The sequence below is a fragment of the Chelon labrosus genome, assembly GCF_963514085.1.
Source record: "Chelon labrosus genome assembly, chromosome: 1".
Classification (NCBI taxonomy): domain Eukaryota; kingdom Metazoa; phylum Chordata; class Actinopteri; order Mugiliformes; family Mugilidae; genus Chelon; species Chelon labrosus.
This window is the reverse complement of record NC_140337.1, coordinates 31477583-31545293: the sequence shown is the minus strand read 5'-3', so window position 1 is coordinate 31545293 and position 67711 is coordinate 31477583. Positions and strand designations below refer to the sequence as shown.

Below are 67711 nucleotides of genomic sequence, written 5' to 3'. Positions count from 1 at the left end.
TCTCTCGTGTTTGTCCTGCAGTTTTGTCATCATCAGTTTTCTTTCTCTGGTTTTCCTGTAGTTTTTCCTTGAAGACTTTTGGTGTTTCTTGGTTTTTATCTGAGCTTCAGGTACAGCTGTGTCAATGTGCTGCCACCTGCTGGCTGCATCGACACTACAACCACTGCTGGAGTGAAAATGAAGGAGAAACAGTAAAAGTGGAAAACTACCTGAACTCATCAGGGCTGCAGCGTCATCTATGAACACACGGTATCCACGTGAAAGAAGATGTCTGTATCAAACTAATACAGATCTAATGAACTCAAAGGTCTTTTCTCTGTTTGTTTTGCTCCCACGCGATCATGTGGTTTCATCTGTGGGTTTCTGATTTAAGGCAAACAGGAAGGAAGAGGCTTTTAGTGTCTGTCAAACTGCTGCTGGTCTCATTTCAATCAGCTGCAGAATGGAGGGAACATCTGTCCAGAGGCTGCTGGGTGAGTCTGATCTGCTGGATGTGTGTTGGTGTCTAAACGTTGAGAGATGATCACTGCTGCTTCCCACAGCAGAACAGTCATTAAAGCTCAAAGTGTGCTTTCTCTTTAGTTCTGGGCTCTCTGCTGTGCTGCACAACAAACCAAGGTTAGTCAACTTCCTCTGTTACAGTCTGACCGTCACTGAGTCTGTCCAAGAAACGCCATCAAAACTCTGTGTCTTTACTGTGTGAGAGTGAGTCCAGCAACCAGCTGCCTTAAAGGGACACTTCACCACTTTTTATGTGGATGTTCAGTCTGTGTTGATGCTAGTTGGAGCCAATTGAAGCCATCACTTCCTCTGTGCTGTAATAAACTTATTAATTTATTCTAAAATAATGAGAGTTCTTATAGTTTCAACTTTAGTCATTTATTGACAGAGTGCTCTCTAACCACATCTCTTACGTAACATAACTGCACGTTCTAAAACTTGCGTACGGCCGTAACTGTCGCAAAACCTCTGTCGTAAAATGCATGTCGCAAAAAAAAAAAAAAAACTGGGAACTGTTATTATCCACCCATTAAGACCCTCATCAACAAACAACTTCAACATAATGACCTTTATAGATCCAGTCTCTCGACAGGTTTAACAACTCTACCAGACCTGGTGTGAGACAGTCCATTAGGGGTCATCTTTGGACCAGGAGAGCTACATCCTGGGCTGGCCTGAGTATCTGGTGTATTTGGTTTTGACTGGGGGCTCCACATCAGGCAGTGCTTGGAGATGCCGACGGTTTGGCCTGTACAGGTCTCCTTGCTCTGAAACAATGACATATGATCTCTCAGTGGTGCTCTCCCCAGACATTTCTGTAGGTGTGGACCAAGTCTTTTGATTGTCCACCCTACTGAGAACCGGGCCTCCTGGCTGCAGTGGTGTGAGCAGTTTCACACCATGCCGCTTATTGTAGTGGTAAGCTTGCTTACTCTTCTCCACAGCGTCAGTATGTCTGACGTGCTGTCAGTTTTGGTCATTTTGGTTGCAGGACTTTAGCCAGAGTAGTTAAAGTTGTTTTGATTTTCCTGCCCACTAATGAGAGGTGAGGATCTGTAGCCCATAAGAGCCAGTAGTGGATCTGTTTGTCTCAGTATTTATTTATTTTTTTTGGCTGGTTGCACTTCTCGTTCATCATGGCCATTGCCCTGTGGGTTGTGGAGGCTAGATGCTGCATGCTTAAAGTTCATCTCTGTAAACATCACTGTTGAACTGTGGCCCATTGTCACTGACTGTATTCCATACCGGGCAAAAGTCACCTGTGCACTTGTAGTGGTCGGCACATGGAGTATCTCCAGGTATCTGGAATAGTAGTCTGCTATGACAAGTGTGCTGATTTTCCTCCATGGCCTGTCTGGCAGGGGTGCAGTCAGGAGAGGATCTCTGTTCTGTGCTCTGCAGTACATGCAGTTCTCCACCTTGTGTGTGATGTGTGAAGGTATGCCAGGCCATCACACTGAAGTGTTTGCTCTCATTCTGCATTTGTTAAGTCCTTGATGACCATCATGTATTCGCTCTTGTTGTGGATTTTCAAAGTGAGGTAGGACCCAAGTGCAGGACTGAACGGGCTGAGACAGGTGTAGGCAAAAGGTATTTAATTAAAAAACAAAAACAAGACCAACACAAGAAAGCGCTGCTGAGACAGCAGGTATTCCAAAAGTGGAGAGAACAAAAAACTACTACAAGATATGAACAAGGCAAGGAAACAAGTAACAAGAATCAAGACGTGAAACTAAGGCATGAAACAAGTACGACCTGACAGAGAACAAAGGGGAAGGCAGGGCTATATATACACACATGCAGGACAGGAGGGTGACGAGACACAGGTGGAACCAATCAAGACGGGGAAGACAATCACAAAGGCAGGAAGAAACAGGAAGTGAGACAAGACAGGAAACCAAGAAGTTAACAAAATAAAACAGGAAACTGAAAAACATGAAACATGAACCAAACTCAAAACATGAACACGGAATCAAAAAGCAGAACCATGACAGCTCTAACATTTCTCATCTCATTGACCCTGGTATCACTATCCTGTTCCGGCCACCTGTTCTTGATGTACCTGATTACCACTTGGAGTTGCTCATCAGCATCACAGCAGCAGCGTAACACTCAACATCTGTGTGGCTGGCTCTGCTGTGCACCGTGCCCTGTTGTGGGCTCCTGGACAGCATGTCCTCCACAACCAGTGTTTTTCCTGGTGAGTGCTCAGCCTCCAAGTTGAACCTTCATGCAGTGGTTGTCCCACTGTGGCAAGGTCAGAAATACAGTGGCTTGCAAAAGTATTCATACCCCTTGAACTTTTCCACATTTTGTCACATTACGACCACAGACATAAATAGATTTTGTTGGAATTTTATGTGAAATACCAACACAATGTGGCACATAATTGTGAAGTACATAGAAAATTATACATGATTTTATTTTTTTTTTTTAAATAAAAAACTGAACAGTGCGGTGTGCAAAAGTATTCAGCCACCCTGATTCAATACTTTGTGGAATCGCCTTTTGCTGCAATTACAGCTGCAAGTCTTTTGAGGTATGTCTCTACCAGCCTTGCACATCTAGAGACTGCAAATTTTGCCCTTTCTTCTTTGCAAAACACTTCAGTCAGCTCATGGAGAGCGTTTGTGAACGGCTGTTTTCAGATTTTGCTACAGATTCTCAATTGGACTTAGGTCTGGACTTTGACTGGGCCATTCCAACACATGAATATGTTTTGTTTTAAACCATTCCATTGTTGCCCTGGCTTTATGTTTAGGGTTGTTGTCCTCCTGAAAGGTGAACCTCCGCCCCACTCTCAAGTCTTTTGCAGACTCCAACAGGTTTTCTTCCAAGATTGCTCTGTATTTTGCTCCATCCATCTTTCCATCAACTCTGACTATCTTCCCTGTCCCTGCCAAAGAGAAGCACCCCCAGAACATGATGTTGCCACCACCAAGTTTGACAGGGGGGATGGTGTTTTCATCTCTGATCAATGCTCTCTTTGTTCAGCCTGTAAGTTTAGGTGGACAGCTGTGTCTTGGTAGGTTCGCAGTTGTGCCATACTCTTTCCATTTCCGGATGATGGATTGAACAGTGCTCCGTGAGATGTTCAAAGCTTGGGAAACCTTTTTTATAGCCTAACCTTGCATTAAACTTCTCCGCAACTTTATCCCTGACCTGTCTGTTGTGTTCCTTGGACTTCATGATGCTGTTTGCTCCCCAATATTCTCTTAACAAACCTCTGAGGCCGTCATAGAACAGCTGTGTTTGTACTGAGATTAGATTACACACAGGTGGACTCTATTTAGTCATTAGGTCAACATTCGATCATTCAGCAGTCATCAGGTGACTTCTGAAGGCAATTGGTTGCACTCAGAGAAAAGGGGGCTGAATACTTTTGCACACCGCACTTAAAATTTTTTTAAATCCTGTATAATTTTCTTTGTACTTCACAATTGTGTGCCGCTCTGTGTCAGTCTTTCTCATAAAATTCCAATAAAATATATTCATGTTTGTGGTTGTAATGTGACAAAATGTGGAAAAGTACAAGGGGTATGAATACTTTTGCAAGCCACTGTATATTTCCCCAGGTAGTTTATCAAGCGAAGGGCTCTCCTTAGCTCTTGGACATTTTCAGGCAGGGTAACCTTATTGATCGCTGACACTTTGACGGGTCAGGTTGCACACCATCTCTGTTGATCACTTGGCCCAAGATATATAACTCAGTCATGCTCACCCATGTCCCTACCGAAGACAATGATGTCATCTGTATAGACTGCAACTCCCTGCAGCCCTTCAAGAGTCTCTCCCATTTTCCTTTGAAAAATCTCTGGGGTGCTAGCGATCCCGAAAGGGAGACGTTTGAAGCAGTACCTTCCATAAGGTGTAATGAAGGTGGTTAGTCTCTGGCTATCTTTGTCTAGACGGATTTGACAGAATCTTGAAGCTGCGTCCAGAGAAGAGAAAACTGTGGACCCACTCAACTGGGCTATCATGTCTTCAGATGTAGGCAGAATGAACCTCTCTCCTTTGACAGCTTTATGTGTTCCTTTAAGTCGACACAGATGCGTGCCTTTCCATTCTTTTTTGGGACAGGCACCATCTGTGCACACCACTCAGCTGGTTCTGTTACAGCCTCGATGATGTCACTGCCCTCCATTCAGTCCAGCTCCTCCTTGACTGCCTTTAACAGAGGTATTCATGGGTTTCATCAGGTCCCTTTCCACAGGTGTTTTAATCAAGCACCATGCAGTCTACATTCATAATCTAGGTGCTTGATTTTAAACACCTGTGGAAAGGGACCTGGTGAAACCCATGAATTGGGACTTGGTATGCTGTGGCCACTGCACAGGGCTGAGTGTTACCTTGCAGTGCAGTTTTCCAAGGTAGTGTTTTCATTCGGCCAAACTCCTGTTCACTGGTACTGACTGTCTACACTCTCTTTATTAGCCCCATTGCTAAAGATGTTGGCCGGCTGAGCAGGTTGTTCACACTCTCACCTCGAACAACACAGAGCCTGAATGTGTATGTTCTGCCCTTGTACACAGTCTGTTTGATAAACTGCCCTAAACAGTTCAGACCACCTCCCGGACCACTCAGTACTTTCTTTGCTTTGTGTAGGACTCAAGTGTTTTATACACAGTCTCAGGATTAGTTGCAGCTGCTGTGATAACTCTTTGTCAGAGATGCCGACCACGATCCGGTCTCTGATGAGTTCCTCTCATTTTGAACCGAAGTCGCAGTGTTCAGACAGTTCATACAGAGCGAGGATAAATGTCTCATAGGCGAAAGAACTCAGTATGTTCTCCGCTTCCGAGCGCATACACCAGCATGCTAACTTGAACCGGACCGTCCTCTTTGTCAAGTTTAGCAGCTGTCCTATAGCGGGAAAATCGTTTTTTCCAGTCGGGCCACTCCGGCTTTTAAGGACAAAAACTCTCCGGTGGTTGAAACTTCGCCATCCTCAACCACTTCTGACACCATGAAATAAACGTTTTAGTTTATTCTAAAATGATGAGAGTTCTTGTAGTTTCAGCTTTGGTCATTATTGACAGAGCGTTCTCTTAACACACAACAACACACTGTTGTTTCATCTGAACCCTCCCAGCTCGTCTGACTGTGAGTCCCAGCAGCTCTCAGGTCTTTAAAGGAGACTCTGTGTCTCTGAGCTGTGAGGAGGACGACAGCTCTGCTGGATGGACTCTGAGGAGAAACACCACCACAGGACAGAGGACTCAGTGTGAGGACTGGGGAAGACCAGCTGGTTCTTCCTGTACCATCAGTCTGACTCTCCCATTGGACAGTGGAATTTACTGGTGTGAGTCCAGAGAGGGAGCAACCAGTAACAGCATCAACCTCACTGTCTCTGGTAAGCTCAGACTGTGGAGTTAGTATTGATGAAGCTGTGTGGAAATGGATGAAATGCTGTAGTTTGTCTCTGTGTTGAGGTGGACCAGTGATCCTGCAGAGTCCTGTCCTCCCTGTGATGGAGGGAGATGACGTCACTCTGCTCTGTAAAACAAAGACCACTCCCTCCATCCTCTCAGCTGGTTTCTATAAAGATGGCTCCTTGATCAGGGCTGAGTCTACAGGTCACATGACCATCCACCATGTTACCAGGTCTGATGAAGGCCTCTACAAGTGTCACATCATCAGTCATGGAGAGTCTCCATCCAGCTGGATCACTGTCACAGGTGAGGAGCTTCACTTTGATTTCAACTCTTATTTCATCCACATGTTCACCTGACCAGGGGCCTCATGTACAAAGACTTGTGTGGATTTCCTACTAAAACGTTGAAATCCAGGAAACAAGGTAGGCCTATGTCCAAACATATCCAGGGGCCTTGTGCTGCCCCTTTAAGAGGAAGGGGGATTGATTAGGCTGACGCACAGTTGGTCCGTACAGGTATGCGGTACTTCCTCTCGAGTGACCCAACGAAGCTGTTACCTCCAAACACGGTCCATTTTTCTTCTACTGTACCTTGAAAGGATATAAGTCTGTGAGTAAATATGTGAATATATATGAATTACCTGTCTGACTTACCTGTTACGATGTCCTGGTTTAGTTTATTGTTTGTGTGTAAAAGTTAATAGCGCTACCGATGCTAATGCGCTAGCCCGTGAATCGGATTTACCATATTATGTTAGCATCGACTTAATCGCTAGTTATTTACCATTTTTGTTGTATGGAGTAAATAATAATTTGATTTATATTTATGTATGTCGTATTTCTGAATGTATTAGATACAGACAAAAACGAAGTATGATATACCATTTGCTTTTTTCTATGTTTTGTATTCCAGTTTCACAGTTCTTCTTTAAGTAAAGCACCAAAACCTTCTTGAAGACTCTACAGTGTTTTTCTTGAGAAACTGTTTAGCTGTCTGCCAAGCCAGAAGTCAGCTTCATTCCGGCGAGGGCAGAATAGGCCTCGTGTACAAAAACATTCCGTACGTACTTGTTCACGGAAATATTTAGAGATGTATCAAGAGTGAAATGTCCGTGAACTTACCATGCCTCACGCCAACGACATGGCTGGCGTACGCTGGCTTCTATAGATGTTGATCCTTAGGCGACACATAAATCACAAATGTGAAAACAATTAGTCCGACCAATCGTGAATGTGCCGGTCGACCCTGAGCAGAGCCATGCCAGCCGTGTGGGACTGAATTATCCTCATGTCAGCCATGTATATCAAATTCCCACAATGCATTTGAACAGGTCAACATTAAATTGCAATTTACAGCAAGAGACGATTACATTTTCCTAATGTAATCAGAGCTATGGACTGCACACACATTGATATAAAAGGACCATCACATGATGAATTTGTAAATGTCAACAGCAAACATTTTCATTCGATCAATGTACAGATCATATGTGATGCGCAAATGCAAGTTACCAACATTGTGGCGCGTGGAGGACACCTGCCAAAGCGAACATTTTTGCGTACCTGCACTCCAGTGAGTAGCATCTCCAATTCGCTTTCTGTGAAGTTCTTGTTTTATCGGTCTTACTCATTCTTATGTTTTCATTTTCTGATCATGCAGAGAGGGGAATCTCAGGTGCAGGGTCAATTTAAATATAGTTTGCATATTTAAAAGCGACGTAGACAGGGAGGGTGTCAGGTACAACATGTGCACTTGATTGGGATGTACAAAGGAAATGTGCTTCTAGATTTGAGCGTGCGCCACGTTTCAGTAGGAAATCCACGCATGTCTTTGTACATGAGGCCCCAGATGTATGAATCTGTGCGTACTCCTGAATCCAAGCACATTTGCTTTGTACATCCCAATCAACGTGGAATTGAGCGCATATGTTGGAGTACCCGACCCCGCCCTGTACAGCCCATAAATCATATTTAACTGTGTTCATACTAGTCATACAGTAGCCTGCTCTCAGACCTATAAGATAGAGGTTCATGTGTAAATACTGTATGTATGGTATTATTTGCTTTGGAATAAATCCTTTGAATTTAAATTTGAACATGCCAGCATATCAAAGACGATATCAAAGACTTTAACTCATGTTTAATCACTCATTTATTATTACCATTATTTATTATTTTAAAACAGGAAAGGATTCAGAGGATCCCTCCACCATCCCCGGCGTCCCCGGCACCAGTGCGCCGCAACCACTGGATGGTGCTGATGCCGTCTGCCCGACCGGCTGTGTCCTCAACCGTGCTGTGGTGAAGTCACATCAGGAGATAGTCAGAGCAATAGGCGACACAAATGATCGCCTAGATCAGTTAATAGGCATCCTCACAAATATCAGTGAGTCATTAAATACATTGGTGAATAAGTGAATTCTGCGTCCTTGCCTTTTTTATATGGTTGAAATCAAATGTTGCCGGGCGCAAATGGCCTCCTGGGTAGGATGGACATTGATGGGTCCAGCTTCTGGTTCGTCTGGTGGGGGGATATGCTGCTCTGGCAGTGGTATGGCGTGCCACATTGTGGAGGACGCCGCAAGCCATCAGACCTTGTCGGGACTGTACAGCAGCATACCCCCAGTCCCGTCCAGGCAGTGCCACCGTCCTTTCAGCAGACCGATTGTCCTCTCAACGACTGACCGAGTGTGGGAATGGAGGTCATTGTACCTCCACTCTTGGTCAGTCTGAGGGTTGGTGAGAGGGGTCATCAGCCGGCTCTTAAGTGGGTAGCCACTGTCGCCTGGGGTCAATTGAAAGCAGACAAGTGAACTGGATTTACAGTTTCCATTTGTTAATTGTATACACCACTCACATGGATCACACACCATTGTTGCAAATGAATACATTTAAACTGTTGGAGATAAAACAAAGAGGTGACGTGGTCAGACGGCAGACAATCACATCTCTGGAGTCAGGTCCGGTTTACACGACGACCAACTGAAACTCAACAACAACTCACCCCCTGCCCTTTCAGACTGTTTAAGAGAAATTAAATCCTGGTTCTCTTGCAACTTCTCCCAAATGAACAGCAATGAAGGCAGAAGTCGTCCTCGTTGGTTCTAAGTCCACTCTAGCAAAAGTTAACAGTTTCTCATTAGACATTGATAACTCCACTGTACATCCCTCCCCTCAGGTTAAGAGTCTCACTCTATCTCTGGTAACCCACATCAACAACCTGACTCGGTCCGCTTACTTTCTCCTCCGCAACATTAATCGACTTCACCAACTTCACCAGCAAGGAACACCACCTTCATTCTTGTCCACGTTCTTGTCTCCTCACACATCGACTACTGTAACTCTGTTCTTTTTGGTTAACCGTTCAAATGCCTCCACAAACTTCATCACCCAAACTCCCTCCATGGACCACATCACTCCAGTTCTTCAGCAGCTCCACTGGCTTCCAATGAGAGCCCGCATTGAATACGAGATTCTGCTACTTACCTTCAAGGCCCTTCACAACCAAGCTCCATCATATCTACCTGAACTTCTCCAACTATACGAACCCTCACATACTCTCAGATCCTCCTTGCACCACCTGCCTGACTGTCTACCATGGGTTCTAGAACATTCAGTCGCTCAGGTCCACGTCTTTGAAACATTCTCCCTCCTTACATTCAAAACAAAGTCTTCAAGAGTGAAAACACATCTTTTTTAAATAGCTTACTCCGTTTAACCGGCTCATTTCTGTGTACTTAATTCTGCTTTTATAATAATATCTTTTCTCAGACTGTCCTCCTCTACAGAACGACCACAGGTGTCGTTTTTCCTGCACCCAAATTACGACCCAGTGTTACGTTTGGGGGTGACTAGCTGCGCTAGTGCCCTCTAGCGGCATCGTAATAAGCAGGCTAAAAGCTTTTTTAATTCCCGCTCTATGGCCGTTAATACGTCACTTTATTAAGTTTTAATATTTTTTCATGCTAGAAAGCAACGGTGTAGATCCCCAATATGTGATCAGTTTATCCAAATAACGCCTGGTTGGAAGTTTGCTCCGATGTTTTCGGAGAAGTGAAGCGCCACCTGTGATACCGGGGGCGGCGGGTCATCTCAGAGACGAACGGCCGGCCTCCTGATGTGATCCGCCGGTCAACCTCCGTCGTCATCCCGGGGTAGAAAACGAGCCGATTAGTGTAAAAATACTACCCACATCCTCAAAGTGAATGCTAGTAATGCCGTATTACTCAATGCATTCGTTAAACCTGGTGCATTTTGAACAGTATTATTAAAAGAATCTTATGAGGTCGGGAGAAAGCCTAGTGACGTAGTTGGACTCATTCGATTCCTGTCTATAGCTGTCTGCCGTGGATTGGCTGCGTTCGGTTTCTGCCGCTCAACCAAACTACAGCAAAGCTTCATAATATTTTCAAATAACCGACTCAAATGCAGTGTTGTGTGTCATTTCTTAACTTGAAGCAACTATAATCACTGCCGTTACAAGTTCGGCTGTAGTAAATATTTCATGTGTTCAGCAGATAAACCAATCCAAACCCTGCCTACTGAAGCGGGAGAACCAAACTGCAATGCTGTTTGGCGTAAATCTATATTGCGCGGTTCTAAACACATCCTAAATAAACTCTCTTTACTTTTTCTTTACATATATCGACTTAAAGCAATGTCATCGCTAGTTCGGCAATACTAGATATTCGATGTAATCAGTATATATATCTTTTTACAACCATATTTTAACATATATGTTTGAAAACTGAAAAAACTACAAATATCACGTGACTTGGTATCAAGCTATATGTCGCAGCTCAAGGGATTTGTAGTTTCTACCACGATTAGTGATTTCCTTGAATAGGAGGTTATAAATAATAAAATGAATACATAGCCGGGGGTTTAAGGGTGTGGGAAACACATTTCTTACCAGAATTTAAGCATATAATTGTCAAGTGGGTGAAAAGATACCATTTTGGACAGCGCTCCCACTTTCTGTCTATATCCACTAGGTATAGTCACACAGGCACAAAAGGCAGAGTTCATAAGCTTTCTACAGCACTTTGTCCCATGTCTATAGCCCCTTCTGATGCAGAATTACAAGCCTTCAAAAATTCTCAGAAGTCAGGGTTCAAAGGTCAATAGTTCAAAGAAGGAGTCAGTTACAACCCCTAAACTAACATATGTTATTCCCCACGTTGAGACCTTTCCAACAATATCTTTATTATAGTCCTACAACAAAGTATGGATCTTCACATTTCATGAACACAGCTGTGCCCAGGCTTAGATTCAGAGAGCCTTTTGAGGGCTCAGCCCATGAAATAAGGATTTTTTTTTAACAATGAGAAAAAATCATGTAAGGTAATCATATCTGACAGATTTACAACTGAATTAGTAATTTATATTGTATCTGCTCATTTGTTTTTGCCAATTAATTCCACCAGACATTTTGAACCTGTGTGTAAACTAACATCACAACAGTTATTTGAGTAAATCAGTTACACATACCGTTGTTATGATGTCCAATAGGTCATTTCTGACATCTGTGTGTTTTTAATGAAAAAACAGCATCTCAACAAAACACTAATGAGGATATGCAACAGGGGCATTCCTTGATTTCAGAATATTGTAACTTCTATCCTCACATATAGTGTAACTACTGGTTCACAGCTTATGCCTTTAACAATAAATGTTAATCAAAACTAAATCAATTCTGAGTAATTAACAAGCAATATAAGCACACAAATTCAGCTGATGGGTAAGAATGTACTTCTCGATGACATGGGCTTGTCTTTTATGCTGGCTAAGCTACTTTAATAGGTGTGATTGGATGAAGTTGTCTGTTAACCCCTCACCCTTTTTTAGTGAAAACAAACCTATTCAGGCTGCTAATTTATAAACTGTAAACAATCGTGAAACTGAATTGAATGGAAATGAACACAGACAGAGACAGGTGGCAGGTATTTTATTTTAAAACATTACCAGACATTAACATTTATCATTCATGTAGCCAGGGTGGTTAGCACTGATGCTTCACAGCGAGAAGGTCACAGGTTCGAATCCATGGGCCGACTGGTTCCTTTCTGTGTGGAGTTTGCATGTTCTCCCTGTGTCTGCGTGGGTTCTCTCCGGGTTCTCCCGCTTCTTCCCGCCGTCCAGAGACATGCTGGTTAGGTTCATTGGTGATTCTAATTGGTCGTAGGTGTGCACGTGAGTGTGAATGGTTGTCTGTCTCTCTATGTTAGCCCTGCGATAGACTGGCGACCTGTCCAGGGTGTACCCCGCCTCTCGCCCGATGACAGCTGGGATAGGCTCCAGCAGACCCTGCGACCCTTAACAGGAATAAGCGGTTACAGAAGATGAATGAATGAATGAATTCATGTAGCCTGTCTCCTCAAAGATCAAGCAAAACAGATCATAAAGCAGTTATATCAAAGAATATATAATAACTGTCAGTCTCCATAACTGGCATACAACACAGCAACAATAACAAAATCACTATGACACAGTAACAGTCTATTTCAGGATGTTACCTTTGAATGTTGTCTTTTGGCTCCCAGGAGTTTTTCCACTTTGTCCCACTGCAAGACAGACAGATAGACAGAATTAAGTATTACTGTTAAATTGCTTTAAGATTATTGGAAAATGTACAACGACACATTCCTCAGGTATGCAGATATTTTGTAATCATAATACCTGGCTATGTATGCAACAGCCTGTATTTGAAGATGACGCGATAAATTAGTGTAGCCAAGTTAGATAAAAAGGTGCATTATGTAACACAGTATGCATGTAGTACACAATCTAGTATGTACATTGTGTACTACTTCACACTTTTAAATGATCCAATGATCACTCTGACCTGTCAGAGGGCCTCAGGTTCTCAGGGACCATGCCTGATTTCAGACATAGGGCAGTTATATATTAATATATTACTTAACTACTTCAACACACGCTTTCTCTTCAGAACAATAGATACTGTGATTGGTAAATTAAGTATGTAAAGTATGATAATAGCATTTGCTGTGCTTACAGACACCAATGGACACCTGTCTTATCTGTCTGTCCTTTTCCATTCCAGGTTTTCACTTTTTAAACAACTTTATTTAGCTTTAGCTTTTGGTTACAAACATGATATTCACCTGTGCATGTCCTGACGTCTTCTAAAAGTCATATGTACGTAACTGTTATCATGATAGCTAGCTAGCTAGCTACCTTTAAAAAAATAACTTTTGGCTAGTTGTTTTAATTTAACGTTAGCTCTTATAACGTTAATTATCCCCCGTAGTAATTCTAGATAGTATACTAGAAGGCGAATCAACATTAAAACGAGCTGACAACATGTTATATTGTTCTCAAATGTTAATTAAACACATTTGCTGTACTTACCTTAATTCGTCCAACTATGACATACCGATGTAGTGGATTAATCCCCGCAGTACTCTCCTGTTACCGGTAGGAGCGCTAGTGCAAGAAAGGAAAACGACCCAGTGGGTCGTTTTCCAGTGCATGTACAAACGACCTCTGTGGTCGTATAAGTTGGAGGACTTGTTGTCTTTTCTCCCCCACAAGTCCCTACAACATGCAAGACGATGATCACCACGGGTACTTGGACTTCTCCACCCACATAAGCTAGCTTGTATGTCTGAATCACTAAATGCAAGGAAACAGTAACTCCTGCTTCTATGATTGTTTGCTCCACCCTCATTGTTTCCACCTATGTCCTGTTTCCTAATGGACTCTGTGTGTATACAGTGATACCTCTCGTCTTTTTGTCTCATGGTCCACGTGGTTGTCCTGCAGTTTTGTCATCTTCAGTTTTCTTTCTCTGGTTTTCCTGTAGGTTTTCCTTGAAGACTTTTGGCGTTTCTTGGTTTTTATCGTCCTGGCCTCTTGTGTCTTCTGACCACTTGATGATATTATTAATTGGACCTGATTTGTCGTTCCTTATCTCTGCAGCACCTTCGGTTCCTGTTGAAAGCTTTTACATTAAAGTGACTTCAGTATTTCATTCTGCCTGGTTCCTGGTTCCTGGTTCCTAGTTCCTCATGTGTGCATGTCCTACACTCACCTCTTCTTGCAAAAACCAATAAACATCTGTATATACTGCAACAGAGTATGTACATCAAAGCATTATTCATTCCTGTCATTTATTCCTGTCATTTATTCCTGTCAGCGCAGACACACAGACATGTGGATCAGACACATCATGATGGAGTGAATATCTGTGTTTGGATGCAGAAAACAGGCTGACACTCTGAGCTTCAGGTACAGCTGTGTCAATGTGCTGCCACCTGCTGGCTGCATCGACACTACAACCACTGCTGGAGTGAAAATGAAGGAGAAACATTAAAAGTGGAAAACTACCTGAACTCATCAGGGCTGCAGCGTCATCTATGAACACATCGTCACTATGTGAAACAAGATGTCTGTATCAAACTAATGCAGATCTAATGAAGTCAAAGGTCTTTTCTCTTTGTGTTTTGATGCCACGCGATCATGTGGTTTCATCTGTGGGTTTCAACTGTCAAGTAAACAGGAAGTCAGGGGCTTTTGGCACCTGTTGAACTGCTGCTGGTCTCATTTCAGTCAGCTGCAGAATGAAGGGAACATCTGTCCAGAGGCTGCTGGGTGAGTCTGATCTGCTGGATGTGTGTTGGTGTCTAAACGTTGAGAGACGATCACTGCTGCTTCCCACAGCAGAACAGTCATTAAAGCTCAAAGTGTGCTTTCTCTTTAGTTCTGGGCTCTCTGCTGTGCTGCACAACAAACCAAGGTTAGTCAACTTCCTCTGTTACAGTCTGACCGTCACTGAGTCTGTCCAAGAAACGCCATCAAAACTCTGTGTCTTAACTGTGTGAGAGTGAGTCCAGCGACCAGCTGCCTTAAAGGGACACTTCACCACTTTTTATGTGGATATTCAGTCTGTGTTGATGCTAGTTGGAGCCAATTGAAGCCATAACTTCCTCTGTGCTAGAAAGACAGAGGAAGCTGAGTTTCCTGCTCACACAGTCGTTGTTAAACTGTCTACATGTTCAACGTGTCTTGCCTGAGTTGCTGTGTGTCACCAATCTAGACTGTAGCTGTTACTTTTTTAGCCTAAACTACTGTTATTCACTCAGTGAGGAGTAAAGCTTTCATGAAGTGTAAGGCAAACATACACAAGCTCGTGCTGAAGTTAATGGAAACTGAAATGATTTAGTTTCTTTTCACATCTGAGAGAAATTTGATCAAAGGAACCATCAGTCTCTGTTTGGTCTTCAGTCTCTGGACGCTCAACGCTGGATGTATCTTCTTGCAACGCTAATGCAGCTGCAGCCTCTGCTTCTCTCTGCTTCCTGCTCTCTACGCTGTAAAAGATGAATCTCTGGCTGTCTGTCTGAGCCAATACACTGTAAAAAGTGTTATCTTCCATAACATCCTCTGCTCTCATGTTAAAGATTTCATTTTTACTGTTGGAAACGTAGTTAGTTTATGATATGTGGAACTCTAGAGGTTATTTAATGAGGACAGAAATGTAAAGGATCACTGTTGTTTCATCTGAACCCTCCCAGCTCGTCTGACTGTGAGTCCCAGCAGCCCTCAGTTCTTTAAAAGAGACTTTGTGTCTCTGAGCTGTGAGGAGGACGACAGCTCTGCTGGTTGGACTCTGAGGAGAAACACCACCACAGGACAGAGGACTCAGTGTGGAGCTGACTGGGGAGAAGCAGCTGGTTCTTCCTGTACCATCAGCTATATTGTCCCATTAGACAGTGGAGTTTACTGGTGTGAGTCCGGAGAGGGAGCAACCAGTAACAGCATCAACCTCACTGTCTCTGGTAAGCTCAGACTGTGGAGTTAGTATTGATGATGCTGTGTGGAAATGGATGAAATGCTGTAGTTTGTCTCTGTGTTGAGGTGGACCAGTGATCCTGCAGAGTCCTGTCCTCCCTGTGATGGAGGGAGATGACGTCACTCTGCTCTGTAAAACAAAGACCACTCCCTCCATCCTCTCAGCTGCTTTCTATAAAGATGGCTCCTTGATCAGGACTGAGTCTACAGGTCACATGACCATCCACCATGTTACCAGGTCTGATGAAGGCCTCTACAAGTGTCACATCATAAGTCATGGAGAGTCTCCATCCAGCTGGATCACTGTCACAGGTGAGGAGCTTCACTTTGATTTCAGCTCTTATTTCATCCACATGTTCACCTGACCAGGTGAGATTCTCTCTACAGAGAAACCTGCAACCACAGCTTCGCCCATATCTAAGCCCCCACCTGTAACCACAACTCTGCCCACACTTAAGACCCCTCCGCCTACCAGTGCTGGGGCCACACCCTCTCCAAAATCCTCCCACCACCTTGTCTTTTGTCTGATCTACCACCTTGTGGTGTTCTGTCCATACTTCATCTCCACTCTCCTCATGGTGTCTTTATGTCGACACAGACGAACAGGTAACATCAACTGATCAACCAGTCAATGACAGTTTTCTGAAGTCTTTACGTTTTGACAAATTATCTTCATTTTCTTTATCACCTGATGACCCCACCCTCCAAAGCTGGCCAGGGATTGGATGATGACTATGATGACGTCAATGATTTCACCACAGAGCATCACTTCTGACGCATCTTTGACAAATACTGACGAGTAATAAAAGTGGCTGATTGAAAAACAAGGTTTTGTGTCTCGCTGTTAACGTTTATCAAGTTCTTTTGTAACTTTCCATTCTATTATTTTTTCTTCATAGAGAAGCTCCTCAGCCTTCTAGGCCCATTCAACAATCCTTCATCTTCCAGGAGACCCAGCCAGGGTTGATTTTAGTCATGACTCTACCACCTGTAGCTCTCTAGAAGCACTTCACTTCCTCCCAGTGCAGACCTCCTTCCCAACAGCAGATATTTTTGAATTATCGGAGTCTCTACACTCCATGGAGTCCCTCAATCATGTCACCACAAACTATTCTGTAAGGCCTCAGAAGAGGAGTTGTAGGGTGTTGATTTGGTCATACCGCACAGCACTGTTTAAGCTCCTTGTCAGGCCGAGCCACCTTCACAGATAGCTGCAAATCTTCTTCTCCAAGGCCTCCACAGTTCACACTGAGATGTCAAACAGTAGCAACAACCTCAGTATCCTGGGTAGGATGGCATGCTGGTACACCAACACTTAGAACTGGTCAGAAAGCCCAGATTAGTCTACTTTTGTCAGCCTGTTTTGAGGGTCTCTACAGGCCTTCTGGATGGCAGCTGACAGGGATCTGGATTTCTATGGTTTGAAACTCATCCTCACCCATGAAACGAGCTTCTTCAGCCCTTGTAATATCCACCTGCTGAGTAGGATTGATGTTGTGGTGACTGTCAGGTCATCTGTGAAGGCTCCGATTAGGGGTTACCATACACCAGAAGTCGGTAATGGCTCTAGTTGCTCCATCTCTGCTGATTTGACCACTATATTCATGGCAAGTGGTGAAATGGATGGAGGAGATGCTGCAGCCAGTTACAATTCCCTTCTCGAGTCGATGCCAGTCTGATGTTATCCACCCAGAAGTGAGTCTCATCTGGAAGTTATTGTAATAATCCAGGATGAGGTTATTGACCTTGCGGGGCACACGGTGCAGGTCTGACATAGCGAGCCTCAGCAGCTGAAAATGATCCCCTGGGCTCTTTCAACAAGGCCCTTTATTTCGCCTTCTCAGGTGTGGCTGGTTAAGATGATTAAGCACAACCCAAAGACTTGCACAGCCAATGGAGGAAGCAGAGGGGCGTAACACCACCCTCAAAAGGGATCCTCCAGGAGCCCTGAAAATGAACAAAGCCCCTCTGCGATCAGACCCCATCTCCCAAGACGTGCAAAAATTGATGCCTTTACACATAACACAACATTGACACCAGATACAAAACGTGTTGTGACCCACACAACATAGAGAACAGCCAAACCAAACGTTTACTTAACCCAAGTTACTACCTTGGACAAAGGTTAGCAACAACAGTGAACTGTCCTCACCACAGCCTATGGTCACACACACGCAAATTGAAGTCAATGAATCCAAGTGACCAAACACATGGAAAAGTCACATCCACAACGAATGTGGCACCACACCACACAAAGTTACTGCCTTCACCCAGCTAGTAACATCACAGTGGTAGCCACCAAAATTGGGCCGACTTCCCTACAAAACTAAAGGTCACACAAAAACAAAGCACCTGTATTCCTCCAGTCAGCTCATCCAAAATATCACGTCCAGACTAATACTGTGAAAACGAAGACCACCGAATTCTACCACATGCCACCACATAATTAGAGGTTCTTGCTCACATTTAACCTGTTCCAGAAATTCCCTGGTTTGCTCTCTACCTAACAAGGCCTAAATAACTAGACCTCAGCTAGTTTTCGTCGGCTTTCCCGGCCACGCCAGGGGCCACGCCAGGGGCCACCCCAGGAGCCACCCCAGGAGCCACCCCAGGGTTACTGCACAAAAAATAATAAAGTGGTGATAGTTACACCAACACCCGGAGGCTTTCTACACCAGGGAAGTTCTAAAACATACAAATTCACCTCACATGGCAACATTAGCTTGACTCTACTAACGTCCAAGAAAAAAAGATCAACTGCTAATTAAGCTTCGAATAATCCCAATTCTCACCCTAAGGAAAAAAGAAGAACTCCAGCATTCAGTCTCCACAAAAAAGGTCAAAAAATTGTCCCAGACGAGCCCCCATTTATGTTACGACCCGGCTCAAGAGGTGCAACATAAAGTGGAGACAAATGACGGAGTTAGAAAAATAAGGGTTTATTTAATTGAAAACAAAGACAAAAAAAAAAATAAAAATAAAAAAAACAGGTCTGACATAGCGAGCCTCAGCAGCTGAAAATGATCCCCTGGGCTCTTTCAACAACCTTTATTTGGTCTTCTCAGGTGTGGCTGGTTAAGATGATTAAGCACAACCCAAAGACTTGCACAGCCAATGGAGGAAGCAGAGGGGTGTAACAGTTATGGATATTGTTGTTCTTGAGAAGAAACCCTAACAGATGCTTCAAAATATCTTGCTCCCTATGCTGAGCACTGACATGGTTCTAAACTACCCAGTGGCTTTAGAGTTCTCCTATTTGGGAATCCAGACACCCTTAGAAACTTCTCCACTGATTTGCAACTCTTCCTCTCCTTAAAATCACCTTCAGGATCTTCCACAGCTAGTGGAGGAGCTTTGGGCAGCATGTATAGTCCTTGTATTGTACTCCACTGGGGCTGAGGCTGATCTTGATGCCTTAACAACTTCTTGGATCTCTATCCAGCTGCTGCTCTCATGTTAGATTGCTGTAGGTGTTATGAAGGAAAGTGCTGACTTCATCCAGTGAACACAAGAGGTGGCCACTCTGTTTGTCTTTGATCAGCTTCCTGGTAAAGCCAAAGGTATTTAAGGTGGAAGGTGGAAGTGGTATCCAGCTACAGGTACCTGGGCGTCCACATCACCGACGACCTCACCCGGAGTACCAACACTTCCTGCCTGATTAGGAAGGCACACCAGTGCCTTTACTTTCTCAGGCGGCTGAGGCGCGCCGGACTGGGGAGCTCAGCCCTGACCTCATTCTACAGGTGTGTGGTGGAGAGCGTCCTGTGCTCTTGCATCACTGTGTGGCACGGCAGCTGCTCTGCGGCAGAGAAGAAAGCTCTGCAGAGGGTGGTGAAAGCTGCACAGAAGACTGTGGGACGCAGTCTACCCACCTCTACGGACATTTACACCTCCAGATGCAGGAAAAGGGCCACCTGCATCAGGAAAGACACCACCCACCCCGCACACACAATGTTCGTCCCAGGACCACCAGACTGAGGAACAGCTTCTTCCCGGAGGCTGTGAGACTGTTGAACGCCGGAGGACCTCCGTAGCCCCCGACCCCCCCCCCCCCATAGACACATCTGCCGTCACTTTAACTCCACTCGTCACTTTAACTCCACTTGCACGCTACCTCAGTGGCACAGGACTGGATACTACTGTGTTATTCATTGCAATAATCTCCAATTACTACAGTGCTTATTTATATACTTGATATTTTATATATATATATATTTTTTGTACAATTCTTAGTTAGTTAACTTCATTTATATTTATACTTTTCTATTTTCTATTTCTGCTATGGCTTGAATCGGGACCAGAGAAACTAATTTCGTTCCATCCCATGTACCAACATGTGTTGAAATGACAATAAAGAATCCTTGAATCCTTGAATCCTTGAATTTAGTGGTGAACAATTCCTGCATCTCTGTTCTTTCCTTTCCTGGTTTTCTTCTTCACTCTTCTCTGTGGACAGCCACAAGCTTTGTCCTCAACATGTCTCACAGCTCAACAAGTGGCCAACGTTCCTTCTCTCCAACCACCTTGTTCTGCTTTTTCAAGGATCTAAGCTGATAACTTTTCACCACCCTGTGATTCTTGAAGTAGGGTTTAATAGGGTCAAACACAAATAAACACAAAGACCCTTTCTCTTAAGTGTTTTGTTCCCATGGTTTCTTGTGTACCACCTGCCTGACTGTCTACCATGGGTTTTAGAGCATTCAGTCGCTCAACTCAACGTCTTTTGAAGATTCTCTCACCTTGAGTACTTTGAAAAGCGCCCACAAATAAAATGTATTATAATTATTATTAACAAGTTTAAGTCTGCATCTTTTCTCCCTTGCAAGTCTCTACAACATGCAAGACAAAGACCACCAAGGAGACTTGGACTTCTTCACATTAGCTAGCTAGCTCATTGTTTCCACCTATGTCCTTTCCCCCAATGGACTCTGTGTGTATACAGTGCTGCCTCTCGTCTTTTTGTCTCTTGGACCATGTGTTTGTCCTGCAGTTTTGTCAACATCAGTTTTCTTTCTCTGGTTTCCTTGAAGATTTTTGGCGAATCCTGGTTTTTATCGTCCTGGCCTCTTGTGTCTTTTGACCCCTTGATGTGTCACTTATTATTTGGACTTGGTTTATTGTTACTCAATACTGCAGCACTGCATCAATCTGAGAAAATGTAGAAGTGAGATAATTTCCTGACGTCTAAGCAGGTTTACCAGCGTTTGTGCATCAAAGCATTATTTATTCCTGTCAATGCAGACACAAGGACATGTGGATCAGACCCATCATGATGGAGTGAATACCTGTGTTTGGATGGAGAAAACAGAATAAGAATAATAAGAAAAAAAAACTTTATTGGTCCTGTAATGGGGAAATTGCAATAGTGGAGGGAGGAAAAGGGGAAGAAAAACAAGAGGAGAGGGGAGGATAAAAAAAAGCATCTCCCAGACTACACTCCTCTGGGGGAGTACAGTGTGGGACCAGGAAAAAAACCTCAGCAACATAAGCACATATGAGCACACTTTACAACATAAAAACTCAAAACATCAAAGCATCCTCAGCCGTTTTCAAGCCCCAGTGCGACAGGCGGGGTCCGAAGGCGGCGCCGAAGATGGCCGCGGCCGAGGATGGAAAAGCGTGGGATTGGAGGTTGGGGAGGTGTATTGCATATGTGCATGTGTGTAAGTGTCTGTGGGTGCGTGTGTGTACATAAGCCTGGAGAGTCGCTTCGTCTAGCCTCCCAGTCAGTGCCTCAGTTCGCAGGATGTCATCGCGATAACACAGCAGGTTGCCATGGAGACGTCCCTGATCGGGTCCCAGACTAAGTCAACCATCGGCAGGTGTCAGGCTGGCACTCTGAGCTTATCAAACTAATGCAGATCTAACAAATTCAAAGATCTTTTCTCAGTTTGTTTTGTTGCCATGTGATTACATGATTTCATGGGTGGGTTTCTAATTTGAGGCAAACAGGAAGGAAGAGGCGTTAAGTGTGATTCAAACTGCTGCTGGTCTCAACTCAGTCAGCTGCAGAATGGAGGGAACATCTGTCCAGAGGCTGCTGGGTGAGTCTGATCTGCTGGATGTGTGTTGGTGTCTAAACGTTGAGAGATGATCACTGCTGCTTCCCACAGCAGAACAGTCATTAAAGCTCAAAGTGTGCTTTCTCTTTAGTTCTGGGCTCTCTGCTGTGCTGCACAACAAACCAAGGTTAGTCAACTTCCTCTGTTACAGTCTGACCGTCACTGAGTCTGTCCAAGAAACGCTATCAAAACTCTGTGTGTCTTTACTGTGAGAGTGAGTCCAGCGACCAGCTGCCTTAAAGGGACACTTCACCACTTTTTAAGTGGATATTCAGTCTGTGTTGATGCTAGTTGGAGCCAACTGAAGCCATAACTTCCTCTGTGCTAGAAAGACAGAGAAAGCTGAGTTTCCTGCTCACACAGTCGTTATTAAACTGTCTACATGTTCAACAATGTGTTGCCTCAGTTGCTGTGTGTCACCAATCTAGACTGTAGCTGTTACTTTTTTAGCCTAAACTACCATTATTCACTCAGTGAGGAGTAAAGCTTTCATGAACTCTAGAGGTTATTTAATGAGGACAGAAATGTATCACTGTTGTTTCATCTGAACCCTCCCAGCTCGTCTGACTGTGAGTTCCAGCAGCTCTCGGGTCTTTAGAGGAGACTCTGTGTCTCTGAGCTGTGAGGACGACGACAGCTCTGCTGGATGGACTCTGAGGAGAAACACCACCACTGGACAGAGGACTCAGTGTGAGGACTGGGGAAAACCAGCTGGTTCTTCCTGTAACATCAGCTACATCTTCCCATCGGACAGTGGAGTTTTCTGGTGTGAGTCCAGAGAGGGAGCAACCAGTAACAGCATCAACCTCACTGTCTCTGGTAAGCTCAGACTGTGGAGTTAGTATTGATGAAGCTGTGTGGACATGGATGAAATGCTGTAGTTTGTCTCTGTGTTGAGGTGGACCAGTGATCCTGCAGAGTCCTGTCCTCCCTGTGATGGAGGGAGATGACGTCACTCTGCTCTGTAAAACAAAGACCACTCCCTCCATCCTCTCAGCTGCTTTCTATAAAGATGTCAGTCCAGAGTATTTTCCCAAAAGTCTTGGGGATCATCAAGATGTTTTCTAGCAAAACTGAGACGAGCCTTTATTTTCGTTTTGCTCTGCAGTGGTTTTCATCTTAGAACTCTGCCGCGCAGGACATTTTTACCCAGTCTCTTTCTTATGGTGGAATCATGAACAATGACCTTGACTGAGGCAAGTGAGGCCTGCAGTTCTTAGGATGTTGTTGTGGGGTCTTTTGTGACCTCTTGGAAGAGTCATTAGGCGTGTTCGACTTCATGCAGATCTGTGCAGATCTGACTTGACGAGATGCATGCTGGGTTGAACAAGTTCATTTTAACCAATCATATTCGAGGTCTATGAGCATGAACAACCCAGCATGCATCACGTCAAGTCAGATCTGCATGAAGTCGAACACACCTATTGCTGCGCTCTTGAGGTAATTTTGGTGTCTGGAGTCCTAAAGCTTTAGAAATGGCTTCATAAAATTTTTCCAGATATCAGTTACTTTTTTTCCCTTTTTTGTTCCTGAATTTCTTTGGATCTCAGCATGATGTCTGGTTTTTGGTCTACTTCACTTTGTCAGGTAGGTCCTATTTAAGCAATTTCTTGATTGAGAACAGGTGTGGCAGTAACCCGGCCTGGGTGTGGCTAGAGAAATTGGACTCAGGTGTAATAAACCACAGTTAGGTTTTAACTATGTAGGTTTGATTTTTCCCCCCATAATATTAAAAACCTTCATTAAAAAAACTGCATTTTGTTTTTACTTGTGTTATCTTGTACCCCACTGTATTCTTGTTGGATCTGCCCAGCTGTCTGGTGTTACCTCTTCTGTTTCTACACCAAGCAGGAAAGCCAGCATGTTGTAAGCAAACCACTCAATCAGGATGATGCATATATATATATATATATATATATATATATATATATATATATATACACTGATCAGGCATAACATTATGACTAATGACAGAAGTAGCAGCAGTAGCAAATACAGCTGATTTTGGAGCATCATTTACAAAAAGTCTCACAACATCTAAAACAACATGCAAGACAATGACAACCAAGGGTAGCTGAGTACTCCTCCACATAAGCCAGGTTATATTTCTGCTATATTCACAGCTCTTTTAATCATTTAGTGCTGGCAGAGAGTAACATTAATTCTTTTGGGATTTAGAATGTCCAATGTTTGTTTATTGGCACTTCCTGTGTTATTTTGTTAGTCTTTACTTGTGTTCCGCCATGATTGTTTGCTCCATCCTCCTTGTTGCCACCTATGTCCTGTTTTCTAATTGCCTCTGTTATTTCTTGTTTGTTTGTTTTTTTGTTTTGTTTTTTTTTCCCTTCAAGATCTTTGTGTTTCCTTTGTGGCTCCATTTGTTTTTTTTTTGTTTTTTTTTTCACTTTTTGTTCACACTTCTCAGTTCTGCAGTGCCTTCTGTTCTTGTTTTATTTTTTTTATTTTTTTTCATTAAATTGACTTTATTATTTAATTCTGCCTGGTTCTTGCAAAATCAATAAATATTTGTATATACTGTCCAACACTTTGGACCCGTTGAAGCTACCAAAACAGACGCTCTTCCAGAGGGACATAAGTCCAGCAACATCAACCACTACAACTAAACCAATGGTAGTTTTTCCCTGGAGATGTTTACCAGTGTTCGCTCCTTGTTGTTATCTTCTAGTGGGCATTCAGCTTGTTTTCTGTATAGTCTCAAATTCTGGGGGTAAGGGCAGACCACAAAAATGAGTGGGAGGTTGACAAGATTTACGAAGGTCATGCAGACCCACATGGACACAATAACCACAAACTGGACTTTAGGGACATCAACGGTGTGGGTCCAAGGATGCCTACAAATGCTTGTATGTTAGTCCACCACTTTAGTCCAGCTTGTTAAATCCTTAACAACAAATAGAAGGGTTTTGTTTTGGCACAGCCATCCATGGTCTCAGAAAGGACGAACCCTTATGACTTCTGTGAACCCAGGAGTTTTCCTCGAATACCAACAAGAGGTTGACATTTAAAAGTTTATAGGAAGGCTCAACCGTAGACTTTATAGAAAGATGGATGACTTGACAGCTAAATATCTGGTAACAGGCTTTGCAAACAGATTCAGAGCATTCATGACTGGAATTGGAGAAGTGGTATCAAGTTCCCAGCTTACCCAAAGTGAGATCATTGAGTGTGACATAGACAGACCAAAGTTTTTATTGGAGAGATTCATTCAATATGAACAATCACTAAACAGAGACATACTGAGTCCATTTTTAGTGTTACGTTGTAGATTCTACTCCCTGGTGGCTTCTCATGTGTGTTTTCAGAGAGTGGCTCTGAGTAAAGGCTTTGTCACACAGAGTACACTTGTATGGTCTCTCTCCATTGTGGGTTCTCATGTGAACGGTCAAGTATGTTTTACGGGCGCATGCTTTCCCGCAAATCCCGCAGACAAATGGTTTGACTCCCGAGTGGAGAGCCATGTGGCCGTCCAGGTTCGTCTTGCGTTTGAAGGCCCAGCCACAGTCGGGGCAGCGGTACGGTGCTTCCCCTGTGTGGACCCGCATGTGAACGGTCAAGGGTCCCTTAGTGGAGAAACCTCTGCCACATTCACCGCAGTGGTATGGTTTCTCGTTTGTGTGCCTTCTCATGTGAATCTGCAGCTGCTGGCTTGTCAGGAACATTTTGCAGCAAACGTCACAGAGGTACGACCTTTCTCTGTTTGTGTGGATCTTCTCGTGTTGTTTCAGGGTCCCGGGAAGTTTGAAAGACCTCCCGCAAATCTTACAGCTGTGAGGCCTTTCCCCAGAGTGGGTCATCTTGTGGCGACATAAGGATCGGTAGTCGCTGAGGGATTTACCACACACGCCGCAGAGATGCGACTTCCTTTTGGAGTGAATGTTACGGTGACCTTTTAACTGCTCCTTGAGTTCAAACACTTTGTGACAAGTGTAACATTTATGAAGCTTACCCACCTCATGGAGCTTCTGGTGATCCTTCAAGGACACCTCCAACGCAAACGCTCTGTGGCAAACATTGCATTTGTATGGTTTCTCCCCTAGGTGGGCTGCCACATGCTCGTTGAGGCTGAGAACACTGACGAAAGACTGTCCGCAAACGTGACAGTCATCGGTTTTGTGCCGACTTTGAAGATGATCCTTCAACTCCTCCGTGGACTCTGAAGACTCTCCGCAAACTCCACAAACTAAACTTCCTGGATCATCCACATGACTCCAGGTATGTTTGATAAGCATGACCTCTGATGTGTGCAGAGCTCCGCAGATTCTACATGAAAGTGAACCGTCACTTTCCTCAATGACGCGTCTCGGCTTTAGTTTCTTCATCATCTTTGGTTTAGAATGACTTTTCTTCGGTTCCTCACTGCTCTTGTCTGGTTTCTGGTTGTCGTCGCTGTCGTGTTCCTTCACTTCTGCTGCAGAGTTTGTGTTGAACTCTGGTACCTCATCGTCAACTTGCTCTGTTTCCATATCCTGTTGAGGTGATGTTGAGCTGTTGGACACAGCGTCAACTCTGCTGCCTTTGACCTCCTGAACAGGGCTGCTGTGGAAACCAGAAGAAAAGATTAATCAGGGAATACCTTCATGATGCCTTCAAGGTCTGTCTGTTATTGCACTACTGTGGGTAAAACAACAACGTTTTACTTTAAATTACCTTGCTTGTTGCCTGGTTTCGTCACATGTCGTCATGTCTGAGTTGACGTCAATCTCTTCTTCAATGACCTGAGTTTCCTTTTGCGTTTGGAAAAATAAAAACAGTTAGCATCCAAAAACAAACAAAGAAGTAAACATTAAAATCTTAAAGTGAGCTAAACTACTTTTAGACGGATGCAGACGGTCGACGTCCCAGATCCCGAGCAGCTGATGTTTCTGTGGATCTCCTCTGGCGTCAGCGTCTTTAGTTTCAGAGGCCGCAATCTCCGTCTCCTGTCTGGCGTTAAGATGTCGAACGGTTTCTCATCTCCGGACAGCTGAGGGAAGGTGGATCTCAACAGGTCCAGGAAGTCTTCCTCCTGAAGACCACGAGGACATGTCAGCCTCAGGATCGGACATTTCTTAAGCACTGACAGGTGAAAGACAAACACAAGAAGAAATAATGGGCGATTAGTTTGTAAAGGAAGAGTCGAGTCTGGAATCACCTGGAAAATATCAAGTCTGTCACCAAGCGTCCAAATCCAAAACAGCTTAATTACTACAGCTAACTATTAGATGTACAGGAGTACAATCTGTCTTGCACCTATTTTTGTAACTTTCTGAAGCAGAGACATGAGAAGGCAAGAAAATAGGACGGCTTTGAAGCAATGTCTTACTGAATTTATTTCAAATTACCATCTTTGGAGAGCACGCTGGTCTGGGAGTCCTCCAGGATGCGGATCCTGAGCTCCACGTCCTTTTGAGTGTCGCTGATCTGAGATCGGTCGGGCTTCCCTCTCCTCCTGTACCGACATCGGGGTGGCGAAGACCTGGAAAATTCAAGGTCAGCCACAAGTTATTAAAAAAAAAGAAAAAAAAAAGAACAGCTGGATTAAATTAGTCTCTGATACGTCTCGTTGTTTAAACAGGGACCTTGATGGACCAGTCACGTTCAGGTTCTCTAGATGTTCGCGGGGCTCCTCATCTTCATCGTCCTCTTCCTTATCAGAGTCGAGGCTCTCGCTGCACTTTGCACCTGGAGAAATTAATTATTATTATTATTATTAATATTATCTGAAGGAGCAGTAGATAAAGTTAAGACTGCCCAGGATGCTCTGCTTCAGCTTAGAATCCTGCACAGTCAGCATCTGTGGCAAACTCCATTAAAAAAATGTGCAATTCTGAATTATTCCGCTTAAAATTAAATAATACATGAGAGAAACATGATTGAACACGATAAAATAAAGCAATGCTGTGTAGACGTAAATTCGGCATATGTATAGTTTTGATATATTATAGATATAGTTAGAAAACAGCAGAATTAAAGAGTAAATGTCTAGTTTTAATAAATAATGATAATGATTAAATTCAGCGATATTTGATAAAGGAGTTCTTTGTGCTGATGCGTTCAGAAGGACGGGCTTTGAGTTGTTTTTTAAATGTAAATGTTTAACCAACCAGGCTGCAGGAGCTCCAGCTGTCTCCTCTGCCGGTCGATCTTCTCCCTGAAGCCCGAAGCCTCCTCCTCGTACGCGGCCACGATCGTGTCCACGACCGCCAGGATTTCCCGGGAGGCAGCGGCGAGTCTGTCGGTGACGAATCCCCGCAGGACCTCCGCCTTGGACATCTCACCCAAACCCTCCGCTGCGTTCTCACCCATCACCGCAAAGTCACCGCCTTAACATTTAATGGAAATCTCCGAGAGGGTTGTTTACTTCCGGGCGGGACTTCCGGTTTTAGGTGCGTCGCTAAATTCCGCCCGGATAGAAACTGCGGATGGGCTTCCTTTTCAAACGATTTAATCAATTTAGACAACAAATATTTAATGAAATAAAATGTGTTTTAAAGTAAGAAAATATACTTTTGAAAAACATTGACTAACTAGTAGTGATGGGCACGACACGTGATTCAAAAAAAGGTTCATTATTCGAAGCTTCAGTGACACAGTGCTCTATTAGGACATCTAGTGGACAATAAAATGTAGTGCAATGGAGACGTGTCTGACTGGTTCATGCTTGTATGGGACTTGATTTGCCATGCACATTCCTGTTCGACTACATTACATGGATATGTGGTTTAAAGTTGATTATAAGAAAAAATACACATAACAATAAAATAAATTTAAAAAAAGAACCAACGGGAATCGAACCCTTGCTTCACTAACGTAAGCCCGATGATTTTACAATGTACCACTGGCAAAACTAGTGATACTCTATTGTCATTGGACCATTTTGATTATGTCACTACTACACCATCTTCGATAATTTGCACTAATGTTTATGTTTCAGCGCTTCCACCAACTGTTTTCTTTTGCTCTTGGTATCATGGTTTAGTAGTGTTAGAGAATGTTAGAAAATGGACAGCCCTGATCCAGCTCAAAAAAGGATCATTAGACAAACATCATTTATTAATGTAAAGTTACTTATCAGAGACAAAGCCTTAGATTGAGTGCAGTAATATGATGTAGAAGTAACACATTTAAAGATAAAAAAATACAAACATTAAGTTGAAGTGAAGAATAAAGAAAAGGCTCTGATGTCAGCTTCTGTACGGTGGCCAGTTTAGGACATCTGCCTCCAGATTCCTTCACTTCCACCTGAATCCTCTCCACTCTGACACATCAACTACAGACAGGAAGAGATGATGCTGGTTTCTGACTTCAGGATCAGACCAGAGACCAGGGGCCTCATGTACGAAGAGTTGCGTGGATTTCCTTCTAAAACGTGGCGTAAGCTCAGATTTAGAAGCATTTCGAAGCACATTTCCTTTGTACATCCCAATCAAGCGTACCCGACCCCTCCCTGTCCACGCCCCTTTTAAATATGCAACTCCCTGTCCACGCCTCTTTTAAATATGCAAATTGTATTTAAATTGACCCTGCACCTGAGATTCCCCTCTCTGCGCGATCAGAAAACGAAAACATAAGAATGAGTTAGACGGGAAAGAAGAACTTCACAGAAAGCGAATTGGAGACGCTACTCACTGGAGTGGAGATGCGCAAAAATGTGGTCTTTGGCACGCTGCCACAATGTTTACTTGCATTTGCGCATCACGTATGATCTGTACACTGATGAATGAAAATGTTTCCTGTTGACATTTACAAATTCATGCGATGGCGCTTTTATAACAATGTGTGTGCAGTCGATAGCTCTGATTACAGTCAGAAAACCGTCTGTCGCTGCAAATTGCTCTTTAATGTTGACCTGTTCAGATGCATTGTATCGGAATCTGATATACCTGGCTGACATGCGGATAATTCCGTCCCACGTGGCTTGCATGGATCTGCTCAGGGTCGACCGGCACAGTCCCGATCGGTCGGAGTAATAGTTTTCACATTTATAACACTTTCCCAGCATCACCTGTAAGTGTCGCCAAAGGATCGACATCTGTAGAATCCTACGTACGCCAGCCACGTTGTTGGCGTAGGGACGTACAAAGTACCCGGACATTTCACTCTTGATACATCTGAACTTTTACGTGAACGAGTACGTACGTAACGTTTTTGTACGCACGCAACCTTCGTACATGAGGCCCCTGATCACTTCAGAAGTGATGCTCTGTGGTGACATCATGGACGTTGTCATAGTGATCATCCAATCCCTGCTCAGCATTGGGTGAGGTCATCACCATGGAGACGGGGAGGTCATTTCCTGCAGTCAGAGCAGGTGATAAAGAAAATGTAGACAGTGAATTAATTAAGAAAACTGTCATTGATTGATTGATTGATCAGTGAATGTTACCTGTTGGTCTGTGTCGACATAAAGACACCATGAGGAGAGTGGAGATGAAGTATGGACAGAACACCACCAGGTGGCAGATCAGTCTGAGGACAAGGTGGAGGGAGGATGGTGCAGGGGGCGTAGATCCAGGTGGAGGTGTAGATCCAGGTGGAAGTGTAGATGTGGGTGGAGGTGTTGTTGTAGGTTTCTCTGTAGAGAGAATCTCAGCTGGTCAGGTCAACATGTGGATGAAACAAGAGCTGAAATCAAAGTGAAGCTCCTCACCTGTGACAGTGATCCAGCTGGATGGAGACTCTCCATGACTGATGATGTGACACTTGTAGAGGCCTTCATCAGACCTGGTAACATGGTGGATGGTCATGTGACCTGTAGACTCAGTCCTGCTCAAGGAGCCATCTTTATAGAAACCAGCTGAGAGGATGGAGGGAGTGGTCTTTGTTTTACAGAGCAGAGTGACGTCATCTCCCTCCATCACAGGGAGGACAGGACTCTGCAGGATCACTGGTCCACCTCAACACAGAGACAAACTACAGCATTTCATCCATTTCCACACAGCTTCATCAATACTAACTCCACAGTCTGAGCTTACCAGAGACAGTGAGGTTGATGCTGTTACTGGTTGCTCCCTCTCTGGACTCACACCAGTAAACTCCACTGTCCAATGGGACAGTGTAGCTGATGTTACAGGAAGAACCAGCTGGTTCTCCCCAGTCAGCTCCACACTGAGTCCTCTGTCGTTTGGTGGTGTTTCTCCTCAGAGTCCATCCAGCAGCGCTGTCGTCCTCCTCACAGCTCAGTGACACTGAGTCTCCTCTAAAGACCTGAGAGCTGCTGGGACTCACAGTCAGACGAGCTGGGAGGGTTCAGATGAAACAATGCTAATTAATTTTATTGTTGACTAATCTCACATTCTGTGTTGTTTCTCTGTCAGTTGGTTCTTTCAGTTGTTAAGCAACATGAAGCATGTTCACATCCCTCCCAAACGACCTCGTCATCTTTTACACCATCCAGGTTGAGGAGATCAGATCTACTCTCAACCCCAGTAGCTCTAAGTTCACCTTCAACACTTAGGACGAGGTGAGAGCCCTCAGGGGAACCACAGACAGCAGCTCACATGGCTTGGACAACATCAGTGGACGGGTCCTGAGGCATTGAACTCAGAAATTAGGGGGCATGTTTCAGACCTTGTTCCAAAGCTCCATGGACAGTAGCACTGTCCCCCATCTGTTGAAAAACTCCACAGTCATCCCCATCCCCCCATAAAAGTAAGACAAAACCTGTGAATGACCTTCGGCTCGTGGTTCTCAACTCCCTAGTGATGAAAGCCATGGAGAGGATCATAAAACACCACATCATCAGTGCAACGGACCTCCTGATTGACCCATTCCAGTTTGCATATTGCACAGGCAGAGTCGTCAATGATGGAAAGACATTTATCATTGTTAGCATCCACAAACATCTGGAGCACCCTTACTCTTCAGCCAGACTACTGTTTGTTGATTTCTCCTCAGCATTCAACACCTTGCAGCCCCACATCCTGGCTACAAAACTCTCCTCTCGCTTTCACCTGGATGACCAGTCAATTCTGTGGATTCTGGACTTTCTTACCAACAGGTTACAGAAAGTACTGGTCAACAACACCTTGACCGGCTCGCCTCAGGGCTGCATGCTATCACCCCTGCTCTTCATCCTATACTCTGATGACTGCAGATCCACACAGCCCAACTATCACCACGTCAAATACGCTGATGACACAGTTCTCCTGTCTCTGCTGTCGGGCCCCTCCCAACACCATGGACCAGCTCTTCAGGAGTTCGTAGGGTGGTGTCACACATGGAACTGAATGTCAGCAAAACAAAGGAGATGGTGGTGACCTTCTGGCTACAATAGTAACCACAATCATTCATGGGAAGCCAGTGGAGCTAGTTGAGGAGTTCACATATCTCGGCACCATCTTTGACAACCTGCTGAAATTCTCGTCCAACACAGAAGGGACTCTCATGAGGTGTCAGCAATGGCAACACCTCCTTAGGAAACTCTGCTCCTTTGGAGTCAGCAAAGACATCCTACAGACTTTTTATTACAATTTCATTGAGAGCATCATGACCTTCTCCATAACCTGCTGGTTCCACTCCATCGGCCTCCAAAACAGAAACCGGCTGCAGAGCACTGTCTTGGTTTGCTCTGAGATCATTGTCCTGCCTGTCAGAACTCTGTCACGCATACACAACAGACACTCATGTTAGCAGACAAGATCAATAAGGACCCCTCACACGTCCTCCACTCAGCATTTGAGTGGCTCCCCTCCAGACGGTGGCTTCACAGCCCCACCTGTGGATCTCAGAGAAGGAAGGCCACCTTCTTCCCTAAAGCTATCCTGCTTCTCAACGTCCCCACAAACACCCACACTCAGGCCCCGTCCACACGGAGACGCTTTTTGGTTTAAACGCAGATGTTTTGCATCGTTTTGGCCGATTGTCCACACGAATCCTGTAAACGCATTGCCTTAAAATGCACTTTTCTGAAACCAGGGTGAAAAAATTTGCAAACGCTGCTCTTGAGTTTTCGTGTGGACGGGGAAAAACGCATACGTGCGTTTCGATGATGTCATCGCCTTCCACCTCCCGCGAGACGTCTCATAACAACATCAACAACAATGGCGGACTACATGCTAGTTTTCATGCTGGAGAAGATATTGAGCCTATTAGGGTTACTAGGGCAAAATATCATGCTCCTGTGCCACCACGCTGAGCAAAAAAGGCTGATGGACAACCACATAAGCAACATTTTACATCCACCGCTCCGCCTCTTCCTCTCCGTTTTTGGTGAATATGGAATACGAAGTAGCGTTTTGAGTCGTGTTGAGACGGATCCGTGTGGACGCAGATATTCTTGAAACAATGCCAGGGAAAACGGAGGGGGAAAGATCGTTTTGGTACGTGTGGACGGGGCCTCAGTCTCTCTCTCTGATTCTTCTCCAGCACACACACACAACCATAGTTCATTCACACCTCCCCACCCCCCTAACCACACAAACGACTGACTCTAACTTGAAAACTTCCGTCAACAAGCAGCCCACGGACACCCCTCCACCGCAGTATTTGTCTAATAGCACATTTTTTAATTATTATTTTTATTATTATTTTTGTTTTCATTTCTTTTCATTTTTATTGCCCATACTACCACTTCAATAACATGTCAATATATAATCGTTATAATTATTGTTTACATGTGGACTTTATTCACTTTACTCTTACCGTCATGTTAACATTCTCCATGGACAGTATTGGATAGTTACTACATTGATGCCATAATTGTTTTCTTCTGTGTATATACTTCGTATCGATATTTTTTTTTTCGGTCCTTAAAACTGTCTCGTACTTTCACGTCATGCTGCTCACTTGTGCCTTAAATTGCCTCAAGGGGGCAAATAACGTTTTCTGAAGCTGAATCTGAATCAATTAAAATCTTCTCTGAACATCTACAGAAACGTGAAGCTAGTGAACATCTACAGGTTCAATGTTTCTAATCATCTCTTTCTGCTCTTTTCTATCAGAGATCTTTACTGAAAGCATTGACTCTAAATAACAATGATTACAAAGATTGAACAGGTTTAAACAGAATGAAGAAGTTGACTAACCTTGGTTTGTTGTGCAGCACAGCAGAGAGCCCAGAACTAAAGAGAAAGCACACTTTGAGCTTTAATGACTGTTCTGCTGTGGGAAGCAGCAGTGATCATCTCTCAATGTTTAGACACCAACACACATCCAGCAGATCAGACTCACCCAGCAGCCTCTGGACAGATGTTCCCTCCATTCTGCAGCTGACTGAAATGAGACCAGCAGCAGTTTGACAGACACTAAAAGCCTCTGACTTCCTGTTTGCTTGGTATTAGAATAGAACAGAAAACCACGCAGATGAAACCACATGACCATGTGGCAACAAAACACTAAGAGAAAAATCTTTGAGTTCGTTAGATCTGATACAGACAACTTGTTTCACATGGAGACGATGTGTCTGTGAAGGTTCTCAGTCATCCAGGTCATGGTATATCCAAAAACCATTTGGAAATGCAACTAGACTTGTAGAGTTTTTTTTAAAAGAAGTTTCACCACTCCAGTTGGAAACGATGTGTTAATAGATGGCGCTGCAGCCCTGATGAGTTCAGGACATGACTGTAGTTCCTGAGAAGGATGGGGACATTTGGTAGGTCGACCAAAATCCTCAGCAACTTTTACAGAAGTAACGTTGAGAGTGTCATCACCACCTCAGTCATGGAGAGGCGTGAAATACTCACTGCTCAGGACAGGAAGGCTTTTTTGGAGCAGGACATTTACAGAACCAGAGTTATCTGGAGAACCCACAACATCATCAAGGATAGTACACCACCCAGCACAACCTCTTCACACTCTCGCATCGGGGAGACTCCTGAATAGTTCATTCTACACCCTGATAGCAGTGATATCATTCTGAACTCATTCAGAACTGGACCAAGAGTTTATAGAAATACCACAAAGCACACATATTCTACAAAGGTTCTAGTAAAAACAGAACCAGGCCCACTCTCCATTTGGACGTTTGGATAAAACCAAAGTACCCAAAGTGAAAAGCAATCTAGCTACATAATACTACTGAGTCCCACTTGAGGAGTCAATGTACACACAATTTAACCTTTGGACATTTTATTTTTTTCTCTACAAAATCAAATTATATCATTTTGCACATTATAGAATCCATAAAAATCTAGATATTTCCTCCATATGGCTGCTGTCCACACATGTAACTCCCCAGGTAAATGAGTCACCAAGTCATGTTCGATGTCATTCATTCATTCATTCATTAATTCATTACCGTATTTTCCGGACTATAAGGCGCACCCGACTATAAACCGCTGGTGTTGTAATGTTTAATTACCATAAGAGTTTCTTCTACCACGGAGGGGATTCTCGGGACAGAAATGACTGTTTGGAAACGCAAAGCGTCCCATTTATTTACATTTGACAAACAAATCTTTCGATCAATCAATCGATCAAACTTTCACATCTTTGACATTACAAACAGCATTCGTGCAATGCACAAATAATACAACGGTGCGCTCCTTCCTGCAGTCATAGGCTACCGTAGTAGTGCAGTATAATAAAAAACAAAGCTTACAATGCTTGACGAGGCAATAACGTTAAATGGCTAAATTTAATTTGTTTGTAAAAGTGCTGTAACACGGCAGCAAAAGTGCAGTAACACGGCCGTTTACTGTATCAAAATAACCAGCCTACTATACCAGAAAAGTCAGTTCTTAATCCTCGTGTCATCGTCTATGACATGATAGTGCGCCCCTGGTGACCGTTAGCTGTAAAAATCCATCCGCCGTTGTATAAGCCGCAGGGTCCAAAGCAAGTGACAAAAGTAGCGGCTTATAGTCCGGAATTTACGGTAATTTTGCTGAAGTGTTTAAGCTGAAGTGAAGAACAGAGAAAAGGCTCTGATGTTAGCTTCTGTACGGTGGCCAGTTTAACACATCTGCCTCCAGATTCCTTCACTTCGACCTGAATCCGCTCCACTCTGACACATCAACTACAGACAGGAAGAGATGATGCTGGTTTCTGACTTCAGGATCAGACCAGAGACCAGATCACTTCAGAAGTGATGCTCTGTGGTGGTATCATGGACGTCGTCATAGTCATCATCCAATCCCTGCTCAGCGTGGGGTGACGTCATGACCATGGAGACGGGGAGGGCATTTCCTGCAGTCAGAGCAGGTGATAAAGAGAATGTAGACAATTAATTCATTTAGAAAACTGTCATTGATTGATGAAGTACAGGAAGAAATAGACACACAAATGGGTTTGAATGTATTTTATTTTGAAAGGTGTGCAAGTGAGCCTTGTACCTGTGGAAAAAAAAATAACAAACAGGAAGTGAAGAGAGAGCGGGAGAGAGAGAGAGGCCGAGGAAGAGAACGAAGTATGGACTGCTCGGTGTGAACAGTGAGGGAAAAGAGACTGTGAGTGAATCACCAGGGTCGAGGAGGTGTTCGACCAGGACTCTTCGGAAGACTTTGAGGTGACTTTACTGTCTGTTTGAGCGGACAGCTCAACTCAAGATAAGTGAAAGAAGTGAAGCTAGCGGCTAAACAAGTGGCTAGTAGTTTGCACGGACTTTGCTAACAGGCTAGCGGCTAGCGACCCGTAGGACGGCAGAGCCTGTGTTACCACGCGTGTGGAGCTGCGGACGACGGAGCCGAGCCACAGCGAGATCGGCGGCGGTGTGTGTCTTCTTCTCCTCCTCTGGGTGGATCGTCTTTCTCCTCTCCTCCTCCTGTTTCGGCCATTCTCCAGCGTGGGTGTGTGAGGCTTCAACACCTGTGGATTAAGGTACCTCTCCTCCTTTTTCTTTTGCCCTGTAGTGGCGAAGCAGCCATTTGTTTGAGGCTACAACGTACCCGAGCTGCATTCAGGCCTGCATCGGTTGAACGGTATATTTGAACAATTGAGTTTACGTTAGTGCCGGCTATTTCATTTTCATGGGGCCCATTTAAATGTCATGGTGATAATTATTGTTTTTGAGAAGGTCTGAAAAAAGTGTGTGAACCTGCTGAACATAACTTGTGAGTAAACCATTCATGTTTTATATACACTAAACAGTTGTGGTCACTGAGTTTAATATTTTAAGTTCATTAAGGTCAAAGGGAATAATTTTATGCTTAAAAAGTGATTAAAAGGTACTGTGATTTAAAAAAGTATTTAAGTTCATAAGAGTAAATTGAGGGTTAAAAACTTGATTTAAAGGGGAAGTTAAGTCAACATTTAAAAATCACTTTTCACACATACTGTTAGGGTATACATTTAAGTTTATTACAGAGACCCAATCTTATTGCTTGATAGCAAGAAAGAGCTCAGGTTAGCCACCTCTCACTATAGTTTCATACACTAGAGAGGCGCTACACATGCATGTAACTCCCCAGAGAAAATGAGTCACCAAGTCATGTTTGAAAAAGACTCTGATGTTAACTTCTGTACGGTGGCCAGTTTCTGACATCTGCCTCCAGATTCCTTCACTTCCACCTGAATCCTCTCCACTCTGACACATCAACTACAGACAGGAAGAGATGATGCTGGTTTCTGACTTTAGGATCAGACCAGAGACCAGATCACTTCAGAAGTGATGCTCTGTGGTGACATCATGGACGTCGTCATAGTCATCATCCAATCCTTGCTCACCGTGGGGTGAGGTCATCACCATGGAGACGGGGAGGTCAATTCCTGCAGTCAGAGCAGGTGATAAAGAAAATGTAGACAATTAATTAATTCATAAAATTGTCATTAATTGGTTGATTGATCAATGAATGTTACCTGTTGGTCTGTGTCGACATAAAGACACCATGAGGAGAGTGGAGATGAAGTATGGACAGAACACCACCAGGTGGCAGACCACTCTGTGGAGGTGGAGGGAGGATGGTGCAGGGGGCGTAGGTCCGGATGGAGGTGTAGATGTGGGTGGAGGTGTGGTTGTAGGTTTCTCTGTAGAGAGAATCTCACCTGGTCAGGTGAACATGTGGATGAAATAAGAGCTGAAATCAAAGTGAAGCTCCTCACCTGTGACAGTGATCCAGCTGGATGGAGACTCTCCATGACTGATGATGTTACACTTGTAGAGGCCTTCATCAGACCTGGTAACATGGTGGATGGTCATGTGACCTGTAGACTCAGTCCTGATCAAGGAGCCATCTTTATAGAAAGCAGCTGAGAGGATGGAGGGAGTATTCTTTGTTTTACAGAGCAGAGTGACATCATCTCCCTCCATCACAGGGAGGACAGGACTCTGCAGGATCACTGGTCCACCTCAACACAGAGACAAACTACAGCATTTCATCCATTTCCACACAGCTTCATCAATACTAACTCCACAGTCTGAGCTTACCAGAGACAGTGAGGTTGATGCTGTTACTGGTTGCTCCCTCTCTGGACTCACACCAGTAAACTCCACTGTCCAATGGGACAGTCAGACTGATGTTACAGGAAGAACCAGCTGGTTTTCCCCACCCAGCTCCACACTGAGTCCTCTGTCCTGTGGTGGTGTTTCTCCTCAGAGTCCATCCAGCAGAGCTGTCGTCCTCCTCACAGCTCAGAGACACAGAGTCTCTTTTAAAGACCTGAGAGCTGCTGGGACTCACAGTCAGACGAGCTGGGAGGGTTCAGATGAAATAATGCTGATTCATTTCATTGTTGACAAAAATACCAAGAAATCTAATCAAACCCAAACTTGATGTAAATTAAATCCCCTCACATCACATAAACCACATTCTGTGTTGTTTCTCTGTCATCTGGTTCTTTGAGTTGCTAAGCAAGATGAAGCACGTTCACATCCCTCCCAGATGACCTCAGCTCCTTTTACACCAGATTCGAAACAAACAACACTAAACAGGTAGAGGAGCTAAGATCTATTCCCAACTCCGGCAGCTCTGCATTCACCTTCAACACTTAGGATGTGGTGAGAGCCCTCAGGAAACCAGAGAGAGCAGGACGGCATGTTTCAGACCTTGTTCCAGAGCTCCATGGACAGTAGCACTGTCCCTCATCTTTGGAAACACTCCACAGTCATCCCCATCCCCCCAAAAAGTAAGACAAATCTCCGAATGAAATTCAGCTCAATGCAGCAATGGCAACACCTCCTTAGGAAACTCTGCTCCTTTGGAGTCAGCAAAGACATTCTACAGAGTTTTTATGACAATTTCATTGAGAGCATCATCACCTTCTATATAACCTGCTACAGAAACCAACTGCAGAGCACTGTCTTGGTTTGCTCTAAGATCATTGTCCTGCCGGCCACCTTCTTCCCCAAAGCTATCCTGCTCCTTAACTTCCCCACAAACACACACACTCAGTCTCTCTCTCTTATTCTTCTATTGCACACACACAACCATAGCACATTCACACCTCCCCACCCCCCTAACCACACAAACAACAGACTCTTAGTTGAAAACTTCCGTCAACAAGCAGCCCATGGACACTCCTCTACCGCAATATTTTTTAATAGCACATTATTTTAATGATTATTTTTATTGTTATTTTTGTTTTTATTTATTTTCATTTTTATTACCCATACTACCATTTCAATAACATGTAAATATATAATCCTTGTAATTATTGTTTACATGTGGACTTTATTCACTTTACTCTTAGAGTCTTGTTTACGTTTTCCATGGACAGTTTTGGACAGTTACTACATTTCTGACATATTTGTCTTCTCTTCTGTATATTCTTTGTATTGATCTATTTTTTTGGTCGTTAAAAATGTCTTGTTCTTGCAGGTCATGCTGCTCACTTGTGCCTGAAATTGCTCCCTGGGGTCGAAAAAGTTTTATGAATCTGAATCACTCAAAATCTTATCTGAACAGCTACAGAAACTTGAAGCTTGTGATCATCTACAGGTTCAATGTTTCTAATCATCTCTTTCTGCTCCTTTCTATCAGAGATCTTGACTCAAAGCATCTACTCTAAATAACAACGATAACAAAGATTGAACAGGTTTAAACAGAATGAAGAAGTTGACGAACCTTGGTTTGTTGTGCAGCACAGCAGAGAGCCCAGAACTAAAGAGAAAGCACACTTTGAGCTTTAATGACTGTTCTGCTGTGGGAAGCAGCAGTGATCATCTCTCAACGTTTAGACACCAACACACATCCAGCAGATCAGACTCACCCAGCAGCCTCTGGACAGATGTTCCCTCCATTCTGCAGCTGACTGAAATGAGACCAGCAGCAGTTTGACAGACACTAAAAGCCTCTGACTTCCTGTTTGCTTGGTATTAGAAGAGAACAGAAAAACCCCGCAGATGAAACCACATGATCATGTCGCAACAAAACACTAAGAGAAGAGATCTTTGAGTTTGTCAGATCTGATACAGACAACTTGTTTCACATGGAGAAGATGTGTCTGTGAAGGTTCTCAGTCATCCAGGTCATGGTATATCCAAAAACCATTTGGAAATGCAACGAGACTTGTAGAGCTATTTTGAAAAGACGTTTCACCACTCCTCTGAGTAGCTTCTTCAGTTCTAAAGGACTGTTGGGAAGTTGGAGACAATGTGTTCCTAGATGGCGCTGCAGCTCTGATGAGTTCAGGACAAGACTGTACTTCCTGAGAAGGATGGGGGAATTTGGTACGTTGAACAAAATCCTCAGCAACTTTTACAGAAGTAACGTTTAGAGGGTCATCACCACCTCACTCACAGAGTAGTGTGGAATACTCACTGCTCAGGACAGGAAGGCCTTTTTGGAGCAGGACATTTACAGAACCAGAGATATCAGGAGAACCCACAACATCATCAAGGACAGTACACCACCCAGCACAACCTCTTCACACTCTCACATCGGGAAGACTCCTGAATAGTTCATTCAACACCCTGATAGCAGTGATATCATTCTGAACTTATGCAGAACTGGACCAAGAGTTTATAGAAATACCACAAAGCACACATATTCTACAAAGGTTCTAGTAAAAATAGAACCAGGCCCACTCTCCATTTGGATGTTTCGATAAAACCAATGTACCCAAAGTGAAAAGGCATCCAGCTACAAAAAACTAGTGATTCCCACTTGAAGAGGCAATGTATACACAATTCAACCTTTGGAAATTTTATTTTTTCTCAACACAATATCAAATTCTACTATTGTGCACATTATAGAATCCATAAAAATATAGATATTTCCTCCATAATGCTGCTGTCCACGCATGTAACTCCCCAGGGAAATGAGTCACCAAGTCATGTTCGATATCTTTCATTCATTCATTTTGTTGAAGTGTTTAAGCTGAAGTGAAGAACATAGAAAAGGCTCTGATGTTAGCTTCTGTACGGTGGCCAGTTTAGGACATCTGCCTCCAGATTCCTTCACTTCCACCTGAATCCTCTCCACTCTGACACATCAACTACAGACAGGAAGAGATGATGCTGGTTTCTGACTTCAGGATCAGACCAGAGACCAGATCACTTCAGAAGTGATGCTCTGTGGTGACATCATGGACGTCGTCATAGTCATCATCCAATCCCTGCTCAGCGTGGGGTGACGTCATGACCATGGAGACGGGGAGGGCATTTCCTGCAGTCAGAGCAGGTGATAAAGAGAATGTAGACAATTAATTAATTAAGAAAACTGTCATTGATTGATTGATTGATCAGTGAATGTTACCTGTTGGTCTGTGTCGACATAAAGAAACCATGAGGAGAGTGGAGATGAAGTATGGACAGAACACCACCAGGTGGCAGACCACTCTGTGGACAAGATGGAGGGAGGATGAAGGAGAGGGCGTAGATCCGGGTGAAGGCGTAGATGTGGGTGGAGGTGTTGTTGTAGGTTTCTCTGTAGAGAGAATCTCACCTGGTCAGGTGAACAAGTGGATGAAATAAGAGTTGAAATCAAAGTGAAGCTCCTCACCTGTGACAGTGATCCAGCTGGATGGAGACTCTCCATGACTGATGATGTGACACTTGTAGAGGCCTTCATCAGACCTGGTAACATGGTGGATGGTCATGTGACCTGTAGACTCAGTCCTGATGAAGGAGCCATCTTTATAGAAAGCAGCTGAGAGGATGGAGGGAGTGGTCTCTGTTTTACAGAGCAGAGTGACGTCATCTCCCTCCATCACAGGGAGGACAGGACTCTGCAGGATCACTGGTCCACCTCAACACAGAGACAAACTACAGCATTTCATCCATTTCCACACAGCTTCATCAATACTAACTCCACAGTCTGAGCTTACCAGAGACAGTGAGGTTGATGCTGTTACTGGTTGCTCCCTCTCTGGACTCACACCAGTAAACTCCACTGTCCAATGGGACGATGTAGCTGATGTTACAGGAAGAACCAGCTGGTTTTCCCCACCCATCTCCACACTGAGTCCTCTGTCCTGTGGTGGTGTTTCTCCTCAGAGTCCATCCAGCAGAGCTGTCGTCCTCCTCACAGCTCAGAGACACAAAGTCTCCTCTAAAGAACTGAGAGCTGCTGGGACTCACAGTCAGACGAGCTGGGAGGGTACAGATGAAACAATACTGATCTATTTTATTGTTGATAGAAATAATCACAAATAAAACCTAAACTTGATGTTAATGAAATCTCCTCGCATCACATAAATCACATTCTGTGTTGTTTCTATGTCAGATGATTCTTTGAGTTGTAGAGCAACATGAAACATGTTCACATCCCTCCCCGACGACCTCAACATCTTTTACACCAGATTCAAGACAGACAACACCATCCAGCTCGAGGAGATAAGATCTACTCTGAAATCCGGCAGCTCTATGTTCACCTTCAACACTTAGGATGAGGTGAGAGCCCTCAGGGGAACCACAGACAGCAGCTCACATGGTTCGGACAGCATCAGAGGCCGGGTCTTTTGGCATTGCGCTCAGAAATTAGAGGGAATGTTTCAGACCTCGTTCCAGAGCTCCATGGACAGTAGCACTGTCCCCCATCTTTGGAAACACTCCACAGTCATCCCCATCCCCCCAAAAAGTAAGACAAAAGCTATGAATCAGGTTCAGCTCAATGCAGCTATGGCAACACCTCCTTGGGAAACTCTGCTCCTTTGGAGTCAGCAAAGACATTCTACAGACTTTTTATGACAGTTTCATTGAGAGCATCATGACCTTCTCCATAACCTGCTGCAGAAACCGACTGCAGAGCACTGTCTTGGTTTGCTCTAAGATCATTGCTCTGCCTGTCAGAACTCTCTCACATATACACAACAGACACTCATGTTAGCAGACAACATCACCAAAGACCCCTCACATGTCCTCCACTCAGCATTTGAGTGGCTCCCCTCCAGACGGTGGATCCGCTGCCCCACCTGGGGATCTCAGAGGAGGAAGGCCACCTTCTTCCTCAAATCTATCCTGCTTCTTAACTTCCCCACAAACACACACACTCAATCCCTCTCTCTGATTCTTCACTAGCACACGCACAACCATAGCACATTCACACCTCCCCACCCCCCTAACCACACAAACAACTGACTCTTAGTTGAAAACTTCCGTCAAGAAGCAGCCCATGGACACTCCTCCACCGCAGTATTTTTTTAATAGCACATTATTTTAATTATTATTTTTATTTTGGTTTATTTTCATTTTTATTACCCATACTACCCACTTCAATAACATGTAAATATATAATCCTTGTAATTATTGTTTACATGTGGACTTTATTCACTTTACTCTTACAGTCACGTTTACATCCTCCATGGACAGTTTTGGATAGTTACTACATTCATGACATAGTTGTTTTTTCTTTTGTATATACTTTATATTGATCTATGTTTTTGGTCGTTAAAAATATCTTGTAATTTCACGTCATGCTGCTCACTTGTTCCTGAAATTGCTCCCTGGGGACGAATAAACTTTTATGAATCTGAATCACTTAAAATCTTGTCTGAACATCTACAGAAACGTGAAGCTAGTGATCATCTACAGATTCAATGTTTCTAATCATCTCTTTCTGCTCTTTTCTATCAGAGATCTTGACTCAAAGCATCGACTCTAAATAACAACGATTACAAAGATTGAACAGGTTTAAACAGAATGAAGAAGTTGACTAACCTTGGTTTGTTGTGCAGCACAGCAGAGAGCCCAGAACTAAAGAGAAAGCACACTTTGAGCTTTAATGACTGTTCTGCTGTGGGAAGCAGCAGTGATCATCTCTCAACGTTTAGACACCAACACACATCCAGCAGATCAGACTCACCCAGCAGCCTCTGGACAGATGTTCCCTCCATTCTGCAGCTGACTGAAATGAGACCAGCAGCAGTTTGACAGACACTAAAAGCCTCTGACTTCCTGTTTGCTTGGCATTAGAAGAGAACAAAAAAACACCACGCAGATGAAACCACATGACCATGTGGCAACGAAACACTAAGAGAACAGATCTTTGAGTTCATTAGATCTGATACAGACAACTTGTTTCACATGGAGACAATGTGTCTGTGAAGATTCTCAGTCATCCAGGTCCAAAAACCATTTGGAAAGGAAATTGGACTTGTAGAGTTTTTTTGAAAAGACGTTTCACCACTCCTCTGAGCAGCTTCTTCAGTTCTAAAGGACTGTTGGGAAGTTGGAGGCCATGTGTTCATAGATGGCACTGCAGCCCTGATGTGTTCAGGACAAGACTGTACTTCCTGAGAAGGATGGGGAAATTTGGTACGTCGACCAAAATCCTCAGCAACTTTTACAGAAGTAACGTTGAGAGTGTCATCACCACCTCTATCAGAGTGGTTTGGAATACTCACTGCTCAGGACAGGAAGACCTTTTTGGAGCAGGACATTTACAGAACCAGAGTTATCAGGAGAACCCACAACATCATCAAGGACAGTACACCACCCAGCACAACCTCTTCACACTCTCGCATCAGGGAGACTGCTGAATAATTCATTCAACACACTGATAGCAATGATATAATTCTGAACTCATTCAGAACTGGACAAAGAGTTTATAAAAATACTACAAAGCAGATATATTCTACAAAGGTTCTAGTAACAAATAGAACCAGGCCCTCTCTCCATTTGGACTTTTGTATAGAACCAAAGAACAAAACCTGAAAGGGCTACAAAATACTTCAGATTCCCACTTGAGAAGTCACTATACACACATTTCAATCTTTGGATAATTTATTTTTTCTCTACAGAATGAAATTCATTGTGCACATTACAGAATCCATAAAAATACAGATATATCCTCCATAATGCTGCTCTCCAAGCATGTAACTCCCCAAGGGAAATTAGTCACCAAGTCATGTTCGATATCCTTCATTCATTAATTTTGTTGAAGTGTTCAAATTGAAGTAAAGAACAGAGAAAAGGCTCTGATGTTAGCTTCTGTACGGTGGCCAGTTTAGGACATCTGCCTCCAGATTCCTTCACTTCCACCTGAATCCTCTCCACTCTGACACATCAACTACAGACAGGAAGAGATGATGCTGGTTTCTGACTTCAGGATCAGACCAGAGACCAGATCACTTCAGAAGTGATGCTCTGTGATGACATCATGGACGTCGTCATAGTCATCATCCAGTCGCTGCTCAGCGTGTGGTGAGGTCATCACCATGGAGACGGGGAGGTCATTTCCTGTAGTCAGAGCAAGTGATAAAGAAAATGTAGACAATGAATTCATTCATAAAACTGTCATTGATTGATTGATTGATTGATCAGTGAATGTTACCTGTTGGTCTGTGTCGACATAAAGACACCATGAGGAGAGTGGAGATGAAGTATGGACAGAACACCACCAGGTGGTAGACCAGTCTTAGGACAAGGTGGAGGGAGGATGAAGGAGAGGACGTAGATCCGGGTGGAGGTGTAGATGTGGGTGGAGGTGTGGTTGTAGGTTTCTCTGTAGAGAGAATCTCACCTGGTCAGGTGAACATGTGGATGAAATAAGAGCTGAAATCAAAGTGAAGCTCCTCACCTGTGACAGTGATCCAGCTGGATGGAGACTCTCCATGACCACTGATGTTACATTTGTAGAGGCCTTCATCAGACCTGGTAACATGGTGGATGGTCATGTGACCTGTAGACTCAGTCCTGATCAAGGAGCCATCTTTATAGAAACCAGCTGAGAGGATGGAGGGAGTGGTCTCTGTTTTACAGAGCAGAGTGACATCATCTCCCTCCATCACAGGGAGGACAGGACTCTGCAGGATCACTGGTCCACCTCAACACAGAGACAAACCACAGCATTTCATCCATTTCCACACAGCTTCATCAATACTAACTCCACAGTCTGAGCTTACCAGAGACAGTGAGGTTGATGCCGTTACTGGTTGCTCCCTCTCTGGACTCACACCAGTAAACTCCACTGTCCAATGGGACAGTCAGACTGATGTTACAGGAAGAACCAGCTGGTTTTCCCCACCCAGCTCCACACTGAGTCCTCTGTCCTGTGGTGGTGTTTCTCCTCAGAGTCCATCCAGCAGAGCTGTCGTCCTCCTCACAGCTCAGAGACACAGAGTCTCTTTTAAAGACCTGAGAGCTGCTGGGACTCACAGTCAGACGAGCTGGGAGGGTTCAGACAGGTAGAGGAGCTAAGATCTATTCCCAACTCCGGCAGCTCTGCATTCACCTTCAACACTTAGGATGTGGTGAGAGCCCTCAGGAAACCAGAGAGAGCAGGACGGCATGTTTCAGACCTTGTTCCAGAGCTCCATGGACAGTAGCACTGTCCCTCATCTTTGGAAACACTCCACAGTCATCCCCATCCCACAGAAAAGTAAGACAAATCTCCGAATGAAATTCAGCTCAATGCAGCAATGGCAACACCTCCTTAGGAAACTCTGCTCCTTTGGAGTCAGCAAAGACATTCTACAGAGTTTTTATGACAATTTCATTGAGAGCATCATCACCTTCTATATAACCTGCTACAGAAACCAACTGCAGAGCACTGTCTTGGTTTGCTCTAAGATCATTGTCCTGCCGGCCACCTTCTTCCCCAAAGCTATCCTGCTCCATAAACTTCCCCACAAACACACACACTCAGTCTCTCTCTCTGATTCTTCTAAAGCACACACACAACCATAGCACATTCTCACGTCCCCACCCCCCTAACCACACAAATGACAGACTCTTAGTTGAAAACTTCCGTCAACAAGCAGCCCATGGACACTCCTCCACCGCAGTATTTTTTAATAGCACATTATTTTAATGATTATTTTTATTGTTATTTTTGTTTTCATTTATTTTCATTTTTATTACCCATACTACCACTTCAGTAACATGTAAATATATAATCCGTACATTATCCATGGTCAGTTTTGGATAGTTACTACATTTATGTCATTGTTGTCTTCTATTTTTTTATACACTTTGTATTGATTTTTTATTTTTTTTATCCTTAAAGATGTCTTGTACTTTCACATCGTGCTGTTCAGTTGTGCCTTAAATTTTGTCAAGGGGGGCAAGTAAAGTTTTCTGAAGCTGAATCTGAATCACTTAAAATCTTGTCTGAACATCTACAGAAACGTGAAGCTAGTGATCATCTACAGGTTCAGTGTTTCTTATCGTCTCTTTCTGCTCTTTTCTATCAGAGATCTTGACTGAAAGCATGGACTCTAAATAACAACAATTACAAAGATCGAACAGGTTTAAACAGAATGAGGAAGTCGACGAACCTTGGTTTGTTGTGCAGCACAGCAGAGAGCCCAGAACTAAAGAGAAAGCACACTTTGAGCTTTAATGACTGTTCTGCTGTGGGAAGCAGCAGTGATCATCTCTCAACGTTTAGACACCAACACACATCCAGCAGATCAGACTCACCCAGCAGCCTCTGGACAGATGTTCCCTTCATTCTGCAGCTGACTGAAATGAGACCAGCAGCAGTTTGACTGACACTAAAAGCCTCTGACTTCCTGTTTGCTTTAAATTAGAACAGAAGAGAAAAACACCACAGATGAAACCACATGACCATGTGGCAACAAAACACTAAGAGAAGAGATCTTTGAGTTTGTTATATCTGATACAGACAACTTGTTTCACATAGAAAAGATGTGTCTGTGAAGGTTCTCAGTCATCCAGGTCATGGTATATGCGAAAACCATTTGGAAATGCAACTAGACTTGAAGAGTTTTTTTGAAAAGACGTTTCACCACTCCTCTGAGTAGCTTCTTCAGTTCTAAAGGACTGTTGGGAAGTTGGAGACAGTGTGTTAATAGATGGCGCTGCAGCCCTGATGAGTTCAGGACAAGACTGTAGTTGCTGAGAAGGATGGGGGAATTTGGTATGTCAACCAAAATCCTCAGCAACTTTTACAGAAGTAACGTTGAGAGTGTCATCACCACCTCTATCACAGAGTGGTTTGTAATACTCACTGCTCAGGACAGGAAGGCCTTTTTGAAGCAGGACATTTACAGAACCAGGGTTGTCAGGAGAACCCACAACATCATCAAGGTCAGTACACCACCCAGCACAATCTCTTCACACTCTCGCATCAGGGAGACTCCTGAATAGTTCATTCAACACCCTGATAGCAGTGATATCATTCTGAACTTATGCAGAACTGGACCAAGAGTTTATAGAAATACCACAAAGCAGACATATTCTACAAAGGTTCTAGTAAAAATAGAACCAGGCCCACTCTCCATTTCGATGTTTGGATAAAGCCAAAGTACCCAAAGTGAAAAGGCATCCAGCTACAAAAAAAATACTGATTCCCACTTGAAGAGGCAATGTACACACAATTCAGCCTTTAGAAATTTTATTTATCTCTACATGATCAAATTCTATGATTGTGCACATTATAGAATCCATAAAAATTATAGATACTTCCTCCATATGGCTGCTGTCCACGCATGTAACTCCCCAGGGAAATGAGTCACCAAGTCATGTTCGATATCCTTCATTCATTTATTTTGTTGAAGTTTTTAAATTGAAGTGAAGAACAGAGAAAAGGCTCTGATGTTAGCTTCTGTACAGTGGCCAGTTTAGGACATCTGCCTCCAGATTCCTTCACTTCCACCTGAATCCTCTCCACTCTGACACATCAACTACAGACAGGAAGAGATGATGCTGGTTTCTGACTTCAGGATCAGACCAGAGACCAGATCACTTCAGAAGTGATGCTCTGTGGTGACATCATGGACGTCGTCATAGTCATCATCCAGTCGCTTCTCAGCGTGTGGTGAGGTCATCACCATGGAGACGGGGAGGTCATTTCCTGTAGTCAGAGCAAGTGATAAAGAAAATGTAGACAATGAATTAATTCAGAAAACTGTAATTGATTGATTGATTGATCAGTGAATGTTACCTGTTGGTCTGTGTTGACATAAAGACACCATGAGGAGAGTGGAGATGAAGTATGGACAGAACACCACGAGGTGGTAGGCCACTCTGTGGACAAGGTGGAGGGAGGATGGTGGTGGGGGCGTAGATGTGGGTGGAGGTGTAGATGTGGGTGGAGATGAGGTTGTAGGTGGAGGTGTAGATGTGGGTGGAGGTGTTGTTGTAGGTTTCTCTGTAGAGAGAATCTCACCTGGTCAGGTGAACATGTGGATGAAATAAGAGTTGAAATCAAAGTGAAGCTCCTCACCTGTGACAGTGATCCAGCTGGATGGAGACTCTCCATGACTGATGATGTGACACTTGTAGAGGCCTTCATCAGACCTGGTAACATGGTGGATGGTCATGTGACCTGTAGACTCAGTCCTGATGAAGGAGCCATCTTTATAGAAACCAGCTGAGAGGATGGAGGGAGTGGTCTCTGTTTTACAGAGCAGAGTGACGTCATCTCCCTCCATCACAGGGAGGACAGGACTCTGCAGGATCACTGGTCCACCTCAACACAGAGACAAACTACAGCATTTCATCCATTTCCACACAGCTTCATCAATACTAACTCCACAGTCTGAGCTTACCAGAGACAGTGAGGTTGATGCTGTTACTGGTTGCTCCCTCTCTGGACTCACACCAGTAAACTCCACTGTCTGATGGGACGATGTAGCTGATGTTACAGGAAGAACCAGCTGGTTTTCCCCACCCATCTCCACACTGAGTCCTCTGTTGTTTGGTGGTGTTTCTCCTCAGAGTCCATCCAGCAGAGCTGTCGTCCTCCTCACAGCTCAGAGACACAGAGTCTCCCCTAAAGAACTGAGAGCTGCTGGGACTCAAAGTCAGACGAGCTGGGAGGGTTCAGATGAAACAATCCTAATTAATTTTATTGTTAACTAATCGCACATTCCGTATTGTTTCTCTGTCAGCTGGTTCTTTTAGTTGTTAAGCAACATGAAACATGTTCACATCCCTCCCAGATGACCTCGTCATCTTTTACACCAGATTCAAGACAGACAATATCATCCAGCTCGAGGAGTTAAGATCTAATCTCAAACCCGGCAGCTCTATGTTCACATTCAACACTCAGGACGAGGTGAGAGCCCTCAGGGGAACCACAGACAGCATCTTTGACAACCTGCTGAAATTCTCCTCCAACACAGAAGAGACTCTTATGAGGTGACATCAATGGCAACATCTCCTTAGGAAACTCAGCTCCAATGGAGTAAGCAAAGACATTCTACAGAGTTTTTATTCCACTCTATCACCCTCCAAAACAGAAACCGACTGCAGAGCACTGTCTTGGTTTGCTCTAAGATCATTGTCCTACCTGTCAGAACCCTCTCACAGATACACAACAGACACTCATGTTAGCAGGCAACATCACCAAAGACCCCTCCCACGTCCTCCACTCAGCATTTGAATGGCTCCCCTCCACACGGCGGCTCCACTGCCCCACCTGTGGATCTCAGAGGAGGAAGGCCACTTTCTTCCCCAAAGCTATCCTGCTTCTCAATTTCCCCATAGACACACATACTTTTCTCTCTCTCTGATTCTTCTAATGCACACACACAACCACAGCACATTCACACCTCCCCACCCCCCTAACCACACAAACGACAGACTCTTAGTTGAAAACTTCTGTCAACAAGCAGCCCATGGACACTCCTCCTCCACACCGCACATTATTTATTATTATTATTACTGCGATTATTATTTTTATTACCCATACTACCTTTTGCATAACATGTCAATATATTATATCCGTAATTACTGTTTACATGTAGACTTCATTCACTTTACTCTTACCGTCATGTTTACATCCTCCATAGACAGTTTTGGCTAGTTACTCCATTTATGGCATTGTTGTTTTCTTTTTTATGTATTCTTTGTATGGATCTATATTTTTGGTATTCAAAAATGTCTCATACTTTCACGTCATGCTGCTTCCTTGTGCCTTAAATTGCTCTCCGGAGACAAAGATTTCTCAATCTGAATCTGCATCAATTAAAATCTTCTCTGAACATCTACAGAAACGTGAAGCTAGTGATCATCTACAGGTTCAATGTTTATAATCATCTCTTTCTGCTCTTTTCTATCAGAGATCTTGACTGAAAGCATTGACTCTAAATAACAATGATTACAAAGATTGAACAGGTTTAAACAGAATGAAGAAGTTGACTAACCTTGGTTTGTTGTGCAGCACAGCAGAGAGCCCAGAACTAAAGAGAAACCACACTTTGAGCTTTAATGACTGTTCTGCTGTGGGAAGCAGCAGTGATCATCTCTCAATATTTAGACACCAACACACATCCAGCAGATCAGACTCACCCAGCAGCCTCTGGACAGATGTTCCCTTCATTCTGCAGCTGACTGAAATGAGACCAGCAGCAGTTTGACAGACACTAAAAGCCTCTGACTTCCTGTTTGTTTGGCATTAGAAGAGAACAGAAAAACCCCACAGATGAAACCACATGACCATGTAGCAACAAAACACTAAGAGAAACAATCTTTGAGTTCGTTAGATCTGCATTTGTTTCATACAGACAACTTGTCTGAGAAGGTTCTCAGTCATCGAGGTCATAGTATATCCAAAAAGCGATCGGAAATGCCACTAGACTTGCAAAGTTTTTTTTAGAAGACGTTTCACGACTCCTCTGAGTAGCTTCTTCAGTTCTGAACGTCTGGTGGGACGTTTGAGAGGATGTGTTCACAGATGATGCTGCAGCCCAGGATCCTCATGTACAAAGACTTCCTACTAGAATAAGAATAAGAATAAGAAAAACCTTTATTAGTCCCGCAATGGGGAAATTGCAGTCCACAACAGCTTACAGAGAGATGCAGAATAAAAAAATAGCAAGAGCAAAAAGGGTAACTATAAAAGATAAATAGTGGAACAGAATCAGGTAGAAATATTGCACAGATTGAGTTGTAATATTGCACGGGTTGAATTGTAAAAATGTTTTTACACTTATGGTGTAGTACTATTGCACATATAATATAGTAATATTGCACATATTAAGAGTGTTCGTTGTAAAGCCTAACAGCAGCAGGGAGGAAAGACCTTCTGCATCTCGAGCTGTTGCAAGCAGCTGCCGGCTTCGACCGGCACTGGAAGAGGAGTTCCTACTGAAACGTGGCGCACGCTCAGAAACATAAGCACATTTCCGTTGTACATCCCAATCAACGTGGAATTGAGCGCACACGTTGTACCCGACCCCTCCCTCTTTACACCCCCTGTTAAATATGGAAATTATATATAAATTGGCCCTGCACCTGAGATTCCCCTCTCTGCACGATCAGAAAATGAAAACATAAGAATGAGTAAGATGGGGAAAATAAGAACTTCACAGAAAGAGAATTGGAGACGCTACTCACTGGAGTGGAGGCAAAAATGTCCTCTTTGGCAGCTGTCCTCCACGCACCACAATGTTGGTTAATTGCATTTGCGCATCACATATGATCTGTACATTGATCGAATGAAAATGTTTCCTGTTGACATTTACAAATTCATCATGTGACAGTTCTTTTATATCAATGTGTGTGCAGTCCATAGCTCTGATTACATCCGGAAAACCGGCTCTCACAGCAAGTTGTGCTTTAATGATGACCTGTTCAAATGCATTGTGGGAATTTGATATACCTGACTGACATAAGGATAATTCAGTCCCACACACCTGGCATGGCTCTGCTCAGGGTCGACCGGCACAGTCCCGATCAGTCTGACTAATTGTTTTCAACTTTATGACAGTTTCCCGGTATCACCTCTAAGTGTCTCCAAAGGATCAACTGCTGTAGAAGCCAGCGTACGCCAGCCATGGCGTTGGCGTAGGCACGTATAAGTTCCCACTCATTTTACTCTTGATACATCTGAACTTTTCTGCGAACAAGTACTTATGGAACGTTTTTGTGGACATGCAGCCTTCGTGAATGAGGCCCCTGATGATTTCAGGACAAGACTATACTTGATGAGAAGGATGAAGAAATTGTGGTTTGGAATACTCACTGCTCAGGACAGGAAGGCCTTTTTGGAGCAGGACATTTACAGAACCAGGGTTATCAGGAGAACCCACAACATCATCAAGGACAGTACACCACCCAGCACAACCTCTTCACACTCTCACATCGGGGAGACTCCTGAATAGTTCATTCAACACACTGATAGCAGTGATATCATTCTGAACTCATTCAGAACTGGACCAAGAGTTTACAGAAATACCACAAAGCAGACATATTCTACCAAGGTTCTAGTAAAAATAGAATCAGGCCCACTCTCCATTTGGATGTTTGGATAAAGCCAAAGTACCCAAAGTGAAAGGGAATCTGGCTACAAAATACTACTGTTTCCCACTTGAAGAGTCAATGTACACACAATTCAACCTTTGGAAATTTTATTTTTTCTCACCACAATATGAAATTCTATTATTGTGCACGTTATAGAATCTATAAAATTATAGATATTTCCTCCATCTGGCTGCTGTCCACGCATGTAACTCCCCAGGGAAATGAGTCACCAAGTCATGTTCGAAATCCTTCATTCATTTATTTTGTTGAAGTTTTTAAATTGAAGTAAAGAACATAGAAAAGGCTCTGATGTCAGCTTCTGTACGGTGGCCAGTTTAGGACATCTGCCTCCAGATTCCTTCACTTCCACCTGAATCCTCTCCACTCTGACACATCAGCTACAGACAGGAAGAGATGATGCTGGTTTCTGACTTCAGGATCAGACCAGAGACCAGATCACTTCAGAAGTGATGCTCTGTGGTGGTATCATGGACGTCGTCATAGTCATCATCCAATCGCTGCTCAGCGTGAGGTGAGGTCATCAACATGGAGACGGGGAGGTCATTTCCTGCAGTCAGAGCAGGTGATAAAGAAAATGTAGACAATGAATTAATTCAGAAAACTGTCATTGATTGATTGATCAGTGAATGTTACCTGTTGGTCTTTGTCGACATAAAGACACCATGAGGAGAGTGGAGATGAAGTATGGACAGAACACCACCAGGTGGCAGATCACTCTGTGGAGGTGGAGGGAGGATGGTGCAGGGGGCGTAGGTCCGGGTGGAGGTGTAGATGTGGGTGGAGGTGTGGTTGTCGGTTTCTCTGTAGAGAGAATCTCACCTGGTCAGGTGAACATGTGGATGAAATAAGTGTTGAAATCAAAGTGAAGCTCCTCACCTGTGACAGTGATCCAGCTGGATGGAGACTCTCCATGACTGATGATGTGACACTTGTAGAGGCCTTCATTAGACCTGGTAACATGGTGGATGGTCATGTGACCTGTAGACTCAGTCCTGATCAAGGAGCCATCTTTATAGAAAGCAGCTGAGAGGATGGAGGGAGTGGTCTTTGTTTTACAGAGCAGAGTGACGTCATCTCCCTCCATCACAGGGAGGACAGGACTCTGCAGGATCACTGGTCCACCTCAACACAGAGACAAACTACAGCATTTCATCCATTTCCACACAGCTTCATCAATACTAACTCCACAGTCTGAGCTTACCAGAGACAGTGAGGTTGATGCTGTTACTGGTTGCTCCCTCTCTGGACTCACACCAGTAAACTCCACTGTCCGATGGGACAGTGTAGCTAATGTTACAGGAAGAACCAGCTGGTTTTCCCCACCCAGCTCCACACTGAGTCCTCTGTCGTTTGGTGGTGTTTCTCCTCAGAGTCCATCCAGCAGAGCTGTCGTCCTCCTCACAGCTCAAAGACACAAAGTCTCCTTCAAAGAACTGAGAGCTGCTGGGACTCACAGTCAGACGAGCTGGGAGGGTTCAGATAAAACAATTCTAATTAATTTTATTGTTGACTAATGTCACATTCTGTGTTGTTTCTCTGTCAGCTGGTTCTTTTAGTTGTTAAACAACATGAAACATGTTCACACTCCTGCCCGATGACCTCAACATCTTTTACACCAGATTCGAGACAGACAACACCATCCAGCTCGAGGAGATAAGATCTACTCTCAAACACGGCAGCTCTATGTTCACCTTCAAGAGTTAGGATGAGGTGAGAGCCCTCAGGGGAACCACAGACAGCAGCTCATATGGCAAGGACAATGTCAGTGCCCGGGTCTTTTGGCATTGCGCTCAGAAATTAGGGGGAATGTTTCAGACCTCGTTCCAGAGCTCCATGGACAGTAGCACTGTCCCCCATCTTTGGAAACACTCCACAGTCATCCCCATCCCCCAAAAAAGTAAGACAAAAGCTCTGAATGACCTTCAGCTCAATGCAGCAATGGCAACACCTCCTTAGGAAACTCTGCTCCTTTGGAGTCAACAAAGACATTCTACAGACGTTTTATGACAATTCCAATGAGAGCATCATCACCTTCTCCATAACCTGCTGCAGAAACCGACTGCAGAGCACTGTCTTGGTTTGCTCTAAGATCATTGTCCTGCCTGTCAGAACTCTCTCACATATACACAACAGACACTCATGTTAGAAGGCAACATCACCAAAGACCCCTCACACGTCCTCCACTCAGCATTTGAGTGGCTCCCCTCCAGACGGCGGCTCCACTGTCCCGCCTGTGGATCTCTGAGGAGGAAGGCCACCTTCTTCCTCAAATCTATCCTGCTTCTTAATATCCCCACAAACACACACACTCAGGCCCTGTCCACACGGAGACGCTTTTTGGTTTAAGCGCAGATGTTTTGCATCGTTTTGGTCGATCGTCCACACGAATCCTGTAAACGCATAGCCCTAAAATGCACTTTTCTGAAACCTGGTCCCAGGTTGGAAAAATTCGCAAACGCACTTCTCCGTTTTCGTGTGGGCAGCGAAAACGGAGAAGTGCGTTTCGATGATGTCATCGCCACACCCATCGAGCAGCCTTCCACCTCTTATATCCCGCGAGACGTCTCATAACAACATCAACAACAATGGCGGACTACATGCTCGTGTTCCTGCTGGAGAAGATATTGAGCCTATTAGGGTTACCAGGGCAAAATATAATTTCTCCTTGAGTTTGGTTTCTTCTGAAGCCGATTTGTAAACAGCCCTCAAGCTTTATGCGCATGCTCCGCCTCTTCCTCTCCATTTTTGGTGAATTTCTGAAACTGAAACAGCGCCACCTATAGGCCTGGAATATGAAGTAGCGTTTTCAGTCGTGTTGAAACGGATCCGTGTTAACGCAAATATTCCTGAAACGATGCCAGGGCAAACGGATGGGGAAAACATCGTTTTCGTATGTGTGGACGAGGCCTCAATCTCTCTCTCTGATTCTTGTCTGGCACACACACAATAATAGCACATTCACACCTCCCCACCCCCCTAACCACACAAATGACAGACTCTTAGTTGAAAACTTCCGTCAACAAGCAGCCCATGGACACTCCTCCACCGCAGTATTTTTTAATAGCACATTATTTTAATTATTATTTTAATTATTATTTTTATTTTTATGTATTTTCATTTTTATTACCCATACTACCACTTCAATAACATGTAAATATATAATCTTTGTAATTATTGTTTACATGTGGACTTTATTCACTTTACTCTTACAGTCATGTTTACATCCTCCATGGACAGTTTTGGATAGTTACTACATTTATGTCATAGTTGATTTCTCATTTGTATATACTTTGTTGATCTATGTTTTTGGTCGTAAAAAATATCTTGTTCTTGCAGGTCATGCTGCTCACTTGTTCCTGATATTGCTCCCTGGGGATGACTAAACTTTCATGAATCTGAATCAATTAAAATCTTGTCTGAACATCTACAGAAACGTGAAGCTAGTGAACATCTGCAGGTTCAGTGTTTCTAATCATCTCTTTCTGCTCTTTTCTATCAGAGATCTTGACTCAAAGCACTGACTCTAAATAACAACGATAACAAAGATTGAACAGGTTTAAACAGAATGAAGAAGTTGACTAACCTTGGTTTGTTGTGCAGCACAGCAGAGAGCCCAGAACTAAAGAGAAAGCACACTTTGAGCTTTAATGACTGTTCTGCTGTGGGAAGCAGCAGTGATCATCTCTCAACGTTTAGACACCAACACACATCCAGCAGATCAGACTCACCCAGCAGCCTCTGGACAGATTTTCCCTCCATTCTGCAGCTGACTGAAATGAGACCAGCAGCAGTTTGACAGACACTAAAAGCCTCTGACTTCCTGTTTGCTTGGTATTAGAAGAGAACAGAAAAACCCCGCATATGAAACCACATGACCATGTGGCAACAAAACACGAAGAGATCTTTGAGTTTGTCAGATCTGATACAGACAACTTGTTTCACATTGAGAAGATGTGTCTGTGAAGGTTCTCAGTCATCCAGGTCATGGTATATCCAAAAACCATTTGGAAATGCAACGAGACTTGTAGAGCTATTTTGAAAAGACGTTTCACCACTCCTCTGAGTAGCTTCTTCAGTTCTAAAGGACTGTTGGGAAGTTGGAGACAATGTGTTCATAGATGGTGCTGCAGCCCCGATGAGTTCAGGACAAGACTGTACTTCCTGAGAAGGATGGGGGAATTTGGTACGTTGAACAAAATCCTCAGCAACCTTTACAGAAGTAACGTTTAGAGTGTCATCACCACCTCTGGAATACTCACTGCTCAGGACAGGAAGGCCTTTTTGGAGCAGGACATTTACAGAACCAGAGATATCACGAGAACTCACAACATCATCAAGGACAGTACACCACCCAGCACAACATCTTCACACTCTCACATCGGGGAGACTCCTGAATAGTTCATTCTACACCCTGATAGCAGTGATATCATTCTGAACTCATTCAGAACTGGACCAAGAGTTTACAGAAATACCACAAAGCAGACATATTCTACCAAGGTTCTAATAAAAATAGAACCAGGCCCACTCTCCATTTGGATGTTTGGATAAAGCCAAAGTAACCAAAGTGAAAAGGACTCTAGCTACAAAATACTACTGATTCCCACTTGAAGAGGAAATGTACACACAATTCAGCCTTTGGAAATTTTATTTTTTCTCTACAAAGTCAAATTCTTTCATTGTGCACATTATAGAATCAATAAAAATACAGATATTTCCTCCATATGGCTGCTGTCCACGCATGTAACTCCCCAGGGAAATGAGTCACCGAGTCACGTTTGATATCATTTATTCATTCATTCATTTTGTTAAAGTGTTTAAGCTGAAATGAAGAACAGAAAAAAGGCTCTGATGTTAGCTTCTGTACGGTGGCCAGTTTAGGACATCTGCCTCCAGATTCCTTCACTTCCACCTGAATCCTCTCCACTCTGACACATCAACTACAGACAGGAAGAGATGATGCTGGTTTCTGACTTCAGGATCAGACCAGAGACCAGATCACTTCAGAAGTGATGCTCTGTGGTGGTATCATGGACGTCGTCATAGTCATCATCCAATCCCTGCTCAGCGTGGGGTGAGGTCATCACCATGGAGACAGGGAGGTCATTTCCTGCAGAGCAGGTGATAAAGAAAATGTAGACAATGAATTAATTCATAAAACTGTCATTGATTGATTGATTGATTGATCAGTGAATGTTACCTGTTGGTCTGTGTCGACATAAAGACACCATGAGGAGAGTAGAGATGAAGTATGGACAGAACACCACCAGGTGGCAGACCAGTCTGAGAACAAGGTGGAGGGAGGGTGTTGGAGGGGGCGTAGATCCAGGTGTAGATGTTGTTGGGGGTTTCTCTGAAGAGAGAATCTCACCTGGTCAGGTGAACATGTGGATGAAATAAGAGTTGAAATCAAAGTGAAGCTCCTCACCTGTGACAGTGATCCAGCTGGATGGAGACTCGCCATGACCACTGATGTTACACTTGTAGAGGCCTTCATCAGACCTGGTAACATGGTGGATGGTCATGTGACCTGTAGACTCATTCCTGATCAAGGAGCCATCTTTATAGAAACCAGCTGAGAGGATGGAGGGAGTGGTCTTTGTTTTACAGAGCAGAGTGACGTCATCTCCCTCCATCACAGGGAGGACAGGACTCTGCAGGATCACTGGTCCACCTCAACACAGAGACAAACTACAGCATTTCATCCATTTCCACACAGCTTCATCAATACTAACTCCACAGTCTGAGCTTACCAGAGACAGTGAGGTTGATACTGTTACTGGTTGCTCCCTCTCTGGACTCACACCAGTAAACTCCACTGTCCAATGGCAAGATGTAGCTGATGTTACAGGAAGAACCAGCTGCTTCTCCCCAGTCAGCTCCACACTGAGTCCTCTGTCCTGTGGTGGTGTTTCTCCTCAGAGTCCATCCAGCAGAGCTGTCGTCCTCCTCACAGCTCAGAGACACAGAGTCTCTTTTAAAGACCTGAGAGCTGCTGGGACTCACAGTCAGACGAGCTGGGAGGTTTCAGATAAAATAATGCTGATTCATTTTATTGTTGACAAAAATACCAATAAATCTAATAAAACCTAAACTTGAAATCCCCTCACATCACATAAACCACATTCTGTGTTGTTTCTCTGTCAGACGATTCTTTGAGTTGTTAAGCAAGATGAAACATGTTCGCTTCCCTCCCAGATGACCTTTACTCTCAACACCGGCAGCTCTGCACTCACCTTCTACATTTAGGGCGTGGTGAGAGCCCTTGGGAAACCAGAGAGAGCAGGGCGGCATGTTTCAGACCTTGTTCCAGAGCTCCATGGACAGTAGCACTGTCCCTCATCTTTGAAAATCCTTTACAGAGGCGTTGGTGATGCAAAGACATTTATCATCGCTGGCATCCACAAACATCTGGAGCACGCTGACTATTTCAACACCCTGCAGCTCCACATCCTGGCCACAAAACTCTCCTCTTCTAGACTTTCTTACCAACAGGTCACAGAAAGTATTGGTCAACAACTCCTTCTCAGACCTCTGTTTCACCTTGACCGACTCCCTCCAATGCTGCATGCTATCACCCCTGCTCTTCATCCTATACTCTGATGACTGCAGATCCACACAGCCCAACTATCACCACATCAAATACGCTGATGACACAGTTCTCCTGTCTCTGCTGTCTGGCCCCTCACAACACCATGGACCAGCTCTTCTGGAGTTCGTAGGGTGGTGTCACACATGGAACTGAACGTCAGCAAAACAAAGGACATGGTGGTGACCTTCTGGCTACAACAGTCACCTCCATCATTCATGGAAAGCCAGTGGAGCTGGTCGAGGAGGTCATATATCTGTACACCATCTTTGACAACCTGCTGAAATTCTCCTCCAACACAGAAGAGACTTTCAGGAGGTATCATCAATGGCAACACCTCCTTAGAAAACTCTGCTCCTTTGGAGTCAGCAAAGAAATTCTACAGACTTTTTATTAGTTTCATTGAGAGCATCATCACCTTCTCCATAACCAGCTGGTTCCACTCCATCGGCCTCCAAAACAGAAACCGGCTGCAGAACACTCTCTTGGTTTGCTCTGAGATCATTGTCCTGCCTGTCAGAACTCTCTCACACATACACAACAGACACTCATGTTAGAAGGCAACATCACCAAAGACCCCTCACACGTCCTCCAGTCAGCATTTCAGTGGCTCCCCTCCAGACGGTGGCTCCACCTGGGGAACTCAGAGGAGGAAGGCCACCTTCTTCCCCAAAGCTATCCTGCTTCTTAACTTCCCCATAAACACACACACTCAGTCTCTCTCTCTCATTCTTCTATTGCACACACACAAACATAGCACATTCACACCTCCCCACCCCCCTAACCACACAAACGACAGACTCTTAGTTGAAAACTTCTATCAACAAGCAGCACATGGACACTCCTCCACCGCATCATTTTTATTCCTAGGAAATTATTTATTATTATTATTGTTATTATTATTATTACTACTATTATTATTTTTATTAGCCATACTACCTTTTGCATAGCATGTCAATATATAATCCTTGTAGTTACTGTTTACATGTGGACTTTATTCACTTTACTCTTACAGTCATGTTTACATCCTCCATGGACAGTTTTGGGTAGTTATTACATTGATGCCGTAATTGTTTTCTTTTGTGTATATACTTTGTATTGATATTTATTTTTTTGGTCCTTAAAAATGTCTCGTACTTTCACGTCATGCTGCTCACTTGTGCCTTAAATTGCCTCAAAGGAGCAAATAACGTTTTCTGAAGCTGAATCTGAATCAATTAAAATCTTCTCTGAACATCTACAGAAACGTGAAACTAGTGATCATCTACAGGTTCAATGTTTCTAATCATCTCTTTCTGCTCTTTTCTATCAGAGATCTTGACTGAAAGCATCGACTCTAAATAACAATGATTACAAAGATTGAACAGGTTTAAACAGAATGAAGAAGTTGACTAACCTTGGTTTGTTGTGCAGCACAGCAGAGAGCCCAGAACTAAAGAGAAAGCACACTTTGAGCTTTAATGACTGTTCTGCTGTGGGAAGCAGCAGTGATCATCTCTCAACGTTTAGACACCAACACACATCCAGCAGATCAGACTCACCCAGCAGCCTCTGGACAGATTTTCCCTCCATTCTGCAGTTGACGGAAATGAGACCAGCAGCAGTTTGACAGACACTAAAAGCCTCTGACTTCCTGTTTGCTTGGTATTAGAATAGAACAGAAAAACCCCGCAGATGAAACCACATGACCATGTGGCAACAAAACACTGAGAGAAAAGATCTTTGAGTTCATTAGATCTGATACAGACAACTTGTTTCACATGGAGACGATGTGTCTGTGAAGGTTCTCAGTCATCCAGGTCATGGTATATCCAAAAACCATTTGGAAATGCAACTAGACTTGTAGAGGTTTTTTTAAAAGAAGTTTCACCACTCCAGTTAGAAACAATGTGTTCATAGATGGCGCTGCAGCCCTGATGAGTTCCCGATAAGACTGAGAAGGATGGGAACATTTGGTACGTCAACCAAAATCTTCAGCAATTTTTACAGAAGTAACGTTGAGAGTGTCATCACCATCTCAGTCATGGAGAGGGGTGGAATACTCACTGCTCAGGACAGGAAGGCCTTTTATGGAGCAGGACATTTAGAGAACCAGAGTTATCAGGAGAACCCACAACATCATCAAGGATAGTACACCACCCAGCACAACCTCTTCACACTCTCGCATCGGGGAGACTCCTGAATAGTTCATTCAACACACTGATGGCAATGATATCATTCTGAACTCATTCAGAACTGGACCAAGAGTTTATAGAAATACTACAAAGCAGACATATTCTACAAAGGTTCTAGTAAAAATAGAATCAGGCCCACTCTCCATTTGGATGTTTGGATAAAACCAAAGTACCCAAAGTGAAAGGTAATACTACTGATTCTCACTTGAGGAGTCAATGTACACCTTTGGAAATTTTATTTTTTCTCTACATGATCAAATTCTATCATTGTGCACATTATAGAATCCATAAAAATATAGATATTTCCTCCATATGGCTGCTGTCCACGCATGTAACTCCCAAGGGAAATGATTTACCAAGGCATGTCAGATATCCTTCATTCATTCATTCATTCATTTTGTTGAAGTGTTTAAGTTGAAGTGAACAACAGAGAAAAGGCTCTGTTGTTAGCTTCTGTACGGTGGCCAGTTTAGGACATTTGCCTCAAGATTCCTTCACTTTGGGGAGACTCCTGAATAGTTCATTCAACACAATGATAGCAATGATATGATTCTGAACTCATTAAGCAACCCCTTGACTAGAACTGGACCAAGAGTTTAGAGAAATGCCACAAAGCAGACATATTCTACAAAGGTTCTAGAAGCAAATAGAACCAGGCCAACTCTCCATTTGGATGTTTGGATAAAGCCAAAGTACCCAAAGTGAAAAATAATCTAGCTACAAAATACTACTGATTCCCACTTGAGGAGTCAATGTACACACAATTCAACCTTTGGACATTTTATTTGTTCTCTAAATAATCAAATTCTATCATTGTGCACATTATAGAATCCATACAAATATAGATATTTCCTCCATATGGCTGCTGTCTACACATGTAACTACCCAGGGAAATGAGTCACCAAGTCACGTTCGATATCATTCATTCAACCATTCATTTTCGTCAAGTGTTCAAGTTTCTAGTAAAGAACAGAGAAGAGGCTCTGATGTTAGCTTCTGTACGGTGGCCAGTTTAGGACATCTGCCTCCAGATTCCTTCACTTCCACTTGAATCCTCTCCACTCTGACACATCAACTACAGACAGGAAGAGATGATGCTGGTTTCTGACTTCAGGATCAGACAAGAGACCAGATCACTTCAGAAGTGATGCTCTGTGGTGACATCATGGACGTCGCCATAGTCATCATCCAATCCCTGCTCAGCGTGGGGTGAGGTCATCACCATGGAGACGGGGAGGTCATTTCCTGCAGTCAGAGCAGGTGATAAAGAAAATGTAGGCAGTGAATTCATTCAGAAAACTGTCATTGATTGATTGATTGATCAGTGAATGTTACCTGTTGTTCTGTGTTGACATAAAGACACCATGAGGAGAGTGGAGATGAAGTATGGACAGAACACCACCAGGTGGCAGACCAGTCTGAGAACAAGGTGGAGGGAGGATGCTGGAGGGGGTGTAGATGTGGGTGGAGGTGTAGATGTGGGTGGAGGTGTGGTTGTATGGTTCTCTGTAGAGAGAATCTCACCTGGTCAGGTGAACATGTGGATGAAATAAGAGTTGAAATCAAAGTGAAGCTCCTCACCTGTGACAGTGATCCAGCTGGATGGAGACTCTCCATGACTGATGATGTGACACTTGTAGAGGCCTTCATCAGACCTGGTAACATGGTGGATGGTCATGTGACCTGTAGACTCAGTCCTGATCAAAGAGCCATCTTTATAGAAACCAGCTGAGAGGATGGAGGGAATGGTCTCTGTTTTACAGAGCAGAGTGACGTCATCTCCCTCCATCACAGGGAGGACAGGACTCTGCAGGATCACTGGTCCACCTCAACACAGAGACAAACTACAGCATTTCATCCATTTCCACACAGCTTCATCAATACTAACTCCACAGTCTGAGCTTACCAGAGACAGTGAGGTTGATGCTGTTACTGGTTGCTCCCTCTCTGGACTCACACCAGTAAACTCCACTGTCCCATGGGTAGATACTGCTGATGTTACAGGAAGAACCAGCTGGTTTTCCCCAGTCCTCACACTGAGTCCTCTGTCGTTTGGTGGTGTTTCTCCTCAGAGTCCATCCAGCAGAGCTGTCGTCCTCCTCACAGCTCAGAGACACAGAGTCTCCTCTAAAGACCTGAGAGCTGCTGGGACTCACAGTCAGACGAGCTGGGAGGGTTCAGATGAAACAATGCTGATCCATTTTATTGTTGATAAAACAAATCATGAATAAAACCTAAACTTGATGTTAATGAAATCTCCTCTCATCACATAAATCGTATTCTGTTTTGTTTCTCTGTCAGCTGGTTCTTTGAGTTGTTAAGCAACATGAAACATGTTCACACTCCTCCCCAACGACCTCAACATCTTTTACACCAGATACAAGACAGACAACACCATCCAGCTCGAGGAGATAAGGTCTACTCTCAAACCTGGCAGCTCTATGTTCACCTTCAACACTTAGGATGAGGTGAGAGCCCTCAGGGGAACCACAGACAGCAGTTCACATGGCTTGGACAACATCAGTGGCCGGGTCTTTTGGCATTGCGCTCAGAAATTATACGGAATGTTTCAGACCTCGTTCCAGAGCTCCATGGACAGTAGCACTGTCCCCCATCTTTGGAAACACTCCACAGTCATCCCCATCCCTCCAAAAGTAAGACAAAATCTCTGAATGACCTTCAGCTCAGTGCAGCAATGGCAACACCTCCTTAGGAAACTCTGCTCCTTTGGAGTCAACAAAGACATTCTAAAGACTTTTTATGACAATTTCATTGAGAGCATCATGACCTTCTCCATAACCTGCTGCAGAAACCGACTGCAGAGCACTGTCTTGGTTTGCTCTAATTCAGTAATACACAGGATAAGATGTTACAATCCCTTGTGCCAAGATCCCAGGCAAAACACATTTAGAGGCCCTGTTCAACTAAGAGGCTCTACCAAACCTATGGTCACGTGATATGACAATTAACCTATAATCTCCATAAACTAAGTAAAAGCTGCTGGCTTGTAAGCCCATTAAGCAGTAGATGATACTACAAACATTGTAAAACATAAACTAACTAAACGCTGCTAGCTTGTATGGCTCGCTCAGCAGCTAACCATAGCTACCAACCAACATGAAGACAACAGGAACCTGGCCTAAACAACAGTAGTATGCAGTGTGTCATTGGGGTTTTCAAGTGGGCACCCCCTTTCACCGATGCTTCTTTAAGTTAGGCCCACGACACCTCGAGAAGGCTTAACAGTGACTTCCAGCATCCTGGAGTCACCCCCCTCCACACCGCCACTGCACAACCCTGTTTTCCTAACAATTCAAAGTCTATCAACAACTTATATAGCAACTAATAACCACGAGCCAAACAAACAAATCTACCATGATTCGCCCCGTTGATGCGGGCTGAAACACGTAACAAACAAACAAATCTACCATGATTCGCCACGTTGATGTGGACTGAACCACGTAACAAACAAACAAGTCTACCATGATTTGCCCCGTTGATGCGGGCCGAAGCACGTAATAAACAAACAAATCGCAAAATAAACAAATCGACCGTGGCCTACATGCGGCCAACCTTACCTTAGCTATTTCCCCAGCTAGCATGCTTCCTGCGTACCCATAACCAGTCGCTGGCTCTCTCTGCTGCCCGGGACATGTTGCTAACCTCGTATGCCCAGCTCACTCAGAAGAGCAATCACCAACTTTGCCACAAATCCACGGCAGCTCACTTCTACCGGGCGGAGATAAACCTTCCATCCATTCTGCTCTGCGTCTGCTGCTGACTCTGCATACTTAGCTCTTTTTCGCTCCTTAGCCTCCTCAACTCTATCTTCCCACGGGACAGTCAGCTCTATAAAATAAACTACTTTCTCTGGCTCAGACCACAACAGAAGACCTGGCCGTAGTCGGGTGCTAGCTATCTCAGTTGGAATAACCAGTTGCCCATTTAAACCCGCTCTCATCTGCTAGGCTCCTCCTACTCTTAGCTGTCCCGTGTTATGCCTGATGCCTGATAATCTAACCTTTTCTCCCTCCCGTACAAACGGCCATGGAATTTACATTCACCCGTTTTTCCTCAATTACAGCTGCTAAACATTTCAGTACCTGGTTGTGACGCCAGGTGTAACGCCCTTGGGAAAGACTAACCTTACAACCTGTCAGAATATGGCTAAGCGTGCAGACACAAGTGCACAATGGGCAGGCAGCATCCTCACCTACCCACTGGTTTAGGTTCTGGGGAGTTGGCAGCACATCATAAGTAGCCCCTTTCATGAATCTAATCCTGCTAGCCTCCATGCTCCAAAGCCCTCTCCACTTCAACTTCCTTTTCTCCACACTCTCCCAGTTCACCCACTGACCCTGCTTAGCCTGCGACACTGCCTTCGAGCATCTAACTGCTTCCTCCTGCTTCTGTACTTCTTCCACTACCATCTTTCTCCTTTCCACTGCTGATGCCTTGCTCCACAGAGGTTTCCCTGCACACAGCCCCACGCCTCCACGTCCTTGCTGTACATGACCTATGATATCCCTATGTTTAAGAGCTGCCTGTGCTTGCTACACTGCCCATTTTGCCTTCCACTTCCTCCCTGTCTTAATAGTAGGTGCTACACTCCTAACCACTGGATCCTTCGACTGAGTAAGAGTCATTTCCAGTCTAACTTTAGTGCACTTAAACTCCTCTGTTAAGCTGGTAACTGGGAGCTCCAATATGCCTTTCCCATACAAAGCTGTGCTGCTTAAGCAGCGTGGGACACCGAGCCACTTTCTGATAAATGAATGAATCATTCTTTCCAACTTTTCTACCATTGACAGGGCAACCTCATACACTGTCAGCGGCCACATTAGCCGGGGCAGTAAATCAAATTGCCAGCACCACAATTTTAACTTCCCTGGTAGCCCTGACCGGTCTATACTTGAAATGCCTTAAATCATTTCCTGCCTCAACCCTTCAAACTGCGCCTTATCACTACTTGCATCATACCGTCTTCCCAAGCTCTTCACTTGCTTCTCCAGCACTGTGGGAACTACCTCATCATTTATAACAAACTTCTTATCTACTATACTACTATAAGTTCATTGTCCTGTCTGTCAGAACTCTCTCACACATACACAACAGACACTCACGTTAGCCTACAAGATCAACAAGGACCCCTCAAACATCCTCCACTCAGCATTTGCATGGCTCCCCTCCAGACGGTGGCTCCACTGTCCCGCCTGTGGATCTCAGAGGAGGAAGCTCACCTTCTTCCTCAAAGCTATCCTGCTCCTTAACTTCCCCACAAACACACACACTCAATCTCTCTCTCTGATTCTTCTCTAGCACACACACAACCATAGCACATTCACACCTCCCCACCCCCCTAACCACACAAACGACAGACTCTTAGTTGAAAACTTCCGTCAACAAGAAACACATGGACACTCCTCTACCACAGTATTTTTTTTAATAGCACATTATTTTAATGATTTTTTTTATTGTTATTTTTGTTTTTATTCATTTTCATTTTTATTACCCATACTACCACTTCAATAACATGTAAATATATAATCCTTGTAATTATTGTTTACATGTGGACTTTATTCACTTTACTCTTAGAGTCATGTTTACATTCTCCATGGACAGTTTTGGATAGTTACTACATTTATGTCATAATTGTTTTCTCTTTTGTATATACTTTGTATTGATCTATTTTTTTGGTCCTTAAAAATATCT

The 67711-nt window shown here is 43.9% G+C and overlaps 8 protein-coding genes across 9 annotated transcripts; 1 reads left to right on the top strand and 7 right to left on the bottom strand.

Moving 5' to 3' along the window:
- Nucleotides 1-14457: 14457 nt before the first annotated feature.
- On the top strand, nt 14458-18145 carry LOC311486104 (low affinity immunoglobulin gamma Fc region receptor III-like; the record flags this gene model as incomplete). The annotated part of the gene is made up of 6 exons (XM_084541867.1): nt 14458-14488; nt 14598-14633; nt 15412-15675; nt 15755-16000; nt 16076-16294; nt 16399-18145. 6 exons carry the CDS (start codon nt 14458-14460, stop codon nt 16461-16463), a joined length of 861 nt encoding a protein of 286 aa, XP_084397993.1. The 3' UTR covers nt 16464-18145.
- A 5567-nt stretch (nt 18146-23712) lies between these two features.
- On the bottom strand, nt 23713-28160 carry LOC311486879 (uncharacterized protein). 2 transcript variants are annotated; one of them, XM_084542897.1, is made up of 6 exons: nt 27855-28160; nt 27330-27432; nt 27093-27226; nt 26582-26826; nt 26419-26495; nt 23713-26304 (listed from the first exon to the last, which is right to left on the bottom strand). In XM_084542897.1, the coding sequence occupies exons 1-6, from the start codon at nt 28054-28056 to the stop codon at nt 25026-25028; spliced, it is 2040 nt and encodes a 679-aa protein (XP_084399023.1). In that variant the 5' UTR covers nt 28057-28160; the 3' UTR covers nt 23713-25025. The 2 variants fall into 2 exon arrangements, with proteins under 2 accessions (XP_084399023.1, XP_084399022.1); XM_084542896.1 differs by having other exon boundaries at nt 23713-26307; nt 27855-28158.
- A 1779-nt stretch (nt 28161-29939) lies between these two features.
- Nucleotides 29940-31360, bottom strand: LOC311486093 (Fc receptor-like protein 5; the record flags this gene model as incomplete). Its single annotated transcript, XM_084541856.1, has 5 exons — nt 29940-30046; nt 30137-30325; nt 30401-30646; nt 30726-30989; nt 31321-31360. 5 exons carry the CDS (start codon nt 31358-31360, stop codon nt 29940-29942), a joined length of 846 nt encoding a protein of 281 aa, XP_084397982.1.
- A 9764-nt stretch (nt 31361-41124) lies between these two features.
- On the bottom strand, nt 41125-42604 carry LOC311486084 (low affinity immunoglobulin gamma Fc region receptor II-like; the record flags this gene model as incomplete). Its single annotated transcript, XM_084541844.1, has 5 exons — nt 41125-41231; nt 41322-41492; nt 41568-41813; nt 41893-42186; nt 42565-42604. 5 exons carry the CDS (start codon nt 42602-42604, stop codon nt 41125-41127), a joined length of 858 nt encoding a protein of 285 aa, XP_084397970.1.
- A 2720-nt stretch (nt 42605-45324) lies between these two features.
- On the bottom strand, nt 45325-46177 carry LOC311486075 (low affinity immunoglobulin gamma Fc region receptor II-like; the record flags this gene model as incomplete). Its single annotated transcript, XM_084541832.1, has 3 exons — nt 45325-45509; nt 45585-45830; nt 45910-46177. Coding segments are annotated over 3 exons (699 nt in total), but the record flags the coding sequence as incomplete, so codon positions are not given.
- A 2540-nt stretch (nt 46178-48717) lies between these two features.
- Nucleotides 48718-51296, bottom strand: LOC311486065 (high affinity immunoglobulin gamma Fc receptor I-like; the record flags this gene model as incomplete). Its single annotated transcript, XM_084541823.1, has 5 exons — nt 48718-48824; nt 48915-49121; nt 49197-49442; nt 49522-49785; nt 51266-51296. 5 exons carry the CDS (start codon nt 51294-51296, stop codon nt 48718-48720), a joined length of 855 nt encoding a protein of 284 aa, XP_084397949.1.
- Nucleotides 51297-53679: 2383 nt separating this feature from the next.
- Nucleotides 53680-55096, bottom strand: LOC311492632 (Fc receptor-like protein 5; the record flags this gene model as incomplete). The annotated part of the gene is made up of 5 exons (XM_084550965.1): nt 53680-53786; nt 53873-54040; nt 54116-54361; nt 54441-54704; nt 55057-55096. The coding sequence occupies 5 exons, from the start codon at nt 55094-55096 to the stop codon at nt 53680-53682; spliced, it is 825 nt and encodes a 274-aa protein (XP_084407091.1).
- A 3143-nt stretch (nt 55097-58239) lies between these two features.
- LOC311492623 (high affinity immunoglobulin gamma Fc receptor I-like) lies at nt 58240-59530 on the bottom strand (the record flags this gene model as incomplete). The annotated part of the gene is made up of 5 exons (XM_084550953.1): nt 58240-58346; nt 58437-58589; nt 58665-58910; nt 58990-59253; nt 59473-59530. The coding sequence occupies 5 exons, from the start codon at nt 59528-59530 to the stop codon at nt 58240-58242; spliced, it is 828 nt and encodes a 275-aa protein (XP_084407079.1).
- Nucleotides 59531-67711: the final 8181 nt, after the last annotated feature.

Bases quoted from the DNA above. Each gene is read 5' to 3' on its own strand.
- LOC311486879 (XM_084542896.1), bottom strand. From the start codon at position 28,056: ATGGGTGAGAACGCAGCGGAGGGTTTGGGTGAGATGTCCAAGGCGGAG. The intron at 27,227-27,329 runs GTCCCTGTTTAA...TGAATTTTCCAG, and splicing joins AACGTGACTGGTCCATCAAG to GTCTTCGCCACCCCGATGTC. The intron at 26,496-26,581 runs GTAGTTTAGCTC...CAAACGCAAAAG, and splicing joins CCGTCTGCATCCGTCTAAAA to GAAACTCAGGTCATTGAAGA.